Below are 60,948 nucleotides of genomic sequence, written 5' to 3'. Positions count from 1 at the left end.
GAAACAATAGCGCAATATCAGCACAGCTTCCCCGTGCCCAAGCCCTCAGCTTTCTTCAACCCACCCATTGAACATGAGAAACAAAAACAGTTGATGTCAGGAATATGAAAAAAACATATATATATCACTATATGAGTGTTTGTTATAAAGGGGGTTCACCAGTACAACTTCTTCTTCTACTTCTTCTTTTTAAATCACTAGTTTATACATGTACACGTATGAAGAAATGTGGTTCTCTGAACAGCCAAAAGACAATTTGCCAATGGTCTCTAAAACAAATTTCAACTGTGCCTAAAGCATACCACTTTCTATGAATGAACTTAGTCCTAACCATGTAGTACTGATTGTCAAAGGCGAAAAAGAGTGTTCTAATATATTTCAGTATCACTGCATATACATATAGCCACATATCCTTAAATTGCATATTCACATGTATATATCTATCCACTGCATCATACAGGATTTTCAAAAGCAATGCATTTATCATTGCCATTCAAAGTCCATTCTTCCCACTCTATGGGATTGGAGGGGTTAATTTCCTTCATAGCCTTTCTCCAAGATATTGCTCACTCTTAACCAGTTGAGGATGGGCAGATTTTGCTAAAACACGCATGTCCCATACACACCTGCCCAAGTACTGTATACGCCGAATATTTCGTGAGGTTTTATTTTCGCAAATTTTGCGAGTCAGGTTCTATTCGCGAAATTAAAGACACGCGAAAATATGGACTCTGATCCCAATGTGAATGTGACGTATGCCTGTACACTTCTCCGTTCAGTACAGGGCTCCACGATCGCGAATTTAACCACTCGTGAAATTGTCGGGAATTCCCGATTCACACAAATTTAGACATGCAAAATATAAGGCGTACACAGTATACTGTGGGACTCGTCTTCAACAGGTTAAATGCAGAACATCAGACATTGTAGGTTTAATAAAATGCAGAGCTACAAACATATTGAAAGACAATGTAAACAAAATTAGTCAATTATGAGCTACATGGTATTTCACAATATATTAAAAAAAAATCCACATTGCACTAATAGAGTATCTTCAGGCCATGAATACACAGCAATTTTCTCATACAATTATTATACTATGCCATTGCAAAAATAAAACCAAGAATTTGGTTATGCTCGTTTGATGTTGTAAGAAGTTAATACTATGTATGACTTATCTTTGACAGCTGACATAAAACTACAAAAGGCACATCGTGCACTGTACATTCAGGTTATTTCTACTGCAATACACAATATGGGTCCTTGTATGTCATCATTTCATGAAAACTCATACATTATCATTACCTTTTACCTGAAACAAAAACATGACATGACTAGGTCTTCATTAAAACTTTTTTTTTTCTTCTAAATTCCCTTGAAGATCACTGGACAGGAACTGAACCTCTTACCAATACCCCTTAATCTCTTTCATACCACCTCCCAAATATATTCACTGCAATGATGGGATCTTTCACACCCTCCCCTATGCTCCAAACATGATCCCTCTCTTCGGAGAACGTCCATGCCTCCTTCACTGGAGGAAGCTGAACTTTAGTGGCCACCACCTCCGGGAAGAGCCTGGTCTTGGCCGACTGCCCCTCGATCCTGAGATCGAAATGGCCGAAGACTGTCGCAGCATCACTCACCTCCGCGCCACAGCGATATGGGTCGCTGTCAGACCCGCACCGCACCAACGAGCAGCACTGGATGTAGTACTCGCCGTTCATGGTGTGCAGGCCATCGAAGACGCCCAGGGCGTAGAGCTCTGAGTCGGACTGTCGGCTAAAGTCAAGGGTGCAAGACACATTGTTGTTGCTGATGGACACCCTCCCTTGCTTACCAGTCAGGAGGGTCAAGTTATAAGGGTCATCGTTCAGCTTGGCGATGAAATATTTTGGGATGCCTTGGTCAGGCTCTGAACGGTCAAAGATGGTGGTTTTACTAGAGTTCCCTATGCCTCCATTGATGCCCTCAAGAAGACTAGATTTGATGCCACTTGTGATGCTGGACAAATCTTTGTCGTAAGTCAGGTGGATAACACTTGAAGATTTCATCTCATTAAGGATCTTTGATGGAGCACCAGTTTTCACTTCTCCCATGAGCATCTTCCCCAGTATGGACTCCATGTCATAGGTGTAGGTCACTGCACCACCATGTGGAGAGAAGATGCCACTACCGGTCATCTGTGCTATGGGGTAGTGCTGGTTGGCGGCTAGGAGGTTCACCCCATAGCTCAAACTCCAAGCCTGCTGGTACTCAGCGGCGCTCAGCAGCGGCAGCTCATTCATCCAGGCTGTTGGGAACACCATTGTGTCTACACCCAGTTTGTTGACCAGGGTCTCTGCAGGCTGCGCAAAGAGGATATCAAAACAAGTGAAGAGTCCAAAGTAGCCAAAGCTAGTCTGAAACGCTGCCACCTCGCCCTGTCCACGCCCTGGATTGAAGACTTTAGCTTCACCGGTGTACAGGTTCTCCTTGTGGTACCGCGCCACAAGTCGCCCGTTCTCTGCAAATGCCACATCCGTGTTATACTGGTAGCGTCCATCAGGAGGGCAGTCCGGATCAGTTTTTGGTGCGCACGGTTGTATGGTCATCAAGTTTGCAACAATTGTGATGTTGTGCTTCAGTGCCAGACAGCTGAGTCGGTGTTGGATTGTAATGTTGACAATGAATTTCTCGTGGCAGGGAATGTAAGCCTTTGATTTGGACGGAGTAGGAACTTCCTCGAGGTATGGGATGATATGATCACGCTCTTCATTGACGAAACCAGTAATACCGTACTCTGGAAACACAATGATGTCCGTTCCCTGAAGGATGAAAATAGCAATGACAAACTTTAGTGCCATGCCTCTTTCCTTGGCTGCATTTAACAAGCTACACATGGAAAGACTAATGCTGCATTCAGTCAACAATATAATTAGTCATTGTCCTTGTGTGAAAATTTGCCTTTAACAATTAGTTTCAAAACAATTCATACCCTAAACTTGTTCTTTTATTGGTTAAAAATTTAAGTAAATTGTGTACATTTGTATACAATGTATTGATTCCACTGTGCTTTTGACTGGTACAAGTACTCGAAAATCTGGTCTCTTTTTTGCTTATTCAATTTGCCCAACATGTTGTAATAACATATGGACATGACACAAAGTGATGAATGTTGAATATTTCTTTGTTTCTAGATGGTTGGTTGATAATTAATTTGTTTCTTGAAGCATTTCTAGTGATCAAATCATTAATCATTGACTAATAATCTGATTATTTGTTGTGATTGACTCATTATCTGCATGATTCTATGGGATTACATCAGTACCTTTGAGGCAGCAGCCGAAGCATAGTAATCATAAATGTCAAGGTTCAGGTTGATTATGGCCGTTGCTTGATCCCTGTTAACAAATGGCAGGAGCCAGGATATGGCCTTGTGCTCCACCACGGCAGCAGTGTAGTCTGCTGAGGTCTGCCTCATCAGTGTGATGAGAAAAACTGCTGCAGCTAGAAGGACGATTTGCATTGACTTGTGTGATGCCATTTTCTCTCTTTCAAGAATGTCCAGACAATTCCTGCAGGTAGAATAGAAACACAGCAAAAATACAAACAAATGATTTTATTAAACATTGACAATTTAAGTGACTCACATTAGGAATTTTCCTTGAATCAATATCCTTGCAATATACCACCACCACCAAAAAACAAACAAACAAACAAACAAACAAACAAACAAACAAAAAAACCTTCTAAGCACACTTTTTGTTTAGAAGGTGCACACAATGTGTAATGTAATACCCCTCAAACTTTCCACAATTTTTCACACATGCAGAATCCAAACTGATTTTTTCAAAGGTATTTACCCTCGAGACTGAAGAAAAGATTTTTTTTTTAATGTTAATTCCCAAAAGAGAAAACGTGTGAGGGCTTTTGAGTTTGCCTGAATACCGATGCGTACAAACATTAACCATTACATCCTCATGAAATGTACAAATGTACCTCTACATCCGTGACCCATATCACATTGATTACCAGGTACTCATACTTGCAAGTCTAATTCATCAAAATAAGGAATGAATGATGTTTCCAATAAAACTTACATAGCCTACATAATATTTGCATATGACAAGATCACCTGCCATAATATAGACTATGGCATAATTAATCAATGATAACTGTCACGATCTACTGAATGAATTTTTGTCCCCGCCGAACAAGTTCGATCAGGGGACTACGAAACGGGCTCTGTACGTGAGTGTGTCCGTGTGTGCGTTCGTCCGTCCGTCTGTCTGTGTGTGCATCCGTGTGTGATCAAAATGTTCAATTTGCTACTTCTCTGTCATTTATGAGCCAATTTTGATTCTGCTTGCTTTATATGAGAGCACTACATGGGAGCTTTGAAACTTCTACACAGAATTTCAGTTGTGACCTTTGACCTTGACCTTATATTTAACATTTTGCTTCAAAATGCTACTCCTTCGCCATTTCTAACCCGATTTCAATTCCATTTGCTTTATGTGATGGCACTAGGTGAGGGCTTCAAAATTTCTACACAGAATTTTGACCATTGACTTCTTTGACCATTGACCTTGATTTTGGACCTATATTGTACATTGGCTACAAAATGCTACTCCTTCGCCATTTCTAACCCGATTTCGATTCTGTTTGCTTTATGTGATGGCACTAGGTGAGGGCTTCAAAACTTCTACACAGAATTTTGACCTTTGACTTCTTTGACCTTTGACCTTGATTTTTGACCTATATTGTACATTGGCTACAAAATGCTACTCCTTCGCCATTTCTGACCCGATTTCGATTCTGTTTGCTTTATGTGATGGCACTACATACCCTGTAGGTGAGAGCTTCAAAACTTCTACACAGAATTTTGACCTTTGACTTCTTTGACCTTGATTTTTTACCTATATTGTACATTTTGCTACAAAATGCTACTCCTTCACCATTTCTAACCCGATTTCGATTCTGTGTGCTTTATGTGATGGCACTAGGTGAGGGCTTCAAAACTTCTACACAGAATTTTGACCTTTGACTTCTTTGACCTTTGACCTTGATTTTTGACCTATATTGTACATTGGCTACAAAATGCTACTCCTTCGCCATTTCTGACCCGATTTCGATTCTGTTTGCTTTATGTGATGGCACTACATACCCTGTAGGTGAGGGCTTCAAAACTTCTACACAGAATTTTGACCTTTGACTTCTTTGACCTTGATTTTTTACCTATATTGTACATTTTGCTACAAAATGCTACTCCTTCACCATTTCTAACCCGATTTCGATTCTGTGTGCTTTATGTGATGGCACTAGGTGAGGGCTTCAAAACTTCTACATAGTTTTGACCCTTGACTTCTTTGACCATTGACCTTGATTTTTTACCTGTATTGTACATTTTGCTACAAAATGCTACTCCTTCGCCATTTCTATCCCCGATTTCACTTCCGTTTGCTTTATGTGATGCCACTAGGTGATCGAGGGCTTCAAAACTTCTACACAGAATTTTGACCTTTGACTTCTTTGACCTTGATTTTTTACCTATATTGTACATTTTGCTACAAAATGCTACTCCTTCGCCATTTCTATCCCCGATTTCACTTCCGTTTGCTTTATGTGATGCCACTAGGTGATCGAGGGCTTCAAAACTTCTACACAGAATTTTGACCTTTGACTTCTTTGACCTTGATTTTTTACCTATATTGTACATTTTGCTACAAAATGCTACTCCTTCACCATTTCTAACCCGATTTCGATTCTGTGTGCTTTATGTGATGGCACTAGGTGAGGGCTTCAAAACTTCTACATAGTTTTGACCCTTGACTTCTTTGACCATTGACCTTGATTTTTTACCTGTATTGTACATTTTGCTACAAAATGCTACTCCTTCGCCATTTCTATCCCCGATTTCACTTCCGTTTGCTTTATGTGATGCCACTAGGTGATCGAGGGCTTCAAAACTTCTACACAGAATTTTGACCTTTGACTTCTTTGACCTTGATTTTTTACCTATATTGTACATTTTGCTACAAAATGCTACTCCTTCGCCATTTCTATCCCCGATTTCACTTCCGTTTGCTTTATGTGATGCCACTAGGTGATCGAGGGCTTCAAAACTTCTACACAGAATTTTGACCTTTGACTTCTTTGACCTTGATTTTTTACCTATATTGTACATTTTGCTACAAAATGCTACTCCTTCACCATTTCTAACCCGATTTCGATTCTGTGTGCTTTATGTGATGGCACTAGGTGAGGGCTTCAAAACTTCTACATAGTTTTGACCCTTGACTTCTTTGACCATTGACCTTGATTTTTTACCTGTATTGTACATTTTGCTACAAAATGCTACTCCTTCGCCATTTCTATCCCCGATTTCACTTCCGTTTGCTTTATGTGATGCCACTAGGTGATCGAGGGCTTCAAAACTTCTACACAGAATTTTGACCTTTGACTTCTTTGACCTTTGACCTTGATTTTTGACCTATATTGTACATCGGCTACAAAATGCTACTCCTTTGCCATTTCCAACCCAATTTCGATTCTGTTTGCTCTATGTGATGGCACTAGGTGAGGGCTTCAAAACTTCTACACAGAATTTTGACCATTGACTTCTTTGAACATTGATCTTGATTTTTGACCTGTATTGTACACTTTGCTACAAAATGCTACTCCTTCGCCATTTCTAACCCGAATTCGATTCTGTTTGCTTTATGTGATGGCACTAGGTGAGGGCTTCAAAACTTCTACACAGAATTTTGACCTTTGACTTCTTTGACCTTTGACCTTGATTTGTTAGCTGTATTGTACATTTTGCTCCAAAATGCTACTCCTTCGCCATTTCTAACCCGATTTCGATTCTGTTTGCTTTATGTGATGGCACTAGGTGAGGGCTTCAAAACTTCTACACAGAATTTTGACCTTTGACCTTGATTTTTCATCTACATTGCACATTCAATTGGCTACAAAATGCTACTTCGCCATTTCCAACCCGATTTCGATTCCGTTTGCTTTATGTGATGGCACTATAGGTGAGGCCTGAGGGGGCTTCAAAACTTCTACACAGAATTTTGACCTTTGACTTCTTTGACCTTTGACCTTGATTTTTTACCTATATTATACACTTTGCTACTAAATGCTACTTCCAGTGGGGACATATATTACACACCGCGTAATTTCTACTTTTCCTTGTTAAATTATCATCGGCCATCCAAATTTTGCTTCAATTATCAAGACGCTGTCTCAGTATAGCAGTAACTATTGCCTTTTTCATCGATATATTCAAGCTATGCTCACATCATCAAAAGCATTTTGACTAGGCTAGATCTAACAACTGCAATATTAGACCTCTGGCCCTAACGTTATAAGTATAACTACCCGTATAACTATAAACGTTAAAGGGACTGTACAGTACTGGTTGAGGTAGGGATTCATGTTTTGAACATTCCTAAGTGAGATAATGAAAAGCCTCTTATGAAATATGAAAGAGCATGTAATTCTAAGAAGGATTCAACGTTTATTTGACGAAAATTGGTTTTCAAATGGCTGAGTTATCCCAAAAAGTGCTAATAATAAAAGGCGACATGCCACAACTTTAAATAGGATCTCTTTGTTTCACCTTGTTTTTGGATATCTCAGCCATTTCAAAACCGATTTTCATCGAATAAACGTTTGATACCCCTTTGGCCTTAGAACTGCATGCTCTTTGACATCTCATGGAGTGGTTTCTGAATATCTCGCAAAATGTTAAAAGCTAAATCTACACCTCGACCAGAACTGTATACACCCTTTAACATCCTAACGTTGGTTACACTTAACTGCGACCAGCCCCAACACGCAGTGTTGGGGCTGCGCATTGTAGCAGACATGATCATGACAGGCGAAGTATAGCGCCTAAAAATCAATATGAAATCGCAAAAATTCTGCAATATGAAGACTTACAGGTGAAGATGTAATGTTGAAGACTGACTGCGTTCAATTTTTGGTTCTGGCAATAGTCCCTTTCTGCTCGGTTTGATGAGTTAAATGCGACTCGGTCGAGAGGAACTCGGGAGAACTACATCTTATACAGTCAATGGATTTGAGATTTGTGCGCATGCGCTGGCCGTCAAGTCGTGTAGCTTTGTGGCAAGGCCTTATCATACTGTTGGCAAACCCTCTCGCTGTATATTGCGTTGCTTTCTGGGTGGGTGCGCGCGCGCAGGCCTTGTCAGAAGGCTAAACGCATTGCGACTCCGCCAGCACATGAATATTTACGTGCGCAGTGTACTGCATACTGATTTCGAAAATGGTGAATGGGATGGGGAGCTAGGGACTACGGACCCGTATATGGCCGTGAAAAAAACGTTTTTTCAAGATCATTGGACCAGTGTGAACAAGAACAAGGTGAACGAAGGGTATTAGTTAGATAATAATCTTATGTATACTATAAAAGTACGTTTTTTCCTCGTGATATTCGAAACTTACGGAGGTGCGAAAATCTGTGACAGACTGTGTATGTTTTTCAAGCTTACCGATATAGCACTCTATTGACTCAGGACGCTCCCACAGTGTGTAACTGTATACGGAGCGTCCCGGGGTTAGGTTACACTGTACCTGCAAAGAAAGGCCAAAAACGAAAGAGCAATTTCACCAGGAGACGTCAGATTTCGAGGTTCATTAGACGCACAAAGGGAGGCAGGTAGATAGAAAGGGACACTGCTCCTTCTACAGAACTCAACCAGCGGCAATAGCTTTCATAGAGACATCAAAGGTAGAACCGAAAGCCATATTATATATGAGAAGTGGAGTCCAGCTAAACCAGCGCCTCGCGAGCCTCATTGACGTCTACATCATCAGCGCTTGAGATCGAGAACCCGGGAGTTGTCCCCGCCGGCGGCGCCCGCAGCTCAGCTCATCAGTGGCGCTCTTGTGGAGATCTAGCTGGCCCAGTATGCATGCATGCATGCGATGTACTAGGACAGTTCGTCATGTACATGTCATGTGGTTCGGTCGGTCGAGTGTAAGCAATGTCACTGCGCATGCGCTGCCACGTGCTGATCGTCGATCGTGAATCGTCTTGTACACAAATCACAATCCCATCACCGAGTTCTAGCCCTCGCGATGGGAAAATGCATGCAGCCGTGTACAACTACCGGAGCCGATACGATAGCTTGCACTGATGATCCAATGGTGTGCAAAATGTGATGGTATTCGACACGTCATCCTATCTGAAGTTGGGTAAAGTATTTCTTCTCCTTTGCATGAAGTTTCTCTCATTTATTGTAATCGGAGTGCGAGTGATTATTACCCATTCTTTCCCATAGTACTAGGTCCTAGGACAAGAGCAGGAGGCCGAGTTGTCATTCATTTGAGGTCATGTTGAGCCAGGAATACTTGGTTGATATAATAATGTGCTTGCCAAGCAGTTTCATAATAACGTTAGTTGCTTGGATTTTTGCCGCATCTTATACTCAGTAGGCCAAGATCGGCCAGATCTAACTCGTAAGAATGAACGATGTTTTAACTGAACATCCTCTGCTGACTGTTTCCTTGATAATGCAGATTCCATCTGAAATGCTGACAGTGACACAAGGACTGTCGTGACGGAATATAGTCTCACACTCGACCTCTCTCCTAGTCATGCATTAGATTAGGATTGTGATTGTGGAAAGAGTGAAGGACCATTTTGTCAGTGGAAGACATTGTTTGACCCAGAGAAGGACTGGGAAGGAGGAGAAGAGAAGGAGGAGGAGGAGTAGGGGGTGAAAGTGAGGGAGCTCGTAGCTCTGTCTGAGCTCTTGAAGCCATCTGGGAAGGGGTGGGAGCTAGCAACCGTCCACCATTGATCAAACCGACGTGCCCCCTTCCTTTGGTGTCGCTGATCACTTTCTCAAGATGGGGCAAACGCCGTGGTCAGCCGTCATCAACCTCAGCAACAGCATCATCGGCGTCAGCGTCCTTGCAATGCCATGGTGCTTCAAGGAGGTGAGTTTAAAGGGAAACTTTGTATGTTTTGATGGATACATAGCAAAATCAGGCTAACAAACAGTGAAGGTTTCATTCTAGTACTGATCAGACAAAATGATAACATATAAGTTTTAAGAATTATGGAGTTTCACAAATTTTCAGGAATTGTATCATTCACAAGTACAACATGGTGTGAAGTAGATGAGAAAAACAGCATTGATTTACCAGTCTTCCCATTGGTTTAAATAAAACACATACATATTACAAATCACTTCTTTATTGTAACTGTTACAGAAAAAGAATACCAAAGATTTTGCCAGCTTTTCTTTCCCTTTCATAATGTATTGCAACATTAAACTGTTTCTCTTCAGTCTGCTTTTCAAGGTCCGCTTGACCATATTGTTGAGATTTATACATGTAGATTAAAAGTTTAAAATACTATTTTACTAATTGATATAGTTTGGGGAAATAGACCCAAAAGACTTGGAGGAAGTACGGCCCTGTGTCGCCATGTGATACACTGTAAGTGAACAAGTTATGTTCCTCTTGCATCATTGTACCCGTCTATTATATTTGAGTAAATTTTTCACATACCTTTAGTTTTCCACAAAGGATTCTTGAGAATCAACTCCAGTACCAGTATTGTGAAAGTGGATACATGTATTTTTGTGCTCAGCCGAGTAAGGAGTTTTTGCCTGATTTTAATTCTGCGGAATCAAGACATCAACTACTGGAACACGTGGCAAGCAAAAATATTCGCATGCTTTCATTTTTTGCACTAGTTTCTGGTTGCGCAAAATGCACGAAAATTTCAACACCGCGAAAATTTCCACTTTTACAGTATGTGTAAGATGATATTTAGGTGTGACCACCATAACAGCCACTGATCTGCAATGCTTCTCAACTGAATGCTTAATCAAAATGTATCACATGAATGATAATATGTAAGAGTATAATCTGCAATAGAATCTAGCATGCTCTAATGCAAATACATTTTGTTTGTCATAATTCCAGCTTTATGAGCATTTAAGAATTAGCATAAACTCTGAAGTGATATGTTTTGACATTATGATGGTGATGATAATTATTGTTATTGCTGTTATGAAGATTATCATAATTGATCATCATTGTTATTGTTTTTATCATTATTGTTTTCTTGTTAAGGGAAGACAAGCCAAATGACTTACACATTTTCATCAGAACTTATCCATACTTCTCAAGGCTATGGGTTGACACCCCTTTTGTTATGACCAGTTGCCAAAAAAAAAAAAAGATTATTCCAGTTTAAATATTTTGAATTATAATCTTGTGATCCACTGGCCCTCACCAGTAGATAATAAAGGGAAAGTGTATTTCAGATCTCCAGCTGATTTGATAAGAGTTGGGCAAATAAACAGATAAGAAGAAAATTTATTGAAATCAGATAAAATATGAGAAAGCTGGGACCCTAGTTTTCTTGTTTTCTTCTTCTTCTGTAGACAGCAATACTGGTCACAATCACAAATGACTGTATATATTTAGATAAAAAGATAATGCAACGCTGCACACTGTCACTGGTCTGATGGTCCCTGGCCAGTAAAAATCACTGTTGGATCAGTAACTTTTTAGAGGAATGGACCAGTAAAAAATTAAAAAAAACTGGGTACCTACTAGTCTGACATACAGGTTGGACCAATTTTTTAATAAAAAAATGTTAAAAAATGGGTTGCTGTGCAGCCCTGGATAATGTCATAAAATCATAACTTTACCACTGGTTTGTACATATACATGGATGTATTCATAGCTATATTTTGTGTTTAGGCTATATAACTAACTCATATTGTGACAGTCAGTATTGCTAAATCAGTGCGAATCTAGAATTAAGCAAATAGTTGTAGTGTGAATCATTTCAAAGGATGTTTGAAGTCACCCTTCAGAAAACTTGTCAAAAAAAAAAAAATGATTGTACTAAAAAAAAGCTGATCTTTTACATCACATTTTATGACCATTATACAGTGTGGTATCATTTTGGCCATATTGCTGCTGCTTTTGACTGGAGCTATCAACAAATTCAGTGGAAATTTGCTCCTGAGGTCTGCCAAAGCAACTAGGAAGAATTCATATGAATTCCTGGGTAAGCTATATTTCTTTGTCTTTATTCTAAATCAGAGTTGAAGTACTAAAGATAAAAATATTGGAAGTGGTGGTGGTTAATTGTAGTGATTTGTTGTAACTTGCATATTGATCACACAACCATGACAAAAAAGAAAAGGAAAAAAAAAATGATTCCAGCTGTGTATTGTATATGTTTAGAAACTGCTTGGGAAGCTTTTAGTTACTACAGGTGTTAGCTTAAAGAGCTGCCAGTCTTATGAACTGTAGCTGGGACCTCAAGGTCAATGGCCTGGCTTCTACCTGGACTAAAATGATTGGGTCATTGCTTAATGGACTCAATCTTTGTTTGTGCCAAAATACTTGGTTCATTATTTTGTCTTCATCCTACATGTGCCCTGCTACATTTGTCTAGGGATATTCTTTGTTCTTTCTGTCATTACTTATCTATAAAATTCTTTTTAGGATATTGAAAGAAATAAAGCTTTGTTAGCGGGTTGAAAGTTATTTTCTATAACAACCGTGTACCTGCAGTAAAAATTTTAAATCATATGGCATACATCACAGGGTGCTACATAACTTATTCTAACCACTTGCCCGGTCGGGCAAGCGGATTGTCATATTTGCTGCAAAATACTTGCCGAACATTAATTTTGCTTGCCCGAAAAAGTCCAAAATATAAGGACATGAATATAGAAAATCATCTGTAAGTCAAGGGCTTAATAAAACACAATCATTTTAATAAACAGCACACATCGATTTCCATGTTTAGTCACAATGGAGTAACAAACTTGGTCCGATCAAGTGTTGCTGTTACATTGCACTGGGGCTTCTTCACATACAAGTGTGTAAGTGTTGGAAAGTTGCTGAAATGACATGTATAAAGTGTCTTGCATCACTATAAAGAGCCATTATCTTGGGCTTCTGTATACAGTTGAACCTCTCTTATCCGGCCTCCCTTTATCCGGATCTCTCTATTGTACGGACGCAATCTCGCTGTGATTTATTTTGTAATAATTACGGGAGGAAAGGGGGATTCCCAACTCCTTGAGAACTCCTAAACAAACACACATGAATTACATATATTTGATACATTTCTTAATAATTATTTAGGTAAATCATCCCAAGAATTTATAAAAGAAAATGATTTCATTCTTGCAAACACGAAGCTCTATTTTGGGGTCTGTTACTGAGAGTAACAATGAAAAGGTTGCAGTATACACATTACTACGTGTGGTACTACAATGGGCTACATCTGTACATGTGTATGTATAAGTGTACATGTGTAAAGCATTGAGTCTCCCGTATCCGGCCAAATCCCTTATCCGGATGAGCCCCGGTCCCGACTTGTCCGGATACGAGAGGTTCAACTGTAGTTGACTTTGTGGGTTTGTTTGGGGGGGGGGGGGGGGAATAAGTGAAAAAAGGGTGGCTCCAACATTAGTTCTCAGTGTTCAAAAACACTTGCCCGAATTTGATTTTCACTTGCCCCGGGCTATCGGGGCAAGTGCTTATGTAGCACCCTGCATCAAACAGAATCTTGTACATATTTTTTGTCTTATAACAGCAAACCACACATTGGGAGGTTTAGGAAAAATTACTGTGGAAGGAAGGTAAGTGACAGATGTCTTCTTTCTTTCTTTTTTTTTTTCAGGTATGCATGTTTTCTGTTTAAAAATCTCCTTGTTCGCAGTTCACTATATCAAGTGTGATTGTGCATTGTGATTTCAAAATAATTATTAGTAAATCTTTGTAAAAACCAAACAGGCCGTTGCAGGATATTGTCTATCCTGAATATATGCATATCTGCCATTTGTTCCTATTTGATATAAGCACCCATATTTTGTTGCTGTTTTCTTGGAAAAAACGAGGCATTTTTCAATCAAGAGTTGAATTTTAATTTGATATCTTCAAATAGTGAAGCGTGGATGATTGATGAAATTCTTCATTCTGTGAAAATTTAATTTCCAGTTGAGTTTTTAGCTCACCTGAGCCAAAGGCTCAAGTGAGCTATTGCGATCGCCCTTCGTCCGGCGTCCGTCGTGCGTCGTGCGTCGTCCGTCGTCCGTCGTCCGTCGTGCGTAAACTTTTTACATTTTCATCTTCTTCTTGAAAACCCCAGGACCGATTTTCATCAAACTTGGCAGGTAGCATCCCTAGGGGATTAGGAACTCAATTTGTTCAAATGGGCACCATGCCCCACCCAGGGGGCCCCCAGGGGGCCCAAACCCCCCAAAAGTAAGGAATCTGTAAAAATCTTCTTCTCTAGAACCAGAAGTGATAGAGCTAAGTTAATACTATGAGTTGGTACATTGATGACTGTAGTTTCAAGTTTGTTCGTGGCAGAATCAGGGGTGCCCCCCTTGGGACCCAGGGGAGGGGGGTGGGGAGGGGTCCTAATGGGGCCTAAATTGTACATTTTCATCTTCTTCTTGAGAACCCCATGACCCATTTTCACCAAACTTGGCAGGTAGCATCCTTAGGGGGTTAGGAACTCAATTTGTTAAAATGGGCACCATGCCCCACCCAGGGGGCCCCCAGGGGGCCCAAACCCCCCAAAATGAAGGAATCTTTTAAAATCTTCTCTAGAATCAGAAGTTATAGAGCTAAGATAATACTATGAGTGAGTACATTAATGACTGTAGTTTCAAGTTTGTTCATAGCAGATCCAGGGGTGCCCCTCTTGGGGGCGGGGGGAGATTGGAAAGGTCCAAATAGGGGCCTGAATTGTTCATTTTCATCTTCTTCCTGAAAACCTCTTGATGGATTTTCGTCAAACTTGGCAGGTAGCATCCCTAGGGGGTCAGGATCTCAATTTATCAAAATGGGCACCATGCCCCACCCAGAGGGCCCCAGGGGGCCCCAATCCCCCCAAATTAAAGAATCTTTAAAATTTGGGCCCTTATTATACATTTTCATCTTCTACTTGAGAATGCCTGGTCAAATTTTAGTAGAGCTGTGAATAATTTAGATTAGTGACTGCGTGAAAGGTAAACTTGCGATACTCAGGTGAGCGCTAGACCCGCGGGTCTCTTGTTAGTTGTTGAGCTCCGGTTTGCAAGGAAGTGAATGTGTGCTGTAGCACTCTGAAAAACAGAGCATGCATATCACTTGACATTTTCATCGGTGGAGTGCAGGTAGTATATGATGTCAGTCGTGGCAATGATGATGTCATATGAATATATAAGAGTGAAATGTTATATGCTCACGAGAAGGGAATACATTTCATGAAGAGTCTAACAAATCAGGGCGCATCACGTTCTGTACCTGGTAAGCTACAATGTATAAGCTTTAGCTGGTGGATGCAGGAGTGTGATTAAATATTGATATACATGTATGGAAGTAACAAAGATGGAGATCCGTGAGTAGCTGTGAAATGAAATGCAAGATGAGTAATGATTGATAATGGAATTCTAAGGCAGACTAAATGTATTGATGGCAACCGCTGCACAAAGTGATAGTGTACAAAAGATTGACAATAACTTTTGATAGCTTTATTTGACTTTTGAATGTTTCAAATGATTTTACTCGTACAGGCAGTTTTAGCTGTGATTTGAAACATTTTGTTGAACTTACACTAAACGATTTCAAAGCAGGGGGAATTTACTGTGTCCAAAATGTTGGCATATATATGAATGAATTAGTGCCCCCCCCCCCCCCCAAAAAAAAAAGAAAAGAAAAAACAACAACAACAACAGCAAACAACACAACAACAACAAACAAACAAAAAACAAACAAACAAACAAACAAACAACAAATGATGTTTTTGTCTCATGAAAAACTGATCGTAAAATAATGGTTTTTCTTTCTCTTTAGTGTGATTTTACTGCTGTTCGCAACATGCATAGCATTTTTTGTCATCATCGGAGACCTTGGGCCATCACTGGTGTCAAAATTTATGGATTGGGAGGTAAGCATCATGCATCTTTTTATTTTCTGTTTTCATGAAAGTAAAGTGGAAAATAAATGTCTATGACGTAGTTGAAAATTGTGAGCTAGAGTCATGTAGCATTATGTATGAGATTTAAAAGCAATTTATGGTGCCAACTTACATTTTTATGCATTTGTCATCTTTGCTTTGATAACTGATGTGGAAAAGAAACCAAAGCAGTGATTTAAGCTAGTCCTAGATATTTGCTTTTAATTTATGTTCTCATTGCAGTAGGAGATTTTCCCCTCATATATCAATGATTGATATTTTGTACATTTGATAGCACGTATAAGATTCCCTTGGTGTGTTTGTAAAAGGAAGTTTTTGCTGCTTTGTATTTAAACAACGAAATGTAAATAAGAAAATCCATAAATTTCCTTCAACCTTGGAACATTGTTGTGGAAAGAAGAGAGATATCTCCCCACAGTCTCCTGAGGAATCTTGGAATATTGCAACATCTTTGTAGATCTATATGAAAAGTGATTGATTGACAGACATGTTGGAAGACAGATATGTTATATAGATGGGTAAGTAGATAAATTGGGATCCTTTCAGTCATTCAAGATTTTGTCGTGTTGTAACATTTTAACCTGCTTTCTTGACGTGCTCAATGATAATCCCTCTGAATACTCCTTGTTCCAGAACACAGAAAACCTGAGAAGGGGAATCTTACTTGGGACTGCTGTCTTCATCATTCTACCTTTGACACAGAAGAAAAACATCGAGAGCCTCAGTGGTCTGAGCACAGTATCAATCACTTTCTACCTATTTTTTGCAGCTTGTGTGAGTAATCTGTCTGTCTCTTAATCATGTTTAAACCCTTTGTGTGCTTTTGAGTGCCAGTGTGGGCAGAAAACTCCATAACATTATTACACACTGTCCAAAGTCCCTGGCAGAGAAAGGGTTAATACAAGATGCAGTCACAATATAGGACCAATCCAAATGTAATATGTATTACTCTGCAGTAATTATTGCTTTGAAATGTCAGTCATATCCCTGATGGTGGGGAATTTAGTAATGCCAAATTCTGCTGCATATAGGATACTGTAAAAGTGGATATTTTCGCGCGACTATTTTTTTGCGCGTGGCCCGGTAAGAAGAGTTTCACATGTTTTTAATTCTGCGGAATCAAGACATCAGGCACAGGAACATATGGCAAGCAAAAATATTCGCGTGCTTTTATTTTCGCACTAGTTTTTGGTTGCGCGAAATGCACGAAAATTACAACACCTTGAAAATTTCCACTTTTACAGTATTGTGATCAGCAATGCTGGTTTGGGTGTCTAGTCAATAGTTAATGATGAAGAGTAGATTTCCTTAATGTGAAAACTTGTTGCTTGTATGGCTGAGACAAACTGTTCAAAGGTCTTGTTGGGTCGAAGCGTTTATTGTAGCGTGAAGGGTCCTTTTAATATTTGAATCTTTGATGAGTACAATGTGTAATACTACCTGTGTTTCATGTCAGAACAGTTTCCTTCCTGCTTTGATGATTGTTACCTCTGCCAAGGGAGGAGGTTATGTTTTCGTTACTGTTGGTTTGTGTGTTTGTGTGTTTTTGTGTTCGTTTGTTGGTTTGTCAGTGTGCAAAATAACTCAAAAATTAGTGAACGGATTGGGATGAAACTTGCTGGAAAGGTTGAGAATGACACAAATAACAAACGATTAACTTTTGGTAGTGATCCGAGAATTTTTGGGGAATTTATGAAAGATTTTTGGTATTTTGGCAGGTAGGGTCAATGAACTTGGGAGTTCAGGCTTCACGTATTTGAGGTTTGCATGCGCGCACTAAAGTGCGTGCTCTAGTTTCTGCTAGGGCGAGGCGCGCCATGCATCTGAGGGTTTATGACATAACAAAGGCTTCTGTATTGGGAAATCGGGCGACTTTCAGCACACAATGCTCACTGATATCTATGGAAGAACAAGATCAGTGGTGGAAATGAGCTGCATGCTTGGCGGAGGTCTGCGCTCTCAGAGTGCATTTCTAGTTCAAAATGTGACCGTCCTCCTCAAAACCCACAAAAAGTAGGCCAAATAAATGTATACTTTCCTACATAATTATTAAAAGAATAGGCCCTTAGCTTTACAATGATATATAACTTGTTAGAATAAGTCCATCCTAACCCATTCAATACATGATTGATATTAGAGAGAGTTGGGAGGTGCAGTTTCATAGAAAAGGGAGAAGAGGATCTAAAGATTAGGGTCACTCCAGTATGCTGTGCAGGAGTATCTGTGAAAATATATTCCATTTCCCATTTCTCCAGTGAAAACAGTACCTGCAAAAAATAAATGAATAAATAAATAAATAAATGAATAAATAAATAAATAAATAAATAAATAAATAAATAAATAGATAAATAAATAAATAAATAGATAAATAGACAAATGAATAAATAAATAAATAAATAAATAAAAAATTAAATAGATGAATAAATGAATAAATAAATACTTCTGAAAAACTACTGATGTCTCCATTTTGTTTGTTTTAAGCTGCCAAATTTTGACAGTAGGTAGAGAACAGATTACTCTCCTAGGTAAGACAGGTTTAAAAGATGTGAGTTAGTCAACCCAAATCACATATTTTGGTCCATTACTGAGAAGGTAGGTTTTAAGCTGGATGGTCACAAATACTCGTCATTAGCCATCTGTCATTTCATAGTTTCTTGAACAGCTGATTAAAAAATAAGATAATAAAATAGGTAAGCCCAATTTACTGAAGTCTTTGTTTGTTTCCTGTCATTTCAGATATGTATCGGCAGTATACCCAAACTAAAGACACTCGACTGGGTGAACGAGGTGACCTTATGGAGACCCATAGGAGTGTTGAAGGGAATGTCCATCTTTGCCTTATCTATGTGCTGTCAGCCGTAAGTGTGCACGTCTCCCTGTGGTGCTTTTACTCTAGCCTTACTTCAAGGCAGTCTTATTTTTCTTTCTCTCTTAAACATGTACGAATGTTTGCATAGCCAATATCATACTTCAATCAGCTTGGAATTCATCCATATATTATATGGAACTGGTGCTTAAAGACCCCGCAATTAGGAAATTCGTGGAGTGGGAAGGCTGACCAAGTTTGGATATATGCAAGAATCCCCATAACAAATTGTTTTCAGCTTTATCACTGATCTCTCTGTAAGTACACATACAGCCCAGGAATCTTTACCAGAGGTGACCTTTACCAATGAGTGTGGACTTTGATGCACATATTGGCAGATACGTGGTTGACGGGCACTATTCTTGATTTTGAAAGTACCCCACTGGGCAGCGAATAAAAATTGATTCAATCGGACTGCCCACGCTTCCCCACACTACCGAGTCTTTGAAACTTTATATTGTCAATATTATATTATTCCTTTGCCCCTGAAGAGTGGAAACATTGTGCTGCCAGGTTGTCTATCTATCTGTCAGTCATTACCTTCAGTACACTCCATATATTACTTCCACAATTTTAGGGGAAAACTTGATGGATTCTGTTCATTATTTGTGCCAGGTATGCTTCATGAAGTGTGCCTTTTTTTTTCTTTTGCATAATGAACTCAAAGAAGGAAAACCAGAGGAAATACAATATTTTTATGTCACATGTAGATATAAATTAACCCTAACTATAGGGCCTCCCAGGCCCCCCCCTTCCAGATCTCGGCCGTCAACCGCGCGATCGGGATGAAAAGTGGCACACACACTGCCTATAATGTAATCTAAAGTACCATGAAGTTAAATTTTATAAAAATTATCATTTATGCTAAATTATGCTAATTTATGCATAATGATGCATGAAATCAGACAATTTGGTATTAATCACTAAATAAAGCTCAAAATGGGCACATTTTTCGTGTAAATATTCTTTTTAGTGTCCTGAGAAAATATAAGAGAAAAAAATTGTGCCATCAGAAAACATTTCTGAAGTATTTTATTGTTTTTTTAATTTCTTATGTATTTCCTTGTTTTTTCGAATTTATGTTTTTCATTGTTTTTTCGATGAAACTTGTCCGCTACATTGTTCCGAACAAGATAAGATGTTATTAATTCATTTTAATCAATATAAAACCCCCAAATAATCATGCTTTTATGAAATTTGCCTATAAGCACAGTTTGCATTGAAATTGTACACGAATTCATGTTTTCGAGCAATTTTTGGTCTGACATGCACATACATATTTATGCGCAACTTCGGAACCGCGCGCCCGGGCATCGCAAATTTGGCGTCAAAAGATGCGGCAGCAGCAGCAAAGCAGTGCATAAATGTAATATAATGGCGTGTGTGTACCAAACCCAGCCCGATTTACATGTATTTTGTGTGCTCCTTCACACAGAACCCTGTTCCCTGTGTATAATTCTCTCCAAGAGAGAACCCCAAAACAGATGGAGGATGTGGTATCCAAGGGAGTCAACCTGGTTGCCGGGGTCTACATCACGGTGAGTGTTTATGTACATCTGTCACAATTTGGACATCACATGTCCCTCACAGTTACATTTGGTTTAGATATATTGCGATGTTGACACTGTCGTGCCATTGATTTGTGTGTGTCTGTGCTGGATCAGTTTCAGTGAACTTCACCACAATTTTGCAAATGAGGGTATTTTTGTGTGTGTGTGTGTGCCTTCTTTGATGTCCCCAAAAAGTGGAGATCGGCTGTTGTGCAGATGAGGGCTTCAAATTATATCAAACAGACATGCTTCTCTGCCCACCTCATTCGATTGATTTATCATCATCTTCACCTTCCTCGCCATGGTCGTCATCTATATCAGTGGCGACAGCATCCTTTCCATCTTTCATTCTCTATGTGATTTTTATGCATCTTCACCTTCTCTTTGCTTGCGTTTATTTTAGTCGCTTACTCCAGATAGGTCACCAGAATTTTTTTTTTTTTGGTATGTTTTTTAAAATCATATCACAAACATAATCAAATTATTTACAAATGATTTGTAATGAAAACAAGCCATACCAGTATCGAGACTGATACAGAATTCGCAATTTTTACAAGACTAATATAAAAATTCAATGAACATTGTTCATCCTTGTTCACCCCGATGCAGATTGGTCTCTTTGGCTACATCACTTACTACCAGGATGGGGTCAAGGGGGACGTCCTCCTCAACCAGGCCCCCTCCCTGCTCGCCGATGTCCTCAAGCTTCTCTTCGCCCTCTCCGTGGCCATCAGCTTCCCCCTCGTCGTCTTCCCCTGCCGGGCTAGCATCTACTCCCTCTGCTTTCCCAATGTAAGACATTACACTCGCCCCACCTGCCCACCAGGTAGTGGCAACACTTCTTCCCCCCCCCCCCTCACTTCGATGTTTGCGTTGATTATGAGAAACAGAGTAAAATCAGACAGACAGACAGAATTGTAGGAGCTCATTCAAAATTGAAAGTTAGATTAGAAAGTGAATAGATTTTTTTAAGTTTCACCTGTTTTAATTGCTGAAAATGTGATAAAAATTTGATTACTTTCATATTTTCATTAATATGGTTTTGACAAAACTGAACTCCCATCATGCTGTTAATTCTGTGTTAAATCGAGAAAAAAAAAAATCATTGTTTCACTGCGGCAACCAGGGACAGCCTGGTGGTAGTGTCGCTGCCCGGAAAGCAGTAGATAACAGGTTCGAGTCCCACTGGTTCCTTTTTTCCAACATGTTTGTTAATTTACAGATTAGCAGTTGCGATCTTAACAAATTTTATTTGTAGAGGGAGACAAAGTGAAGAAACTCGCATCGGAACCATCACCCCTCTGAATAATTCTTTCTTTCAAAAAATAAAAAATTTTGCCATAATGAAACGTTGATGACTTTTGTCCATTTCTTTCATGAATGATGATTTGTTGGAATGGAGTGGAGGATTTTGAATTTGACACCCCTTCATATTTGGTATTATATTCCACATACTAAGAATCTTGCTATAGCTATAGAAAAGTCCGTTACACTCTATGATGATAGTCGTTTTGTTTCGCTGATCTCTTAATTCACTCAGTCCTATTAAACGTGTGATATAACTTACAATTTTGAGTGCGCGTGAAATAAAAATGTGTTGCGCTGTGGTCTATCATTTGACCCAGTTCAAGTGATAGACCACACTGCAACACACTTTTATTTCAGTGCCATGCGCTGGGCGCAGAGCAAATTCGTTGTTTTGTCATCTACGTGCATACATCTAAAGTAAACTAGGTAGTCTAAGCCTGAGGATACCCTAAGACAGCTCTTATAACGGTTTCAGATGTGGAACAAAATGGGAATATCTAGGACCCTAGATGTGGAATATAAAGCAAATAATCAACTATTAGTTTCAGGCAATGAGACAAACTATCACTTCCTTGGCGATCTGAATGTGTATGCTATCTTTCCTCAGCTGCGCTTTAGAAAGATAGCTACATGTACATACAGATTGCCTCGCAAGTGATAGTTTGTCCCATCACCTTCAACAACGTTGATTATTTGCTTACTAGAAATTGGGTAAACTTCCCCGCTGCCAACAAAAGTTGACATATTGGCTACATTCGTGATTGTGGACTGTCCATGTGTCAAACTTTTCCATCACCGTTTGCTCCCCCGCCCCTCTCCAGACAGCAGATAGCAATCCTATAGGGGGCGTCATGTACATCCCGCCCGTCATGTTCCGAGTCATCACGCTGTGCATCCTGGGGTTTACACTCTGCATCGCCATCCTCATTCCAAACGGTAATCATTGTGCTCTTTCTCTCTCTGAGTGTTAACTTTTGAAGTACTACACTTGTCTGAGGCAACGATTGCCCACCGTTGGGCAAGTGAAATGAGCAGTCAAGAGGAGTATCATAAAGACTGCTACTCCCAATTGCCCTAATGCCCCGCTTCTCAACCAGTGGACAGCAAAAGCTCTCGCAGGTGGGCCTCGATGTTGGCTATGAATTGAATGAAAAAGATTGATGTGTGACCTAATTGGGCCTCAAAAAAAAAAAAAAAAAATTGTTGAAGCCAAAGAGGGCATCGAACTGAAAAAGGTTTAGAAGCACGGCGTCAGAGGGTATGCAGGCAAGGGTCCAATACTGTAAAGGCAGAAATTCTCATGAATGATTTTTGACATTTGGCCAGGTGAGATGAATTTTGAGTGTTTTTAATTTCACAGCAGTTAGGTGAGCACTTTAAATCACTCGCTGCTGTCATGGAGGTTAACAGCTTTGGCAGCACTTAATTGTACTTCAGTAAAAGGTTACTGATCTGCATTACCACAGCAAACTCACTCCCACTATGACACCAGCAAAAGTGAAGAAAACTGCAAATAATGTAACAGTTATGATCCTACAATACACCTACCTCAAGGCCAAAGATTTGTTATGATATGACATTATATTACAAGCAAAAACAATGTGCATATATTTTTTTCATTCGAATTTCATGTCACTTATAATGTGCAAATATTTCCTCAAAGCAAAAATTTCCACTCTTGCAGTACTTCGTAGAAGTATGTGCCCATTTATATGACTTACATGACAGTGAGTTCACTTGACTGACAGTTGCCCCTAGAGGACAAGTGAGTTGTAGCACCTAGGTATTTGCCTTGTGAATTCATTAGACTTTTGTCCAAGTAGGCCAGAGGGAAACATGTTTCTTGCAATGCCCTGCCTTGTAGCCACATATCTGCTCCCTCAAATGCCCAGTATAATGTTATCATTTATATAGGGTGTGTGTACGTGTGTTGAAGGAACCCCTCTTACACTTTGTTCTGTTCTAAATGACTGTATTGTGAATGTTGGTCTGCACATGATATCTGGTTCATCTGATTGGCCATAAAAATGGAGTGCTGAAAAGAATTGAAATATCAAAAACAATAATAACGATAAATAAATAAAAATGTACCTGTCACTGAAAAGAATTGAAATATTAAAAAATAATAATAATGAATAAATAAAAATGTACCTGTTGCAGATGATCAGAACCACAAATTTTAGAGACCTGTGAAGACAGATGAGATAAACAATACTTAATCTGCTGAAAAAATTATGATTTGGACTCATGAAAAGAAAAAGGAAAAAAAAAGGAAGAGAAAAAAAAACAGAACTTGATTCTTGGGCCAAATGTTAAGTTGAGATTCTGTTCAATATGAGACTCTTTTGGAGATGATTCATTTCGTCGCTTATGTGTTACATGATTGCTTTGTCTTTATTTATTTTCTTTGTTTTTTAATGCTGTAGTTGAGGTTGTGCTGAGTCTGACTGGCTCCACCATGGGTTCAGTAGCTTGCTTCATCATGCCGGCACTTATCTATCAACACACTGTGGGTGTTCCCGCAAGGAATTTGCCTAAGGTAGGGCATGTTTTTGCTTGTTTTTAATTTGTTTTGTTTTGCTTGTTAGCATTATAGCCATTTTTGCTGCCGTTTCCCTCCTTTACCAGTTGTGAATCATGGTTGAATCTGTCTTAGAACTTAGGTTAACGTCAAGCCCCCTCCCCTAACATGCATACTCTTCGTTTTTCTTGTTCCATTCCAGTTCTCCAGCCGCTGCATAGATGGTTTCATTTCATTATAGGAATTCTGTATTCATAAACATTTTTTGTTTTCCCCCTCACTCTTTCCCTTGTCTCCTTTCTCCTCCTATTCATCTTTTTGTCCTTGTTCATTTTCTCTTTTATCATCATTCTCTTCTCTCTAAAGTAGATGATGCTGAAACTGTATATTTCAGGAGAAAAAGATTAACTCTTTATGTGTAACGTTCGCATGCCTGACTTAGTCAACAGTGTGCCAAGATTGCATATTTTGCTCAAATGCACGAAACCGCTTGAAACAATTGATAAATCACCAAATGCCACAGTACAGTGAAAACTTTACTCGCAAATCCATTCCTCTTACATGCAGCTTGCATTGTGTGGTGAGAGAATTCGAGCAGTATTCCCTAATGGATTTTGGAGTAAATTCTAAGTTTCTTTATTTGTTTTGTGTGCAAAACTCATGCCCATGCAATAATGTAGCTACTGATCATTTGGAAGGAAATATCGTCACAAATTTGTCATAAAATTTACATCATAGCAAAGCTTGGAATTTTCTTTACAACTTTGATCATCGCATGTCCGGCATAACAAAAATCTATAGTTACATGGATTTTAAAAACAGAATGTTTTCCCATAGCATACCTGCCTTGCAGAATCAGAACAATGTGGCACACAGGGGTTAAAACCGTGTTGTATAAAGAGTTAGAGAAGATGAGAGAGCAAATATCTGGTTTTAAGTAACATCTTTGCAAAGAAATGCCAATATGATTCCTGAAGCATTTGTCATCTTTTCTTCCTAGGTCCTTTTGATCTTGGGTGTTGCGTTTCTCCTGTTCAGCACCTATGACAACCTTCACCCCAGCCCCGTGGACAACCCCATCCCCGCCCCCAAGCCTGTGGATCGCCTTGACAAACTGCAGCAAGGCGGCGAGCTGCCGGTCATAGGGAAAGAAGGCGCAGCGGACAGCCAAGAAAGAATACTGGGTAAATTTACTGGTCTGAGCTTGTGCTATTGTATGTAATTCACATGCCCATGGCTTACTGCATATTCTATTTCCATATGTGGAATAAAGCATTTAAGTGGGTAGTTCATAGGCTTGGAGACTAGATGGCGACCTTGTGGCGACTTGAGTCTCACTGATCATGGAGACATCTCTGCAACATCTCCCGGAGACAAGCCAGGTAACCCAGAAATGGCAAGAGAATTAAACATGTTTGATTTTTTGGAGACAAGTAGTAGGCTTGGGTATGCAACGCCCACATTGAATGTAATAGCTGCACTGTGCATTTGGGCTTGATGGTGATACTGCGTAGATGAGAACATATTGTATGGACCCTTCAGGCGAATAGTTAATGTAATCATATCAATTTGCAAACATTGCATGTTGATACAGAAAGTGTTTGATGGAATCTATCTAAAGCAGAGAAGATCATTCCAAATAAAAATCCTGAGGATTGTTGTGTTTGTGCATGTTGGCAATGTCGGTGATGCGACTTGATTTTTGCATATGTTAATTGACAGATGACAATGTCATCAAGGACCCAGGTGGAGGAGGTGGCGCTGATCCTGGTGACAAGGCAGAAGGGCAAGTGGAAGGGGAGCAGCGAAAACATCAAGAAAGTGAGTATGAGGCGTATGATAATCCTACGTTTTCATTAAATGCACTTAGTTTTTGTGAAGGTGGCAGGCTTTATTTTGGGCAGCATCAGTTCATGACAGTGTTTTGATGCAGTTGCTGTAGATATTTCAGGAGTTATGTGACTCATCTGTGCTTTGTTCCTGATGCATGGAACAGCTGCAAAAAGAATGGAAGTGACGGGAGAAATTTCTTGACTGTTCCTGCGTATTCTCTGTATTTACTTCATATTTTCCTTCCTTCTTTTTTTCTCGTCAATCAAACCATGTCTAGTTGAAGCTGCTGAAGACAAACGGCAAGAACCTCCTATTCCTCATGCTCCAGTGGATGTTCCCAACCAGGTAAGGTACCTTTGTAGTCATTCACAAGTCTCATGTGTGGCTAACATGAATGTTAGTCAGTCTCTATCAATACGTAGAGAGCCTTGTGTTATATGGGTATCTCAAATCCTCCCCCGATATATGTTTTGTGCACAAATGTACCATAGCTGAGGAAGTGAAGTCTTGGGGGATAAGATACCATGTAGTTACCATCAAGGAATCTCTGTATCAAATCTCATGCTTATACAAATGCAAGTTGATATGATCATGGTGTATATCACATATTTCAGAGACTGCACTATCGATGTGCTTAGGACTAGTCGTGAATGAATGCACATTCAGATACACTGGGATGCCAAGAAACAAGATAATTTAGAGAACTTTCTATGGGGTACATAGTTGATAATCGACCAGTCATCCCCCAAAAATTGTAGATGTGGTCACACCAGCTTTTATAAACAATCTTTAGAATACCAACACTTTCCGAGTTTCAGCCTATGTTTCATCTGTGTCAATTTAACATGACCACATGCTTGTATAATGATGATAAGAAAAGTAAGGAAAATTACAGTCAAGCTTTCACCACATGACCATATTTGTCAAGGTAGTCTTCAGTCTTCAGGGAGTGTATCTTTAACTCTAAATATGCTGGGGGGGGGGGGGGTTCTGCGATCATTTTCTGAATTGAAGGAAATAGCACCTCAGTCTTTCATGATTTTTTTTTTTTTTTCATGACTGCTAGTGTTGCAGATTCTATTGTGAGGGATCCAAAAAAAGCCCTGCTTGATTACAGTTTATATATTAACTTTTTTTTTTTGGGAGGGGGGGGGGGCTGAATGTGTGATGTTAGAGAATGTATAGCGCCGTGTTACATTGAAGAAAATAGTGAAAAATCTTTCTTTCGCTTCTCTTTTTTTCATAAAAGTTGTGTCATGTTTCTTAGCAGTAAGCATGGTAATGCTTTCAAATCAAGTATCTCCTTGCCAGTGCTCATGGTGTTTTTTGCTTTCTCACAGCAGGCGATAGCAAAGGAACCAGAAGAAAGAGAGAACGAGGAGGAGGCGGCAGAAGAAGAGAAAGAGAAGGAAAGACTGAAGGAGCAGGAGGATGTGGGGAAGGAACAAGGGGAAGCAGATGAAGGAAAGAAGAAGAGGAAAGAAGAAAAGGATACTGAAGAAAGAGAAGAGAGAGAAGTTGGAGAGGGTAAGTTGGCATTGACTGATAAGGCGCGGTCAGACTGGCAAAAGATCGAGAAGTTTGAGATCGCGAAGTTTGGGCAATTGGTACGCACGCAAGAAAGACTGCGCCATCCGATGGCTAGTGATTGTGACGTAACAATGCACATCTGTACATAACAATGGCCTTGCGCTTTGGAGACATCGCCCGCAAACAGATCGAGAAGTTTCGCGGGAAGTTTCGCGGGAAGTTTGCGGTCATTCTGGCAAAACTTTGAGATCTTAAAGATCGCGATCTTAAACTCCTCAATCTTTTGCCAGTCTGACCGCACCTAGTAAAATGTATTCAGAAGTTTTCATACTTGCCCTCCTTTGTGCCCTTACTACATTCTCTAACATAAAAAAACAACAACAAAATACTCCCACTCTTTATGTTTTCTACACATGAGTTCAGTGTCATTAAAGCATTTTGTGTCAAGACTTAAAGGACTCTCTAGAAATGAGTTCAATTTTTAAACTCTGTAACTCTTTCGGCTATAACGAAGGGGGGGGGGGGGCCTTCCAAAATGAGAAGGACAGAATAGATCCCATAGATCCCATGGATTATGCGATGGGTCAGCTGCATTGCTATGTCAGTGCATAAATCAACTATTATTAGGCATACTGAAACCCCACAGTAATAGCTGAATAGTAATAAACATATGAAACAACACCCAAACCGAACAGGTCTGCGTGCTCCGTGAGGATTTTCTCATTGGACTTTCCTTTCAAGTCGACCCCTCAAGCACTGGCAAACGAGAACAGAGGTGATTGTTGCTGACTTAAAGTTATTTTGAATGAAAATGGGAACATTCGAGGAGATATCAAAAGGAAATGTTGGTAGAAAGAGCACAAGTGGTACAAGTAGAGCTGGGACCTGTTAGAGTGTCCAGTAAACCAGTCAAGGGAATAAGTGGCCTAGATGAGTTTGAAGCTTGTCACCTTTGGTTGCAAATGTTATGTTATGTAGGCTGTATGATTGTTTAGTGATGTATTTTATACCTGTTTAAAACCACATGATCATCCCTTGACACAGAGATGTACTTCTTCATCCACAGGGGCCAATGATGAAGCTGCAAAGAAAGAATCCAAAGAGGTACACAAATTTAGTTCTTTTTTTTTTTTTAATTTATATTTCATATCATATTTGCTATGAGAGGTGAGAGGAAGCTCAGCAGCTCAAATTAATCATTTTGTTTCATATATTCATGGACTGCACATGTACCAAAACCTGACTTGGTAGTATTTACATTTGTGGAATGAGCACGGAATTCCAACCTCTCAGGAAAGGCAATGAAATACCATGTATGACAATGATTAAAGGAAGAGGAAAATGGGAGAACAGGAAAAAGACCTGATATGAGGTATATGATATTCCATCCATTGTTATGACAATTTAGCTATTGGTCCACAATTTTATGATTCAAATTTATCATACATGTATGCAATGTTGACAATAGAGACTTATACTTTAATATCCACTCTTCCCTATATTCTCGTCATATTATATTCATATGAAGCACATAAAATGCCCGGGGTAAGACCTCTCACTGGCCAGTTTTTTATGTACTTGTCAAAATGGGAAATGTCTTTAATAGCAACTGCTCTTTACAGAAATTTAAGCTATTCTTTGTCTTTATAGAATATATATCAAAGTGTGACAATGATGAAAATGTTGTTTCCCCTGTCCCGCTTCACATTGCAAGTAATTGATTTGTGTGATATGTGTATGAGGACAAGTCCATCAATCCTTTTTTTTTTTTCCTTTCCGGGAAAAAAAAGGGAGGGGTTAGGGGGTGTCAGTTTTATATGAAAAGCTAAGGTGGCTTGTAGATTTGAAAGTACAGACTGTATGTACATTCAAATTGACAAATACCATTTTTAAATGTCTGTTGTCAAAAATCCAGCTGTCGAGAGACAACTGGTTACAAGTCTTCTTGTCCCCATTTCTTGTCAGAATGATGCAGAGGCAGAGGAGAAGTTCAAAGTTCAAGAACAGAAGCAGGAAGAGCAGGAGAAGAAACTGGAGGAGTTACAGGTAAACAAAAATGAAAACAAACCCCAAACCTAGCAAGTATCAAGTAACTGTAGGAGTTAAGGGTAAACAAAAACAAACCCCCAAACCCTAGCAAGTATCAAGAAACTGGAAGAGTTACAAGTAAACCAGAACAGAAATAAGACCTCCCAACCCTAGCAAGTATCAAGAAACTGGATGAGTTTAAGGTAAACAAAAACAGAAACAAAACCCCCAAATCCTAGCAAGTATCAAGCTGTAGATATCTAGGGTGTGCTTTGGTCTAAGACCTAATGTCGATGATGTCAAAAACAAATAGGCGGAGTCATTTGCTGCCTTCATTTGGCAGTTATTTAGGGCCATGAAAAAGGACAAAGTTGGTCCCCATTTGCAGAGATGTGTGTTGTTGTACGTTACAGTATGCTTTTTTTTTTTTTTTTTTGCCAAAAAATATTGCAGGTTTTATGGAAAATACTATTTTCCTAAATTGTGTTACTACATATGTCTTTTGCGGAAGAGTTAGAAATACTGGTGAAAAAAAGAAAAGAAAAACCTTTTCAGCCCTGAGAATACTGTGGTGCTGTTGACAAGGTTGGCATTTCTGTATTTCTGCCTAATTCTCTCATCTGGTTTTGTTGCCACAGGCTCGCCAAGTGATCCAGGAGAAGTTGATCATCAAGCAAGCGGAGCAGCTGGACATCCTGAAGAAGGAGCATGAGGAAGAGAAGGTGAAGAAGGAGGTGGAGGAGAAACATAAGGAAGAGGACGCCCTCAAGGCCCTTCAGATGGCAGGGGCCCAGATGCAGGTAGCCGTGGCCCAGCCCGTAGCTGGGCAGGGACAGCCCCAGGTGCCTGCCCAGGGACAGTTGGGACAGCAGCAACCTCTAGGGCAGCTGGATCTGGGAATGCAGCAGCTGCCGCAGCAGCCTGTGGGGCAAGCCGTTGGTGTTCAACCCGTCATTGGTCAGCAGCCGGCCTTGGGGCAAGCACTTGGTCAGCAGCCAGCCCTGGGGCAAGCACTCGGTCAGCAGCCAGCCCTGGGACAAGCACTCGGACAACAGCAGGGCATTCCCGCCAACCTGCCAGTCGCCGGCCAGTTGGGGCAAGATGGTGGCCAGATGATGGCTGGGCAAGCCGCCCTCGGACAAGCTGTCGGGCAACAGCTTGGCGGTCCTGTTCCGGGACAACTCGGCGTTGGACAGGTTCCCCAGCAGGTCGCAGGTCAGCTTGATGCAGTGGGACAGGTGGGCGTCGGAGGCGGCCAACCGCTAATAAAGGTCGGTATGCAGGCCCCACAGATGATTAGCATGAATCCGCAGAGACCAGTTGGCATGGGAGCAAACTTAGGATTACAAGTGGGCCAGATTGGGGCCCAGAACAGAGATGGTATTGGGCTGCAGCATGTTGGCCCGGATGGAATCAACCAGCAACAGGGGGGTGTGATGGGTGGTTTGCCCCAGCTGCCACAGCAGCAACAACTGCAGGTGGGCTTGGGTCAGAATGCAGTGTTCGATGGCATGCAAGTCAGGGAGGGGGCAGGTGCCGCTCTGGGCCAGGGTGGACCAAACATTTTGCAGCAGCCGCAATTACAGGGAAATGTAGCTCAACAGCTTCCTCTTGCCTTGCAGCAGCAGCCTGTCGCCCAGCAACAGCCAGTCCTTCAGCAACAGCCCCTCGTGCAACAGCAACCCATTCTGCAACAACAGCCCGTCTTGCAGCAACAAGTGCCCATCCAACAGCAGCAACTGCCGCTCGTGCAGCAGCCCGTTGGACAACAGTTGCAGGTGGGCGACAAGCTACAAAACCAACCTCTCCTGCAAGTTGTTCCAGATGCCGGACAAGTTGGTGGCGTGGCAGCAGGATTGGCCAATGACGGAGGTGGCCTGGGCAATGATGGACTGGCCAATGCAATCCAACCCCTCGCGGCGGACGGTGCCGCGTTGCAACAGAACCAGCCACAGCAGCCACAGGTTAGTTGATGACTGTTGCTTACACTTCTTTGCTTGTGGAAACTCTGGAGCCCATAATCACTGAACACACACCAAGGATTCCCTGCGGTGTTGCGGCGAGCTGAAATCCTTGCAGACATGTGTGACAAGATTTGCAACCCTTACGCAGCATCATGATTTGTCGCATCTAACATCACCATTCCATCTAAATTGCGAACTTCCTATTGCATTTCATGATCGTTTCAACTGTGTTACCATCAGTGTTGCTCTATTTCTTTCTCAACTCATCTCTGTACAGCTCCACAACATGTTTCTCTACATTGCAACGGATTGACAAATTGCCCTACATCGACGTAAATAAGCACTGAATTGATCAGTGTTTTAGAAGTAGCCATGATAAAAAATCATGGGTGTACATACTCGATGGCTACTACTATCATGGCTTATGGCTTATGGCATGGTTTATCATGGCTACTACTAAAACACTGATCAATTCAGTGCTTATTTTAATACGTTGATGTAGGGCAATTTGTCAATCAGTTGCAATGAAAACACCTCGACGGAAGAATTTCATGAATTTGAATGTTTCTCTACATGCGAAAACTCTGTCATTTATTGGACAGAGACTGTTCGGACTCAACATTCTCACTGATGCACCTGTCTGACTTGCCTGTCCTTATGTCAAATTGACTTGCCTTTCTGTTTAGCCAGTTGTAGTATTACTGTTTAGTTTATTTTCTATTTTCTTCACAGAAGAAGTGATGTGGAGAGGCATGTGTGAAAACAACCTCCTTTTTTTTCTTTCAACTCATAGAATATCCATGGTGAATACTGTATACGCCGAATATCTCACGAGGTTTTTATTTCACAAATTTAGCGCATTGGATGCTCTTTGCAAATATAAAAACACGCCACAATAATAACTCTGATTCTGATGTGAATGTGGCGTGCATGCATACATTTCTCCGTTCAGTACTGCACTCCACAATCGCGAATTTAACCACTCGCGAAATTGTCCGGAAGTTCCGATTCACAAAAGATTAGACACGCTAGATATATGGCCTATACAGCATCTTTTCAGGAAGAGATAATTTAGGGCAGGGTGATTCATGAGAGTTTTTTGACATGTTTGCAGCGACACCCTACAAAACCTTGCAACATTCTGCAAAGCATCATGCCAAAAATTGATGGCATACTAAAAAATGATGCTTAGACAGCACCAAAGAGCATCTGTGCTGTGGGCTGTATCACTAAGCTTAACCCGTTGAGGACGAGTCCCGAGTATACTCCGGCACATGTCTATGGGAAATGCGTGTTGTAGCAAAATCAGTCCGTCCTCAACGGGTTAAGAGATCAATGCTAAGTTCAATTCAAATGATCTTACGGACAATTTGGATTCAATCAGTCCTCAAAAGTCAGGGACCATTTCATGAAGCCATTTACGAACAATACCTTGCACCCACCTTGACACGTTCTAGAATACATATTGAATGTCTCTGTATCATTCCCCCGACTAGATCTGATCTGAGTCTGTCCCAAATTTCGGTTCATTGTTTGGCTCGATGTAGTTCCCATGATATTGAAACAGGGCCTGGGAACGCTAGAGATAGAGATAGAGCTCGAGAACCCTGCCACAGGGGACTCAAAATTACAAAACCGATGAGTGCTTCTCAAACAAAACACTTGTGCACAATATCAAGGTACCGGTACTTTGTTTGTTTTTTCTATGCAACATGTTAAAATCAGAAGTGGTGGACTATTCTAAGAGAGTAAATATTTAAGACAATGGGTTGCATTGTGAATCCAAGTGTCTGTAATGAATTTGCTGTAAGTCCAATTTTTTTTTTAGAGGATTAAACATCTTCTATTTCTTCATGAATCAAGAGACTACTGTGTGTTTACTGCAGGTTCCACTTTGAGTCATTTCCATGACAGAATAGGATATATGTCCTTGAAACTAAGAATGGCCATTCAATTCATTTTTTTTTCATTGTACAGTCAAACCTGTCTATAGCGGCCACCCAAGGGAGACGGAAAAAGTGGCCGTTATAGACAGGTGGCCGCTATAGATAGGTACTCCAACTTTGAGTGCATTGCTTACATGTACATGTATCATCGTTGTATCCTTACATGTACATATACAGTGTATGTGTGTACGTATGCATAACCGTGTGTTTCATGCATTTAATCATGCCGGTGTATATGAAATTGTTGCACAGTAGCATGTTTATTGTCGTGAAGAATCGTGCATTATTATGACTGAATGAGGGATGAATGCAGCGGTGGCGATCACTGAACGTTGCTCGCACGGCTACCAAACAGAAAAATACGCTGAATTATCGGCTTGGCTACGGCTCCATTGGGTTTTTGGCCGCTATAGACAGGTTGATATCTCCCGCGGGAAACAAAATTTGTGGCCGCTGGCCGCGTTAGAGAGGTGGCCGCTATACACAGGGTCTTTAACAGGGCTTTTCTCTCGGGGGGATTTTGCCGTGGCCGCTATAGACAGGTGGCCGCTATAGACAGGTGGCCGCTAAGGCAGGTTTGACTGTATAGTATTTCTTGCTGTCATGCGTTACCATTTCTGGGGGGTTCTTCTTTTTTATTAGGAAATGATTAAATCACAGCCCCTCTTTCCTTTTATGGTATGATCAAGTCATTAACCTCTTTGTACTTTTTCTGGGTTTTTTAGAAACATACATTCTGAACTATGTGTTTATTTGTGGAAACAGATGGTATTCCTTAGTATAACTTCTTCCAATTTCTCGTGATATTAATGTTATTTTACTATTAAAAGAGGAGGAAAAATACTCTAAGAAACCAGAATGATTTAATTAATGGTGGGTTTGTGCTCAGTACTTTCTATGTTTGTATTTCTTGGTTTGGTTTTATTATTTCTCATGAAATTAACAGTCACTTTAATACCTTTCTTTGTCTGTAGCTCCCTCACCCCATCTCCTTCTCTCTTTCCCTTTAGGAGTATGTAGGTGTTGTGCCTTCTCTGCAAGTTCAGATTGCAAAGCCAAAGAACATATAAATCATAAACTCTCTTAATTCTGTAGAAGTCAAGTAAAGTGAACAAGTAAAGTTTTTTTGAATTTCTCCGGAGAATCAAGAAATTATTAAAAAAAAAGAAATCTGTTATCATTGTCAACCACTCTGTGGTCAACTGTATCTAAACCCATTTTTCTGGTGATGGTCATTCCGAGCTATTAAGCTTAAAGATAATAAAAAGTTTTGGTACCTCAAAAGTTTCCCTGAATTTCCTTGTCTTGGTTTGTGTTTCACGTTAAAGTACGTTGTCTGTGAGAATTACTCGCCCCAAAGTGCTCTCATGTCTTAGTAATCATGCAATAATGGTTTCGTACCAGAGCCGTCGCAGTACAGCGTCGATAAATATTGTACGAAACCACTGACTGCGACCAGCAGCCCCATACGCAGAGCGTAATGGGGTTTCGCATTATAGCATTCAAGATCATGACAGAATTAGTATCGCGGGTAAATGTCAACTTAAAATCCAAAAGTTTCTTCGATTTGAAGACTTACCAATTAAGATGAAGTATTGAAAACAGGCTTCGAACAACGTTTGGTTCTGCCAATAGTCCCTTTCTTTTCGAATTGATGACTGAATGTGACTCGGTCGAGAGGACCTTGGGAGAGCTACATACACTGACTACTACGGCCAGCGCATGCGCACACAAACGTCTTATCCGTTGATGGATTTGAAATTTGTGCGCATGTGATGTGTTCGCATGCACTGGCTGTAGTATTCAGTGTATGTAGCTCTCCCAAGGTCCTCTCGGCCGAGTCACATTCAGTCATCAATTCGAACAGAAAGGGACTATAGGCAGAACCAAACGTTGCCCGAAGCCTGTTTTCAATACTTCACCTTAATTGGTAAGTCTTCAAATTGAAGAATTTTTGGGATTTTAAGTTGACATTTATCCTGCGATACTAAATCTGTCATGATCCTGAATGCTACAATGCGAAGCCCGATTACGCTATGCGTATGGGACTGCTGGTCGCTATGTGTATGGGGCTGCTGGTCACAGTTAATTGCATGATTACTAAGACATGAGAGCACTTTGGGGCGAGTAAGTCTCACAGTGTTAGTTATATGAAAGGTACTTTAACCTGAAACACAAACTAAGACAAGGAAATTCAAGGAAACTTTTGAGGTACCAAAACTTTTTATTATCTTTAAATGCAAACCTGTATTGAGTACTGAAAGTATTTTTCCATAATCTACATGATTGTACAAAGTTTTAAGATTCTCCTGCGTCTTCTTTGAAAGGCCTTGATTATGATTTCTGCAGTACGTTGTGCATTAGAAGGAGCAGTGCGTTCAAATTCAGTGAAAATAGACTGTGACGTGCTATGTCACCACTACTTGTTTCATGCCATGCATAATTATGTGTGATCATAATGCTGTTGATTTCACTTTCATGAATGAGGATCAGCTTCGTACAGTACAGTTAACCTTGCATAAGTTGACCTTGCATTAGTCAAATAATTGCTGTATTCTCTTGATTTTAATCCCTCATAAGTCAAATTTTCTCTAGGTTGAAGCTATTTCTTCAGTCCAAATAAATTTGACTTAGGCAAGGTTGACTGTACGTGTCTGTCGTAAATGCTCAACAATAATCATGATAAGATTGGAACATATCCACCATGCAATATGAGTGGCATATTGCCCACCATCTTTGCTAAAGTGCAGTTATCATTGTATAATTCATTTTTGTAGAAAATGACTCTCTCATGATATCTAATCATGAACATGTTGCTACTCAACTTTAGCCCAGATGAGTAATGCTAACAAATGTTGAAGTCCTAACTTGCGAGGGCGTCCTTCCTTCATTCAACTGATATAACGAGGAAGGGGGGGGGGGGGGGGGAAGGGGCTCTATCTGATTGTGTGAGAAGATCTCCTCATGATGTGTGTTGCAAAGGAGTGTGTAATTTATTCACAATGATTCCATGGACTGCAATCTCAATTCAAGCTTGTCATTTACTGTACATAGTTGTGAATAAAAATTTTCTACTGAAAGAAAGTGATTGATTACTGTATATCTATACCCAGCTGTACTGCATTGTCATGTTTTTTGTGGAAATGAAAGATATACAGTGTCCATTAACTTTACCAAAGAAAAAAAGAATAACAGCCACCTACAATCAGTATGGAGATTTTAAATTGTTTGTGAGAAATATTTTAAATTCCTTTTTCCATTGAACGACTAGGTTTACTAATATGCTGATAAAGGCTATGTGAAGCTTTGCCTGACATAGCAGAAACAAATCTCTGCAATTTGGATTTTAAATTATTAGACTAGTAACTAATTCCTTAGAATCAATGACATCGCTTTATTATATTGAAATTTTGTTGCATCAAATCAGGTTGTTTAAAACAATTACATAAAAAGAAATTTGGATGGGGCCCAAAAGAATTACTTTGTTAGAAGAGAGTAAGTTATATCACTTTTTTTTTTTTTACCAGAGTCCACTGTACTTTATTAGATTTGCCTTTTCAGAAGGATTGTCCCTAAATATGATGACATCATGATAACTTAACTTAGCTGGTCATTAGCGTTACATAAATAGGCATAGCTCCTTGTACCAACAACAGTACACATTAAAATGATTTCAGTGTGGGAGACTGTACAATAGACTGCTTGATACATGGTATACAAGTATTCAAATTTACCATGTGCCTTAAGAATAGAAGTTTATGGTAACGAGAGTGCTACATTGTAGCCTCATTGCTTGGCCAAGTTGTTGTATGATAAATTATGCATGCAAACTGGATCATTTCCATGAACCACTGAGTATGCAAGGTGGCTGGAAAACATTCGCAACTCTGTCCTTGGAGCCAAAAATAGAAATATATCATGAATTGGAATGTACGTAAGTGAAGCAGCTACAAACTGTAGTTGCTATTAACTACAATGCTATCAACAGAAACCGTGAGGACACATGCATTGTGGATACGCAACATTTGCTACGTGTACGCTACTGAGATCAACCTTGTACACCCAAAGACAAGCCATCAATAGACCAGTTTACAGTTGTCTACATATTCAAATTGTATGCATACTTTTATAATTGAAACTTTTCTTAACTAGAAAGCTTACCTGTGGCCTGCCTGACATATCAACAACTGATCCATACAAAGTAGGCCTACATTTGGAGTATTGAAATACACTGAATACATGTACAAGGGAGTGGAATAAACTTGGTACTGAACTAAGTCCTTGAGGAAAGATATCCATAAGGTAGAATACACTGGTAAAGTGGCCATTCGCAGATGTAACAGAAAGTGTGGTATGGGAGTTAAAGGGTGTGTACAGTTCTGGTCCGGATGAGGATTTAGCTTTTAACGTTTTGCGAGATATTCAGCAACCGCTCTATGAGATGTCAAAGAGCATGCAATTCTAAGGGGTATCAAAAGTTTATTTGGAGAAAATTGGTTTTGAAATGGCTGAGATATCCAAAAACAACGTGAAACAAAGAGATCCTAAAAGGCGTGGCCTGTCGCCTTTTATTATTATCGCTTTTTTGGCTATCTCAGCCATTTGAAAACCAATTTTCATCAAATAAACGTTGAATCCTTCTTGAAATTACATGCTCTTTCATATTTTATAAGAGGTTTCTCATTATCTCACTAAGAAATGTTCAAAACACGAATCCCCACCTCATCCAGTATTGTACAGTCCCTTTAATGCATGTTTAAAAGATCTTACAGTGACTGCATGTCAATAGACCGCGTCTGTATTTAATAGTAATCAAATTCTGTGCATGCTTTATTCACTAAAAATTGCCTTAACAACCACAAAGCTTGCCAGAGGCTTGCCCTACGTAGCAATCAAGAAGTGAATTCTTGCCTGTGTAACTTAACAGGAGGGAGCAAGTGAATGAAATACTTCACTACTAGGCTGTAGGAAAGAAAAGAAGCATCCATAAATCATACAGATATATTACAGGAATGGTCTACTGTATAAGCTGTTATTTTCACGAATTTTGCGAAGCACAGTTGGATCGCGAATTTAACAACACGCAAAAATGTCTCCATGCGCCCTGTTAATAGTGCATTAATGTAAGCGTTTGCGTCAATTCGCGAAGACAACATCTCACGAAAATGTCTATGGCCTCGTCATTCGCGAAAATATCTATACGCGAAAAATAACAGCGTATACAGTATTGATGATAGCAAGGTATGACCTACAGCTCTTTTTTAAAAAGATGCAAGTTGACATGTCTCATCAAATAATGCTGTCATTATGGAAATGCTCTTCCACAACATTACACATGTTTTTTTTTTTGTTGTTGTTTTTTTTTTTTTTTTTTGGGGGGGGGTTTCCTCAAGATCTAGTTCAGGTGTGAGATATTTATATCACATTATCATGTAGGAGAGTGGACCACATACTGAATGTATACCTTGATGTTTTGCACGACAGTGCAAGTGCTTGAAGTACAATGTCCCATGCAGCCATGTCCCAAATCTAGCTCTTGATGCATAGATATGCTTTCTGCTAATTTCCTAGCCCTATTGTGTGTGTGTGTGTGTGTGTGTGTGTGTGTGTGTGTGCATGTGTGTGTTTTAAGTTCAGACTTCATAGACCACCGTGATGTGATTGCTTTACTATTTTCCGCTTTGCTGTGTGTCCATGTCATTTTACATTCCTTCTCTTTTTTTCCTCTCTTCGCTGTATTCTACTATTTTTGATTAACAATCTTCATGCTTGCTTCATTGCATAGTCAGGATGGTGCATTTTTAATGTGTGTGATAAAGCCTTTCATTTACATCGTTTCACAAATGCTGGCCTGCAATTTCTGACCCAGCAGTGTGTAAACACCACATCACTGATATAGCTGAACATAAAAAGAACAAGGAATCCCCCCCAAAAAATTGCATTAGATATGTGTTATTCCTATTGACTCATTCAGAATTGCAAAACTTGCTTCGCATTAAACTAAAAATAAAATAATGATGCATAGAAACTCAGTGAGATGAAGAGGTTGTGCAGATATTGTTGTCAAGGACCGAGTCATCCATGGTTTGTATAGTGATTATGGGCTTCAAGAATTTCTACTATTTATTTTTTCTTCTTTTTTTTTTGTCCCCGCCGAACGAGTTCGAGCAGGGGACTATGAAACGAGCTCCGTACGTGTGTGTGTCCGTGCGTCCGTCCGTGCGTCGTGTTCAATTTGCTACTTCTCTGTCATTTATGAGCCAATTTTGATTCTGTTTGATTTATATGATAGCACTACATGGGAGCTTTGAAACTTCTACACAGAATTTCAGTTGTGACTTTTGACCTTGACCTTTGACCTATATTGTACATTTTGCTACAAAATGCTACTCCTTCGCCATTTCTAACCCGATTTCGATTCCGTTTGCTTTATGTGATGGCACTAGGTGAGGGCTTCAAAACTTCTACACAGAATTTTGACCTTTGACTTCTTTGACCTTTGACCTTGATTTTTGACCTATATTGTGCATTTTGCTACAAAATGCTACTCCTTCGCCATTTCTAACCCGATTTCGATTCCGTTTGCTTTATGTGATGGCACTAGGTGAGGGCTTCAAAACTTCTACACAGAATTTTGACCTTTGACTTCTTTGACCTTTGACCTTGATTTTTGACCTATATTGTGCATTTTGCTACAAAATGCTACTCCTTCGCCATTTCTAACCCGATTTCGATTCCGTTTGCTTTATGTGATAGCACTAGTTGAGGGCTTCAAAACTTCTACACAGAATTTTGACCTTTGACTTCTTTGAACCTTTGACCTTGATTTTTGACCTATATTGTACATTTTGCTACAAAATGCTACTCCTTCGCCATTTCTAACCCGATTTTGATTCCGTTTGCTTTATATGATTGCACTAGTTGAGGGCTTCAAAACTGCTACACAGAATTTTGACCTTTGTCTTCTTTGACCTTTGACCTTGATTTTTTACCTATATTGTACATTGGCTACAAAATGCTACTCCTTCGCCATTTCTAACCCAATTTCGATTCCATTTGCTTTATGTGATGGCACTAGGTGAGGGCTTCAAAACTTCTACACAGAACTTTGACCTTTGACTTCTTTGACCTTTGACCTCAATTTTTTTACCTATATTGCACATTTTGTTACAAAATGCTACTTCCGGCGGGGACATATATTACGCACCGCGTAATTTCTACTTTTCCTTGTTTTGCTTGTTTTACAGTGCTTCTTCAAACTAATATCCATCTATTTTGATTGAAAGCTATTTATGAAATACTAACGAAAAGCATTGTAAGTGATAATTGACTGAATGACTACTTAATTCCAGAGCATTGTGCTTTTAGTTGTTGTTTTTTTTTTCTTAATGCTTGTCAATGTGCCGAGATATTTAGGGAAAATGCATGAGTAATTATAGATGACTTTTTATTTCTCAAATGATTTGGCCCAACTACCGGTGAGTCAACACACGGAGGATTGTGACAGGTTGATTATTCTCACAAAAAGAAGCACAAAAAATTAAAATTATAAATACGGGTGTACAATTTGGAGTTGATATCCAGTGAGACTACCTTCAAGAATGCATGTGGTTTTTATTTTTGCAGTGATATAATGTAATTTCACATTTGAAAAAAAGAGAGAAATTTAGTGAAGATTTGTATAAAGTGCAATGAGAGACTAGTGAGATGATGTGCCACTTTTAATTTTGTTCTTGCAATGAAAATTTACTGATTTATGAGAGAAAAAATAGAAGCTCTGGAAAATTCTGTGACTTTTAAATCTTTTGGTCCAAATCTGATGAAACAAGTTCCATTCAGTTCACCTGAGTTTATTCTGTTCACAAAAGCCGACTTAAATATTACGCAGACATGCACTTTCAACACTGATGTGCATGTTTCCTTCCCACAGGAAATACTTGGGGGGCAGGTTTACATTTAAATAGAAGGAAAGCAGGTTAATTAGTGAGAGAAAACTTTTGCAATGTGCATGTGTTCCTGCGAAGCAAATGTGTGTATATGTGCAGCATCTATATATATGCGTATGTTCACAAGCAAAAGTTTTTTTCTGTGTGTGTTTCCTTTGCAGCTGTTGAATGTATAGCAGGTTTGTCCAATTTCAAAACTTTTTCTTTGGCTTCCAGGATTTGCAATTTATGATGCAGATTCTGTATGTTCGGGTCTTTCTTTTCATTTCCTTTATTTATGCTTGGGCTGGGTTAAATGCTGGGTTTGATTTTTATTGTCTTTTCTCGTGGAATGTAGACTTATCATAGTTGTGATTACACTTCTGTATCTCTAAAAGATAAAATCCCTTATTCTTATACCTTAAATTTTCATATAAACACTAAACAAAAAGTAAGTTCCCCCTAAAACCAACATCAATATTTTAAGAATCAGGAACCTTTGAGGAAATCTGAATACAGGATCATGTAGCTGAAGTTCTCGGCTACCTTTCACGTGAAATTCAGTGGATATCACTGGGTCACGCTTGAGTGAGCATGACTTAAAGTAAAAATGGTCACTTTTTGAAGTTCACAAGCCCAATTTTGCAACTTTGAATTGGTGATATCAGAACAAATTTCAATTTTCCAGGATAAAAAGGCATGCAACGTATAATTTATGTGCTTCTTTTCGCACCATGTGACATGTGCACAAAATTTCACGGTTGAGTGAGCACGGGGCGAAAATTACCAAAATGGCCAATTTGACATGTTTCTCGTGGTAATTTCTATCAATTGAGATTGAATTCGGGTGTTGAACAGTTTTTACACACAATTCACATAATTTCACGGTTGAATGAGCACATTGAAAACAAAGAAAAATAACAATTTAAATTGTGCAGTAAGAATTGCGATAATTTTGCGCACTGAAATCAACTGTATGATGCTTTTTAATATTGTGCTAATACCCAAACGCATATCAGTGACCACCTGACATTTCAGTCACGCTTCAATAAGCACGTGAGGCTGGAAACCCCTTTTTTAACCTACATAATGAAAAATTGGCAGTTTGGCCATAATCCCCATGGTAAGTTCATGTGAAGGGGAGGAATTTATGCTTTTGAAAGCTAACAGTGGCTTTTGCACGCAATGTGGTTTATTTTACGGTTGAATGACCACATTATGAAACAATGATTCATCTTATTAAAACCATCCAGCAGGTGTTGCATTGATCTTCTGCATTTAAAATCAACTGAAAAACATTTCATTATTGCGTTTAGGACCGATATAAATGTCTCAGTGATCTTTGGCATTCCTTCAAAATTTTTCACGTCAAAGGGTACATGGTGCCGGAAACCCTCCTTCTAATCCATGGCTACCTTTGATTAAATGTTGAAGTATTCGTGGGGAAATTGGTCTGACTTTACAGTTTGATGAAATCCCCTTGTTGGAGCAGAGATGAGAAATTATGCAAATTAAATCTTCGGGCCTTTGTTCTCGCTAATGAATACTAATTTTGGCATTAAGTTCTTCATCTTTGTAAAGTCATGAAGTCATGCATTAACTAACAGGGAAAATAAATGCAATTAATCATTGACATGGCACCAAATTTCACTTTTGTTCAACATCAATATCCTCCCGTGCTGCACATATGCATGGAGAGTCTGGAGACAGATATTGATTGTGGTGAGAAACATGTAGTGGCCTTTGTTGTTCATGTGGTGTTGATTATTGTGATGGTGATGATAGTTGCTTAAAATGTTGGTTGACTATTATGCGATCGTTATGGCAATATAACACAGATTGGGGAGCATCTGCACTAACTTGTTAGGCTCTATCGACTAACACCGCTGAACACGTCTTCCAAACCGAACAAATGTTAATCTTATGGGAATTTCAGCCATGAAAATGGTTTAGACCTGCACACTTTGCTCATCTTATGTGCTCACTGAAGCATGTCACAATGTCATTTTTTATCGAAATGTTATTTTTTCATTGAAATCAGAGTAATTTCCCAACATATCAACTAAAACATAAAAACCAATGAATATTTTTATTATATAGGGTAAAAAAGAGTTTTCCAGCCCCACATGCTCATTGAAGCGTGACTAAAATGTCAGGTGATCACTGTCATGCACAGTGGTATTTAACACAATACAAAAAGCATAAAAACAATTGATTTCAGTGCGCAAATTTATCGCAATTCTTACTGCACAATTTCAATTTTTATTTTTCTTTGTTTTTAATGTGCTCATTCAACCGTGAAATTACGTGAATTGTGTGTAAAAACTGTTCAACACATGAATTCAATCTCAATTGATAGAAATTACCACGAGAAACATGTCAAATCGGCCATTTTGGTAATTTTTACCTCGTGTTCACTCAACCGTGAAATTTTTTGCACAAGTCACATGATACGATAAGAAGCACATAAATTATACGTTGCATGCCTTTTTATCCTGGAAAATTGAAATTTGTTCCGATATCACCAATTCAAAGTTGCAAAATTGGGCTTGTGAACTTCAAAAAATGACCATTTTGACTTTAAGTCATGCTCACTCAAGCGTGACCTAGTGATATCCACTGAATTTCACATGAAAGGTAGCCGAGAAATATAACTACATGATCCTGTATTCAGATTTCCTCAGAGGTTCCCGATTCATAGATTACACAGGTTTGTTTTAGGGGGAACTTACTTTTTGTTTAGTGTTTATATCAGTTGGGATGAGGGGTTTATTCTACTACCAAGGGTCTCTCTTTGCTACATATGTTGTATGAGTTAGACATTTGTATGTAATGTCAATTTTCCAATTCCCCTCTCTGTTGTTATATAGACATTTGTTTTAAGTAACATGGATATTTTCTATGTACATATGGAAACATTCATCAACACTTGTGGGCTATATTCTATAACACTTTGAAGTTAAGTTTGTTGCAAAATAATCTTTCTTTTTGTTCTTCAATCCTATGAAGTTTCTCTGCCATTGAAAAAAAAAAAATGGACTCCATCATTAAGATTTCAAAGCTTTAAAAGGCTACGAGACAGAAATATTGCTGATGGGTGGTATATTACTTTGGAATGAAAGTGTGATACCTGTCTGCATGATTGGAATTTTTTGCATGATATTACTTTATTCTGATTTTGAGGACAGATTAACCCATACTGTTGGTGTTTATACAAAGGTTTTAGTTTGGATCTTTTTTGTGCAGGTTAAATTCTAGCACCGTTTCAAATATCAGGTGTTTGAAGTGGGTGTCTCACAAACTCTTCACAAAGAAGAGTTGTATTTTAATCATTTGTCAACATAACATACATGTACAGTTGTACGTCCATCACCTGTTGTGTTTAATACACACCAATCATCCACCCATTTCCATCATTCATCTTAAACTCATTTGATTTTTTTATCTGAGGGTGTTACATTCTTCCTAATGCGGTGCAAGATACTAGACAATTTTCAAAAGCTAAAAAATAAACAGACCAGGTGGTTAGTCTGTTCCTGCGTGTGAGTAGAATGTAGGAACTTGAACTTGAACATTTCTACTTTGACTGCAATAATTTTGACTATAATACTTAATAGGTTCCCTTAAAAGACTTCTCATCACTTGTATATATTCAGACTTCCACAAAAGTAAGGCAAAACATTTTTGACCATTTTAATATACCCTTGGCAAAAATGTAAAGAAGGAGAAAATTATTGAAGATACACATCCCTGCATTCTACGGTTAATGATAACCCTGAAAATCTCCTCCCCATGTTGACAAGCATACATACTTTGATTGCAGCCGGTGGATAGGCTCCTAAACCCAGGGGATAAAGATGCCCTCCTCAAACCCGATCTCAACCACGCCCTGGCTGGTGTCCAGCAGAGAGTCCTGAACCAAGCCCAAAACGAGGACCACCAAGAGAGCCCAGGGGATCGCCAGAGGGAGGAGAAGAAGAAAGGGCAAGGGGACGATGGAGGGAATTTGGATGGGGAGGAGGAGGGAGGGGAAGGAGAGGGGGAAGGGGCAGGGGCGGGGGACGGGAACAACGTGGAAGAGCAAGGAGGCGGGAGGGGCATGGAGGTCAATGACCAGCTGGAGGTAGGGGACATTGAGGAAGAAGGTGGAGCACGGAAGGCGGAAGATGAGGCGGGGGTGTTGGACGTTGCCAGAGGAGAGGAGGAGGAAGAGGAGGAGAATGTAAAACGTGACAATGAAGGAGATCTTGCAGGGATCCCTGCTCCAGATGACGAGGACATAAATTTAGAAGATGGGGAGGCACCTCAAGAGAATGACCCCTTTAAGGATGTTGTGGATGTTGTAGACGAGGGCGATACCGTCGCCAAGGGAAAGGAGGAGGATGTTGCTGCTGACAATGCCCCACCAGAGAAGATGGAGAAGGAGCCAGAAGTCGCCATTGAGAAAAGAAATGTCAGGAGTAGAGAGGTGAGATAGAAGTAGAAACTTCAGTGACAGATGGCCCAAGCCAATATGTCAGGTCCACCCAAAAGCTTAGATTTAAAAAATAAATAAATAGATTTCAAGACTAGCTCATGGAAAGCTGTATATTAACACTTCTCCAACACTTTTCCAACATGTTTTACTATGATAATGGGTGCACCAAATTACTTGCTGTACTCTGAGAATCAAAATCCAGGTAAATTAATCCAAATCAGAAATATTGGTGATGCACGCCCCAATTTTTAAGCCACAATTACAATAATGCATCCCTCAGTATGACATTTTCAAAATTGTCAGCAAATGGTTTAGGTTTGGATGACTTTTGACCCTGGTCATTCATGGCTGCCACAGCACAATCTGTGGGTTGTCAGGTTGAGCATTCTGTAAAATGACCTTGCTGCTATTACTAACCATAATCTAATCCAATGTGCTGTTCATACTATTCCTGGCAAATTGCCCAAAAGTGCTAATCAAATTTCAGCCTGTGTAACAGTGATACAAATTCACACCAAGGGGATACATGTATTACGTACAAGGCTGAAAAGTGATGTCAACTGTGAAATCATCCTCCAGTAATTTTAACATACGGATACAAATCATGCATCTTTTAAAAAAACTTTCTTCTTCAATCACATGGTGATTATTTGGCAGCCAGTACCGCCGGTAGGTTACGCCACGCTATTCACTTTAAAACATGTCACTGTCACCACAATCATGGTACATAACGAATGGGAATGCCATCACTTTATTCATCATCTTCATCACTGCTCAGATTTACACATTTTGCCTCATTTTGTCTCATATCTTATAGATTCAGCCATTTTGATGCAGTTGTTTTTATTTGTTTTGTCTGTTTCCTTTGACATTAATGGTGAAGGGACTGAGCATGCTGTTTCTCTCCATCTCTTTGCTTTTTATCCCCTGCACTGAGGATATTTGTTTATTCATTCATTTGTATTCATTTTCGGGAGAAAACTTGTTTCTTGCGAGAAAGAAGTCTCCCGCTTTGTTCAGGTGATGAAGCTAATAGAGACCTGTCAAAATTTGTGATGCATGTCAAAAAAAAGTTCTTTCTCACTAGGGTGCTTGAAAAAAAAAGAGAAGATGTATGAAGACATTAAAGAATCCAACAGCTCATCAGGTTTAGCTTTTAAGGCATAATTTACCATTTGCAGATGAAACAAAAACCCAGCTGTAGTACTTAAAGATAGTTCTAAAATGTGAGTTAGGGATAGAAGCAACCACTATAAAAAAATTTGATCAGGATAATCAATGTTGAATATTGTTAAATGTACAAAATGGAACAATAGTTATAATAAGATTGTTTCTAGACTAAACCGTCTACAGTTATGGTTTATTGAGAAAAATAGTGATAACTTCTTATACTTTAGGTTTTATTGAATTTTTTTTTTATGGTAGGATATTTTGTGATACAACTGACCTACACATATGCATCAAATGTGATAACTTGAACATTTTTAAAATCACTGCTCTCAAAGGTAAACTGTACCTTTAAGAACAAATAGTATATGCAAGCCTTGTTGATGCTTCCTCGCCAAGTCTTCTCAAGTACTCTCAGTTACACATGGTACACACTGCCGTTATAATTTCATGCTCAGAAGAGTACAGGGCTAAAACGTGAACCAGTAAATTAGTCTATTGGATAGGGCGTGAAGGTCAGTTTCTTCATTCTGTTAATTAACCCTTTCTGTGTTAGAGACTTTTGACAGTCTGGACAGTGCTATGGGTTTTTTTTTTGTGTGTGTGTGTGCTTCAGAATCAGCACTTGAGCACATAAAGTGGTAAAAGAGCTATTACTTGCTTGAGTAGGTGATGCAGGGGCGGATCCAGGAATTCCGTAAAGGGGGGGGGGGGTACCTTTACAAAATTAAAGGAGGGGCACATTTGTTTTAGCAAAAAATAAAGGGAGGCGCCCCCTGGATCTGCCACTGTCATGTAATTCCATCCTAAAGGATGGAATATTTAGGAGGAGCTGACTACAGAGATATTGGCCAACATCTGCTTTTAAAGTTGTCAATTTTGATACATGTACCTGTCAACGAAAAGTTGGGGTGCAGCATGGTAAACAAAGGCATGTTATGTGTAGATGATATAATGTCAATAATTTTTAGTTTCTTTTAGGATCATTTTACTAAGGAGCATGTGATACCTGAGATAGGTGGAGAACATACAGGATAGTTGGGACCTCTAAGCACATACAATGTAGAGTAGGACAAAAAAAAAACCAAAACACCCTTCCCTACCGCACCCCTACCTCTGTTGAGACTCATCAATTCCAGACCATGCAATTGCAAAAGAAGCCATCACACATGCAGAGAATGTCTCATGAATGAGTACACCAAGAAAGAAACTTGCGCTTTCTTACTTTTCCCGAAATATTTGGCATGACAAATTTTCAAAGGAGTAGTTTCACAATGGGTTCCTAGTCTCAGTAGGGTGGTGTGAAAAATTTCGGAAAAGGGTAATTTCGTGCCTTCTATCTGAAACACACTGTTATGGGCCATAAATGTACATGCTGAGAGATAATGTGTATCTTTGGATGATCAACATCATTTGCCCTTATTTATATTGGATCATTGGAATAATCTAATAAAGAACCAAAAAAATGGTTAAACAAGATGAAGATTAGAACGATAAACTTTTTGAGAGTTTGCTTCCTTGGTTCTGTTGTAGTTGACAAAATGAAAGAGAATTGTCAACTTTCTCAGTCAAGTCAGTTATGTCACTAAAGTAATTATGTATTTGGATGGAGGAAACATTATACTTTGCCTAATGATTAATCCTACCAACCAAGGCACACCTATAAACCAGGCCCAAGACCACTGGGATAGGACCACAGGAAGTGCACAAGGAACCCCCATTTTTCATTCCCCCTCCCCCTGAAAAAGAAACGAAATATATTTGTTAAGTCTTTTGACTGAGTTCATAAATGCCTTATCAAAAGTCTTGTGTTTGTTTGTTTTTGCAGCATTTCTAACTTCTCAATTTTACTCTTTACATTTCCAGGAGGTCTAGCTACTCCAGTTGAGAGGTGAAACATCTACCGGTAGTCACATCAGCATCGTTGACTTCTGGCCCCACCCCCTGTGGAGGGCAGGTTGTATGACTGGGGGAAGAGAGGGATGGGGAAAATCTATGGTCTGGCCCCCAGTTTGGGGAAGATGGGTGAATAGGAGCCACTGCAGAATGGGGGTGATGAAAAAGAAAAAAAAAAAGAGGATATACTGTAAACGTCAATATTTTTGCATGATTAATTTTTCGTGCTGAGCGGCTCAAAAACATATTCGCGGGTTGTTGAATTCGCACTGCACAATATTGTCAACCCATTCGCAATGTGCAAAGAAAATTGTGAAGATGTTTTCGCAGTATTTTAGAATTCGCACCAGCCAGAAGTGGCGCGAAATATGCGGAAATTGATGTACCGCAAAAATTTCTGCGTTTTGCAGATGGAGGAGAGGGGAATCAACCTTGCAGCCTTGATTGTTATTGGTGCTCCTCGTTGGGAGATGGTGCAGACACTGAGAAAGGAAATGATGACTAAACTTATGTGGTGCTCTTTGTTTAGAAGAGAAGCTGCAAAGTCGGGGGTTTGAATTCAACTCGTATCAGGTATTAACCCCCGCTCTTTTGCAAAGCATGTTTTGAGATCCATCAACTTTGATCATCATCATTTTGTAAATTGGTGATTGGCATCTGGCAGTGCTCGGATGAGACGACCGCAGGATTTGACTGTTGAGAAACGAGAGATTTTGCCTGAATTGTGCCATCTTCAAAGTGAATTCTCAGAGTGCTATTCCATGCCATATTCACATTGATTTTAATGAATGACATAAAATTGCACAAACAGGATGGCAAGAGTTCCATTGAAATATGATGTAAGATAAGGGAGTTACGGAATTTGAAGAGTCAGATGTTTTTACTACATGTTCACTAGGAGATTAAAAGTAAATTTCAGCCAAAATGAGGATTATTGTGTTGGGAGGCATCCCACGATGCATTGCAAATGGCTGTTACAATCGCAACGCTGTCGTTATGATAGGTGACCTGTTTGTACGCTAATTCAGTGGAGTTTTAAAAAGGTGAGAGCAGAAAGGGTTAAATGTTGCATGCACCACATGAGGTGTGTCCTTCCATTCCAGAGTGGATTGAGTATTTCTTATTCTTGTGACGTCTGATTTTACGGATGAATGACAGTTTTGTGGGGCTCGTGTGTGCCTCACGTTCAGATTCGTTCTGGACGGAGAATTTTGACGGATTTGAACAATGAATGGAAACACCCCTTTTGTTGCTGGTGTTCTGAATGTACAAATGTGGCCTTGTTGATATTTGCAATTGTATGGAAACCTGCCAAATCCTACTCAGTCTTCTTCCAACTGTCTCTGTGTGTGTTATGCATGTCATTTGTATTGCAGGTCCTTTGTCTTGTCTGGGAAATCCATGGAAAATAATTTTTGGTATTGACTTTAGATCTTTTAGATATGCATCTTCTCCATTTCAAGGACAACATTGCATAGGTTACCGTTTTGTGTGGAATAAAAGATTAACCTAAATGTCATGCATTTCAACAATTCATATAATTTTTTTTTATTCTTAACTGCGTATGTATTTTTTTTCTCTCTTTTTTTGTGGGATGGGGGACTAGCACATCAAAGCAGTCACAAAAGTCTCAGGTACAGGTTGTCTATCTACATAGGCACGTAGTAACCTACTGTATTTACAGGTTTAGCAATTTTTTTGCCATTTTGATTTTGATCTCACTAGTTTAGATGGGTAAGAATGTATGGGAATCGCCGCATTGTCAAGATATTTAGAGCAAAGTTTAGCTTGTTTCTGCAGTAAGTAAATTTGTTGGTAGAAATGTACTTTGGCCTTGACATGATTTCACTTTGTCTGTGACAATGTGCGCTGCCCTAAATGTTATGGGCATTCGTGACATCAGGTAATACGTTGTAATACAATAATGTTTGAGTAAATTTGCAATGTGTCATAATTCATAAGCCGTTATAGGCTTGTAAGAATCATTAAGGAATAGCATACCAGAAATTCTTTTATCAGATGAGAGTATCTAAGAGAGATTTTAAATCCTTGTGTAAATATATTATGTATCTTTTCTCCTTTTATATTTGCTTTGTTTGTGTGATACATGTATGTCGTCTGTTTTGATGAAGATGTTGTCCCGCCTGTGCTGCGGTGTACAGTGATGCTTTGGCTGAAATCTTGTTGGCAATCTTACACTGCTGCAATATTGATGTCTTCATAGATGTATGGCATTTGACGGATGCCACAGATCACGAATGGACATATTACATCAGGTTCCATGTCACTACCTTCTACTCGATTTTGTCAAAGGCATTGTCACGCATGAGTGGCATCGCAACAAAGACATACCTACATGTACTTAATATGGGATGCAGCCCCAAAGGTTGGAATATTGTGGTTAAGGTGGGAAAAACAGGTGCCCTTCCCTATTCATTCAATCCGGAAGGAGGTGGTGACAACTGATGAATTTCAGACAATACATGTCACACACTCTTCTTCACTTTGATGCAAAAAAGAAAAAGAAAAAAAAAAGATGTCAATATTTATTCAGTTCTTCATCTTCTTCTTTCTCTTCTTCACCCTCTCCTCTTCTCCATCTTTGTCCTCCCTTTTTTCTTCTTCATCTTTGTCATCTACAACCTTGAAGTGCTAACTGCACAACTGAGCAATCACCAGCACACATTCATTTTCTTCATTCACTTAAAGGTTGTTATTTTGTTTTTCTTGGTTGGCTAGATCTTCTTTAGTCATATGAAACTACTTTGACCTGTGACCTTTACTAGTCCTTGGTGCTAAAGTGTATGAAAATTTCCCTTGTATTCTTTATCTTCTAACTTTGGTGAATAGCCGACTAGATGAGTTAAAATAGCCACGTAAATGTGTAAATAAAACTATATGTCTGTATTTGAATGTACACCAGGCATTATGTGTGGCTCTGTTGTCAAATCATGCATTGTAAATATTGCGTCGTGGAGATCGGGCGCATTCCAAGATTGATGCATAGAATCCCAGTACTGGAATGAAATGGGATTTCGTTGCATCGACGTGAAATGAGGAAAAAAAGAAAAAAAAAAAAGAGCACACACTCTGCAGGATATTACTGAAATTCTCATCTTATACAGGATGAAAAATTTACTTTGACATTTGGGAATCGTATTTTATCAATGAAACTCATAGCAGATGTCTGTGCTGTATGAATTATAGTAATTATCTGGTACGTTGCTGTAATATCTTCATTCCATTATTTTGTGTGTCAATGACTGGCAATATATGCATATGTGTATGTTGTAATGGATCTGTGCCTTTGCTGTGTTCCACTTCTTCCGTGCCCTTAGTGCATGTTTTATGTATTTCTATTCAGTGGTTTCTGCAATGCTTCACCTTTTCATTCCTCACAAAGATATTTTTACACATTTCTTGACTTCTGTATCGCTGTTGTGCTGTGTCGGTGTTGTACAATGGAGTGGAAAACGTATTTGATCAATCTCTTGCATGTAAAGCTTACCGGTATTTCTATATAAGACCAGTTTCGGTAACATGGCGAATTGAGTTTTGATAATTCATGCGTGTGCTTTTTCTAATTATCGATGGCAACTCCGCGTGGATGCCCAAGCCTTTTGCCAGAGGCGTGACTCGCATGTCAGCAATCGAGGACTGAGCAAATATCAGTTGTGGAAACAAAAGCCAAAGAAGCGAGAGGAAATTGTATTAGCATATCTCAGGCACTATAGCTATAAATTTGAGCGATATCACATACACGGTTAAACTTGTTAGCTTGTCCACAGAGATTGTAGTAAATACCCCCTCCCCACCCCTTTGACTGCCCTGCGTAATGTTGCAATTAGGTAGAGTATTCCTAGCAAACTCCAGTGCAGCCTTGGTATATTTCTCGTACTTTGCTGCTACATGCTCATCCATTTTTTCTTCCCCCTATGGCGCAAGAAATTAAATTCAGTGCTTCGATGCTGTTGTTAATGGTGGCAAAATGGATATGCAAAAGTCCATGGTGTGAATCTAAACCCAAGTTTGATTGGATGGGCACACATTTTGCTCATTTTAGGCATATTGGAAAATGATGATGAGACAAGCCTGCATTCATATTTTCATACATCGCGTATTGTTCATACAAAACTGGGAATTCCATCTCAATCCCTGTTACAGTACCAGGATCCATGGTTTATGTCATGAGAGAATTGAATACTATGGCAAGCTTTTAGTGAGCTCCCAGATAACATTTAGAATGGCCACTTCCTTGTAATGCGAAATAACGAAAAGTGTTTGGGAGGTTTATACCCTTGCTGCTCTTTCTTGAGCTCCTCTAATGTCTGCTCATGCGAGTACTACCAATTGTTGTGCCATGTTTAGGGTTTCAGTCTCAGTCTGAAATGACTTTGTTATCAGAGATTCCAACCCCAAGTATCCTTTAAACTGAAGATTCTCCAGGGACCTGCCTTAACCCCCTAGCAAACTGGAGACTCTGATAACGCAAACATGCCTAGATATTATGTTGCTGACATCAAAAGCGCAAAGCACATCATCCCCTGCACCCAAGGTCAGCTAAAGGGCTGTAGAGATGTTCTATAGTGCTCTCTTAGTCCTATTTTTCAGCATATATAAAAAAACTAAAGTTTGGTAAGAGAGAGAGCTAAATTTTAAGCAGGAGAAAATACATCTTAATGAGGAGATGCATGGCTACAGTGGAAGATTTTACGCAGGTATAATCAAAATAGGAGAATTCCCTCTAGTATAAGAGAGGTTATGGAGTCTCTGCTATGTGTAGCAGCTGCTTCTATCCTTGTTGCTTACCTAATTATACAACCCATGGAGCCATCTCTCGGTGGAGCCATTTGATTTATGTTCATACCATCCTTGCCAAGTTGCCAAGAACACTCAGTATCATAAAAAGATATCGCCCAGTCAAACGAGGGTGATGTGGAATGATAATAGTGGTGATGATATGGTGATATTGATGATAATGATTACAAAATAGAATAACTGCAATGAGAAGGTGACCATGACTTTTCTTGTGATTGTTCTCATTCACTAAGGTGTAATGCACTGATGATGATGATGATGATGATGATGATGATGATGATGATGATGATGGTGATGATGATGATGATTATGGTGATGGCGGTGATGATGATGTTGATGATAATTGATGATGACTGAGATAATGATGGTATTGATGATTATATTGGGGAGGTGGTATTGGTGGGAGGGATAGTAATGGGGGTAATGATGATTATCACAGTCACTATTATTACATTGTTTTCAAATTCAGTCTGATGTTAGTGACTTCCCATACATCATGCCGAAAAGACTTCACTGACACAAGTATAACAAGAAGTCGCTTCGTACTGTTGTTGCAGGAGGTTCATTATAGATCCTGTCGATTTCTTGTGATTGTTCTCGTTCGACGGGGAGTAATACATGTATGTACTGTAAATACAGAAACATTCGGGGCATGAAACTTTCCCGAATCGCCACTGGCATTCAGCACATTGTGTAGACAAACGCTTTCACATGCATCTTGCTTTCGCGGATCTTGGCTCCTCGCGAAATTCCCCAAAGTTTCATGCAAGGGAAAATTACTGGTCTTACAGCATACTGGACACAAGTAGTGTGTAAGCTGACATGTCAGTGTGGAGCTAGTACAATCTACAGTCAAACTCGGATACCTCGACATCGGATAAGCCGAATATCACTTACCTCGGGGGCAAAATGAAAGTCCCGATTGTTCCTATGGAGTTTCCGTGCATTAAAATTCGCGTAGCTCGAAAAAGATAACTCGAAGTTCGGTTACCTCGAAGGGAAATCTAATGTCCCGATCTTAATTAACTTATTGTTTTTCCCAGCATGTTGCTCGAATCGAAATTGTAAACATCACTCAGCATCTCCGATTAAGCGCGCGTGGACAGCGAAGACGTGTCACATGTTTTCACACTCGATTGTAAATATTCTGAGACCAGAACAATCGCGCGCCCAAGAAGAAATACCCGATACACAGCTGACAAAGAAAATCCCCAACACCACACGTACATGGTATGCACATAGCACCCGTGCCAATGGAGTGCTTTACGATAGAGCACTATGCGCTGCCCCATCATTTGCTTTTCTTTAACCACTGTGTTTTGATTTTTGATCGAGACAGTCATACCGTGCGCGTAGATTTCTCAACCGTCGGGGCGCACCTGCTTACGTTGACAGTTATATCTTTGCCATTAATCACGCTCCACTGTCAAAACATCAATCTACCTCGTAGTGCCTTTTTTTAAACTATTTTTTTTTTTGCCTTTCACGAAGTTTACTTCCCCGAGAACGCAAGCACTGAAACTTTTTTTTTTTTCCAGCAATGGGATTATGAAAATCTGGAAGTATAGGCCGATCACAATGAAGAATAGAATACACAGGGCTCCGCACTAAGTTTTATCGGGCCACCAATATCATTGATTTTTATTTTCTGGTGGTCGAAAGTAAAATCTGGTAACAAAAAAAAAATCAGGAAAAACATTAGAAAAACTAAATCGGTCCTACTAAACATAGACAAATTAATATTAAGCATTATTGAAATGATACAGATGTCCATGTCTAAAACAAATGAATAGAAAATTCAATCATCTTACTCAGTATTTAAAGATTTGACAAGTTAATAGGCGTAGATATTATTATAAAAGTTGATGCCAATATATTTAGGAGGTCAAAACTTACGTTTGAAATGAGAAAATGGAAGCATTTGCTGACATTTGTTAGCATCCGACATTTGTTTTAGCATTGTAAAAAACCGAAAGTTACCGTTATTCATTTCTAAATGTAAAAGCAAACAACCGACATTCATTTTAGAATCTTACGGAGCTGAATACTATCGTAATCCATTTCCAAACGTGAAAGCAAACATCTGCTATTTGTTTTAGCATCTAACTGAGCGGATTAATACCATTAATCATTTCCAAAATTTAAAGCAACAATCTGTTATTTATTTTTGCATCGTACGGAGCAGAATATTACCGTTATTCATTTCAAACATCCGACATTTATTTCATTATCGAACGGAGCCGAATGTTACTGCTGTCCACTTCCGAAAGTGAAATGAATCATCTGACAATTATTTTATCATCGCACGGAGCCGAATGTTACTGTTTTTCATTTTTGAACGTAAAGGCAGACATCAGACATTTTGGACTATGAAACGTATAGCTGAATGTTACTGATATTTATTTTGAAATGTACCGTAGCAAATATCCAATATATATATATTTTTTTATCATCGTATGGGGCAGAATGTTACTGCTGTTCACTTCCAAACATGCCAAACGTAAAAGCAATCATTCGACATGTATTTTAGCATCTTCCGGAGCTGAATGCTATTGACATTTACTTTCGGACGTATCCGGCATTTATTTTATCAGCGTACGGAGTTGAATGTTATTGTTATTCACTTCAGAACATCAAAGCAAACATTCGACATTTATTTTAGCATCTTTCGGAGCTAAATGTTATTGCAATTTACTTTCGAACATAGAAGCAAACATCCAGCATTTATTTCATCATTGTCAGGAGTTGAATATTATTGTTACTCTTTTCCGAACGTCAAAGCAAACATCAAACATTGACTTTACCATTAAACGCAGCTGAATGTTACTGTTATTCATTTCGAAATTTAAAAGCAAACATCAGACAGTTATTTTAGCATCATATGGACATGATGGAGCAGAATATTACTGCTATTTTCTTCCGAACATAAAAACGATCATCTGACATCTATTTTAGCATCTTCCGGAGCCGAATGCTATTGCTATTTACTTTCAAAAGTATAAGGAAACATCCGACATTTATTTAACCATCGTACGGAGTTGAATGTTATTGTTTTTCATTTCCGAACGTCATAGCAAAAATTCGACATTTATTTCAGCGTCTTCCGGAGCCGAATGTTATCCTTATTCATTTCCGAACGCAAAATCAAATATCTAACATTAGTTCTAGCACCATACGGAGCTGAGTCTTATCGTTATTCATTTCCAAAAGTATGAGCAAACATCCGACATTTATATTAGTATCATACCGAGTCGAATATTACCGTCATTCATTTCCACAATTAAACGCAAAACTCTGACATTTATTTTAGCATCTTACGTAACCGATTGTTACCGCTGTTCATTTTGAAAAGTGAAGGCAAACATCCGACTTTTTTTTTTTTTTTTTTTGGTGGCGCGATCGGGCCACCAAAATCTTTATTCCTGAAATTTTGATTTCATTTCCTATTTTCACTCAATTCATTCATATAAAAGTTGATTCAATTCAAATTGACAAGCATGCAAACAATCAGTAGGCACTATAACAGACACCATGTTGAACATCGATAAACGTTGAACATCGATAAACATCGGACAAGTCGAAGAAAATTCGACGTACGCGTACCTCGAAATTCGCGTACGTCGAACCATTTTCTTCAGTCCCGACGAATTCGAGGTATCCGAGTTTGACTGTAGTAGAAATTTGATGTTACGGGTCTACGTATCAGCTCTCTTCTGAAACCATACAGAGATTGCAAGTAGAGTACTCTTTGTAAGATTTTACTATGATATTGTAACATGCCGGTTAGAAATTGCAAATAAAGAAATTATCAGTTTGTAATATGAAAGGCATTATACCACTCAGTTGTAAAAATAAGTACACTCTTTCTACAAACATAGATGTCCTGTGTGTGCTCTTATTGTTGCCAATGTGAAGATAGTTTTAAATTCTGATCATGTAAACATGCATGTACATGTACTTCATCAGACTGGTCATGCGCCACCTTTCTTTTCAAAGTTTTTCATGCTTTAGTCAATGAACCAATCGTGTACAAAATGTGTCTTGCAACAAACTAACCTGTGTTGTTGTTTTTTGTTTGGGGGGGGGGGGGGGTGATTCTTCTTGTTGTTGATTTTTTTTCTTTGTAAAGAGCAATGTTTTGGTGAACACCTCAGCTATCACACAAAATGGGTTTGTGTCTGAGCTGGTTTCCAAGATTTGAGATCATGTACATGTATACTCAAAAACTGATATCCCTCTTATGGGAAGAAAGCTTATTATTGCTGGAATTAATTTTCATCTCTACTCTGCTTGAAGTGGAAAATGGGAAGCTTTTTTTTAATCAAAAGAGAAAACCCATACTATACAGGGGAATACTGTAATGCATTTTTGTAATGCCAGTAACATATTGGGAGAAATTTGAAATGTTGAGAGGATGTATTGTGATCACAGATTATATTCTATTTTACATTGTCTTGAATGTTAAAGGACAAGTTCACCTTCATAGACATGTGGGTTGAGTGAATGCAGCAATATTAGTAGAACACATCAGTGAGAGTTTGAGCAAAATCGGACAATCCGTTAAAAAGTTATGAATTTTTGAAGTTTCTGCTAAGTCACGGCTGGATGAAAAGACTACTATAGCTTGTGATGTCACATGAGTACAACGATATAAAGAAAGAATAAAGAAAATTCAACATATTTCCATTTTTCTCGCATAACTAAAGAACACTCGACTTTTCTCTTTCAGAAGGCAGGGGGAATAATATTACCCTTAACATACGTCAGTAGCAAGTCGAAGAAATGTGCACTTCATTCAAAAAGTAAAGTTTGTGAAATTCTCTTTTTATTTTCCTTATATAGTTGTACGCATGTGACATCATGCACTGTAGTAGTCTTCTCTTCCAGCAGTGACTGCACAGATACTTAAAATATTCGTAACTTTTGAACGGATTGTCCCATTTTCCTCAAACTTTCACTGATGTGTTCTACTAATATTGCTGCATTCTCTCAATCCTTATGTATATGAAGGTGGACTTGTCCTTTAAATGTTGATGATTGTATTGTGATTACAGAGTATATTCCCTTTGTCATCGTCTTGAGTATTACTAGAGTCTGCAGTAAGTTGATCTTCTGTGTGTCCTGTTCTACGTTTGTTAGTCTATTGTATAGTTCATAAATTGAAATTGTTTTACTGAAACTGCAGCTCGCCTTGTACAGTATGCATGGTTGTCAATTGTGTATACACATTGCTACATGTTTTATGGTTTGTATTGGCATTGCCAAATAAATTGTGTACCACTGTTATTACTCTGTTAAAACAATTTAAAAAAAAAAAAGTTGATGTAATCTAAGGGACCAAATGTGGCAAGATTTATTGTGTCTTTAGTGTTCTAAATGTAGCAACATTGCCACTTTTAGGACTTGTTCCAGAAATAAAATCTACATTTTGTATTGAAACTGAAAGATGTATTTTTGTGGTCAACTTCTTTCTGTTGTGGAATGCATACCAGTATACACCATCAGTTTCCTACTTTGTGTGAGAATGATTTTTGTCCCCGCCGAACGAGTTCGAGCAGGGGACTATGAAACGGGCTCCGTACGTGTGTGTGTCCGTGTGTCCGTGTGTCTGTCTGTCCGTGTGTGCGTCCGTGTGTGATCAAAATCTTCAATTTGCTACTTCTCTGTCATTTATGAGCCAATTTTTATTCTGTTTGCTTTATATGATAGCACTACATGGGAGCTTTGAAACTTCTACACCGAATTTCAGTTGTGACCTTTGACCTTGACCTTTGACCTATATTGTACATTTTGCTACAAAATGCTACTTCTTCGCCATTTCTAACCCGATTTCGATTCCGTTTGCTTTATGTGATGGCACTAGGTGAGGGCTTCAAACTTTCTACACAGAATTCTGACCTTTGACTTCTTTGACCTTTGACCTTGATTTTTGACCTGTATTGTACATTTTGCTACAAAATGCTACTCCTTCGCCATTTCCAACCCGATTTCGATTCCGTTTGCTTTATATGATGGCACTAGGTGAGGACTTCAAAACTTCTACACAGAATTTTGACCTTTGACTTCTTTGACCTTTGACCTTTGACCTTGATTTTTAACCCATATTGTACATTGGCTGCAAAATGCTACTCCGCCATTTCTAACCCGATTGCGATTCTGTCTGCTGTGTGTGATGGCGCTAGTTGAGGGCTTCAAAACTGCTACACAGAATTTCGACCTTTGACTTCTTTGACCTTTGACCTTGATTTTTGACCCATATTGTACATTAGCTACAAAATGCTACTCCTTCGCCATTTCTAACCAGATTTCGATTCTGTTTGCTTTATGTGATGGTACTAGGTGAGGGCTTCAAAACTTCTACACAGAATTTTGACCTTTGACTTCTTTGACCTTGATTTTTGACCTGTATTGTACATTTTGCTACAAAATGCTACTCCTTCGCCATTTCTAACCCGATTTCGATTCCGTTTGCTTTATGTGATGGCACTAGGTGAGGGCTTCAAAACTTCTACACAGAATTTCGACCTTTGACTTCTTTGACCTTTGACCTTGATTTTTGACCCATATTGTACATTAGCTACAAAATGCTACTCCTTCGCCATTTCTAACCAGATTTCGATTCTGTTTGCTTTATGTGATGGTACTAGGTGAGGGCTTCAAAACTTCTACACAGAATTTTGACCTTTGACTTCTTTGACCTTGATTTTTGACCTGTATTGTACATTTTGCTACAAAATGCTACTCCTTCGCCATTTCTAACCCGATTTCGATTCCGTTTGCTTTATGTGATGGCACTAGGTGAGGGCTTCAAAACTTCTACACAGAATTTCGACCTTTGACTTCTTTGACCTTTGACCTTGATTTTTGACCCATATTGTACATTAGCTACAAAATGCTACTCCTTCGCCATTTCTAACCCGATTTCGATTCTGTTTGCTTTATGTGATGGTACTAGGTGAGGGCTTCAAAACTTCTACACTGAATTTTGACCTTTGACTTCTTTGACCTTGATTTTTGACCTGTATTGTACATTTTGCTACAAAATGCTACTCCTTCGCCATTTCTAACCCGATTTCGATTCCGTTTGCTTTATGTGATGGCACTAGGTGAGGGCTTCAAAACTTCTACGTAGAATTTTGACCTTTATCT

General features: G+C 39.2%; 2 protein-coding genes across 2 annotated transcripts; one reads left to right on the top strand and one right to left on the bottom strand.

The window, feature by feature from the left end:
* Positions 1-1,264: 1,264 nt before the first annotated feature.
* LOC139725297 (pantetheinase-like) lies at positions 1,265-8,792 on the bottom strand. The gene is made up of 3 exons (XM_071636386.1): positions 8,587-8,792; positions 3,311-3,557; positions 1,265-2,807 (listed from the first exon to the last, which is right to left on the bottom strand). Exons 2-3 carry the CDS (start codon positions 3,524-3,526, stop codon positions 1,419-1,421), a joined length of 1,605 nt encoding a protein of 534 aa, XP_071492487.1. The 5' UTR covers positions 3,527-3,557; positions 8,587-8,792; the 3' UTR covers positions 1,265-1,418.
* A 282-nt stretch (positions 8,793-9,074) lies between these two features.
* Positions 9,075-45,918, top strand: LOC139725301 (uncharacterized). Its single transcript, XM_071636390.1, has 19 exons — positions 9,075-9,210; positions 9,535-9,957; positions 11,935-12,052; positions 13,598-13,643; positions 15,847-15,940; positions 16,604-16,744; positions 18,707-18,828; positions 20,272-20,374; positions 20,996-21,178; positions 22,516-22,630; positions 24,121-24,233; positions 25,216-25,399; positions 25,938-26,036; positions 26,326-26,393; positions 27,389-27,481; positions 28,623-28,682; positions 29,544-29,624; positions 30,245-31,570; positions 45,265-45,918. Exons 2-19 carry the CDS (start codon positions 9,868-9,870, stop codon positions 45,916-45,918), a joined length of 3,690 nt encoding a protein of 1,229 aa, XP_071492491.1. The 5' UTR covers positions 9,075-9,210; positions 9,535-9,867.
* The last annotated feature ends 15,030 nt before the right edge of the window (positions 45,919-60,948 follow it).

This window comes from Diadema antillarum, unplaced genomic scaffold (assembly GCF_040938485.1).
Source record: "Diadema antillarum isolate AM-2024a unplaced genomic scaffold, OU_Dant_1.0 seq00000031_RagTag, whole genome shotgun sequence".
Classification (NCBI taxonomy): Eukaryota; Metazoa; Echinodermata; class Echinoidea; order Diadematoida; family Diadematidae; genus Diadema; species Diadema antillarum.
Note: the sequence above shows the minus strand (reverse complement) of the source record. Positions and strands in the feature narration are given on the sequence as shown.

Coding starts and splice junctions, on each gene's coding strand:
- LOC139725297 (XM_071636386.1), bottom strand. CDS start 3,526: ATGGCATCACACAAGTCAATGCAAATCGTCCTTCTAGCTGCAGCAGTT. Junction 2,808..3,310: donor CTTCGGCTGCTGCCTCAAAG/GTACTGATGTAA, acceptor TTCATCCTTCAG/GGAACGGACATCATTGTGTT.
- LOC139725301 (XM_071636390.1), top strand. CDS start 9,868: ATGGGGCAAACGCCGTGGTCAGCCGTCATCAACCTCAGCAACAGCATC. Junction 22,631..24,120: donor CGCCATCCTCATTCCAAACG/GTAATCATTGTG, acceptor TTAATGCTGTAG/TTGAGGTTGTGCTGAGTCTG. Junction 28,683..29,543: donor CAAAGAAAGAATCCAAAGAG/GTACACAAATTT, acceptor ATTTCTTGTCAG/AATGATGCAGAGGCAGAGGA.